This window comes from Bufo gargarizans, chromosome 2 (assembly GCF_014858855.1).
Source record: "Bufo gargarizans isolate SCDJY-AF-19 chromosome 2, ASM1485885v1, whole genome shotgun sequence".
Classification (NCBI taxonomy): domain Eukaryota; kingdom Metazoa; phylum Chordata; class Amphibia; order Anura; family Bufonidae; genus Bufo; species Bufo gargarizans.
The window spans coordinates 71466475-71524774 of record NC_058081.1 but is presented as its reverse complement, the minus strand read 5'-3'; the positions used below and the strand labels follow the sequence as shown (position 1 = coordinate 71524774).

The 58300-nt window shown below is 45.3% G+C and overlaps 1 protein-coding gene across 1 annotated transcript; it reads left to right on the top strand.

The window, feature by feature from the left end:
* Positions 1–1012: 1012 nt before the first annotated feature.
* LOC122927132 (melanin-concentrating hormone receptor 1-like) lies at positions 1013–30893 on the top strand. Its single transcript, XM_044278723.1, has 3 exons — positions 1013–1371; positions 25464–26015; positions 30677–30893. The coding sequence occupies exons 1-3, from the start codon at positions 1013–1015 to the stop codon at positions 30891–30893; spliced, it is 1128 nt and encodes a 375-aa protein (XP_044134658.1).
* The last annotated feature ends 27407 nt before the right edge of the window (positions 30894–58300 follow it).

Here is a 58300-nt window from a genome sequence, read left to right as displayed (position 1 = left end):
GATAATGAGACCTAGACGCTGATGGACAGAATGGAGGGAGGACAGAATATGAGAATGACACTGCTGGAAGGGAATGAATAGGGGAAGAGAGGATGAATACAAAGAAAGACGGTGGTATAGAATAGGAGGGGGCGCATACAGAGGGGGACAGCAGAAGTGATCGGAAGGAGAGAATGGACAAGTACAACTAGACAGCCAGGCAGGAGAGACATAACACAGAGATCAGGAACAGAATTCAAGGGGCCAGCGGTAGAAAAGGCAGGAAGGAAAGAGGGGTTTATTAGAGGAGGGAGGGAAGCAGACTGTCAAGGCTAGATTTCAGTAGATTAGGTGTATGTCCCTTACCTAGTAGCCTTGCCATTTTCAATGCACTTCCGATCAACAAGTCGCAGGCAATCGGAGCAGGGATCTAGTCTGGGTGTCACATACTCACATGCAGGCGCAGACACACACAAGCTCACAGCTGTGGGAGGTAAGCCAGTGGATAAATATTGCGTATGGCGTGGATATGGCAAGTGCTGGGTTTTAGCCAAAATATGATGCAGATGTATAATAGAGGAATCTATCTTGTGCCTTGTGTTCCCAGCGAGCGACGTATAGATGGGCTGTGAGAGGCATGCGATATATCTCAGCAGGTTTTCTAAGCTGCAGTAAATGAGTGGCATTTGTTAATGCATTGCAGATGCAGTGCCGGGAGTTGTACAATGTACGCAGTGCTATAGAGCTGGGTGTATATATATATATATCATTGTATAGGATGTATATATGTTAGGCTGCAGACTTATACAGGTGCTGGATCTCTGCGGGTGCGGGAGGTGATTAACTACCTTTCTGTCCTTTATATTTCAGCTCTAGGTCTGGTATACAGGAAGGAAAGTGAGAAACGGTGAAAAGGAGGAAGATGAAGGTGAATCCCATCAAACTTAGAACATGAGAGAGTGAAGATTAGACGGGTGTGTGTGTGTAAGAATGAGGGGATCTCACTGTACGTTTGTTACACCCCTGTAACAGTATGACACCATCCCTTCCTTGGATGCCAACAACTCTGCCCCCCGCCACAGGTGTGGTGTCCCTCCGTGGTCCTGGGTGGGGAATAGTATATGGAATGATCTGTGGTTGTGGAGTCTTGTGCAATGGACTGGTACTAGCCGTACTTCTCAGCTGCAGGCACACCTTGGTGTCTGACCTGTATGTGGTGAACCTGGCCTTGGCGGACCTCCTCTCTTTACTTGGGATGCCTCTACTTATCCATCAGCTGCTCCATGATAGAGGCTGGGTCTTTGGAGATATTCTGTGTCGTGCTGTAACGGCCTTGGACCTGAACAACCAAATCACCGGTGTGGGCATTATTACGGCTCTCTGCGTTGACAGGTAATAATTCTGGAAGGATTTGATATTTTTTTTGCCAGAGCAGGTCCCTTACAATTAACTTTAAGACCTTGCATATGGTGTCCTGAAAGCCAAATCTGCTTAGATAGGCAACAATATGGTTGCTGGGCATGTAAACCTACATAATTAGGAAAAGATGCCACCCTGTAAATACCTGTAAGAATTACAATGCCGTATTAGTTTTTAACCAAATTTATCCAGACAAAACTACTACTAAGACTGGTTGAATATCATTTTTAAGCCTATGGACACAACATGATTTTCACATATAGTGGTTACCACTATGTTTCAGGCTACAATCTTTATTCCTTTAATCATTTCCAGACCCCTGATACTCAGTTTACAACTTTTTCCTAGTTTTAGGAATTTCTCATTTGGACGTGTTCCTATAAGCAATATATGTTAGATGTGGGAACTGTGTGTCCAGGATACTGCTGCCTTCACTAGCTCTCATGTATCAGCAAAGCTTCATTCCTAGACTGATTTCTCTCTTTATGTACAATGACCAGGGGCGGATTGGCCATAGACCTTAGAGGGAAATTTTCTGATGAGCCGATGCCTAAGGGGCCGTCCAAGCCCTTCTTTTTGCCGCTGGCAGGGTACATAATGAGCTCTCAGGGGTAATTAAAAATGTGAGAATCGGGTACTCATGTACCTGACCAATGACTTCACATGCCCTCCTGAATTCAACTGCTTCATATTTAGAGCAGAGACAACTGGAGGAGGAGGATAGAAAATGGCATCTATTGATGGCCACCACAGAGGGACAGCTTTTTAGGCAATATATTGTGTTGCTCTGTGGTATACAGTTGTGATGGTATTGCTGACCCCGCCAATTTAATTTACCTGTCCACCCCAGACAATGACTGATCTCCTCTCACTTATATTGACAGTCACTGAGAAGTGTGTAATTGCTCCTCCCTCTGCAGGATTGCCCTGGGTGCTCTGCTTTCTCTCTTCACTTGTACACAGTCTGAATGACTGCCTGCAGAGGTCCTTGGGTGTACTTTCCTCTGTATCTACAGCCTTTGTGAGCTGCACTCCTTGGATCCTCTCCCCCTTCTGCACACACTGATCTGCTGTGTACATCCTCCCCCTCCCTGCTGCTATCTTTAACACTGAGCGAAGGGGAGAGCAGAGAGCCATCAGAAATGGGAGCTCTGATAGATTAATGTCCAAATTCAGCACCACCACCAACTAGATGAAGGACTTACACATAGTCGGCAGAAGCAAAATATTAGGACATTTAAAAAAAAATACTATTTAGAAAGTTAGTTTGGAAGCAAGTGAAAAATTTTAAAAATTATAATGTGTCCATAGTCTTTAAACAGTTTGACAGCAGACAACCACTCAATAGGGAGCCATTTGCAAGCCTGCTTACATGGCTTCAGACATATCCAGAGCTTATTGGTAATTTAGGTCTTGGAAGAGAAGTGAAGAACAGTCTGCTAGGGCTAAAGCTTTCTGTCATTATTAATCTCGACATCCCTGTGATGTTCGTCCAACAAACTGAAAGCTGGAAACTGTCGTCTTTTGGATATTGGGGAAATGTCAAGTCCTGACTGATTGTACCAAAGGGACTTATAGTGTTCTATACCAGGGGCTAAGATTATATGGCATTGTATAGATATGGTACAGAATATGTTTCTGGGATATATGTCAAGCCGATCACTAAGAAATTGAAGCTGAAAGTAACTTTAAGTTGACTATTTTATGTTCTTCTTTCAAAGAACGGACCACCCCGAAATAGATCTCATGTGAATAAAAGATAATTTAAAGACTCTGCTTCCTACTGAGTCACGGTGTAATTATTGTCTGGTGATGCATTGGATTCATATACTTTACTTGGAAAAGAAGGAGGAGGCAATGCCCTTTATGTAGAGAGAGTGGCAAAAAACCTGCTTTAATACAAGGTATTAAGAAAAAGACTGCAATACTTTGAGTTGCCCTAGAAACTGGAAAGAAAAAAGGAGGAGAGCCATTAATTACGGGGTGACCCATAAAAGTGCATATGATAATGGAAAACAACCTTCTGCTGAAAGCTATGGATGAGACTTTAAGGGTGACAGCTATTAGTAATCAAGTGGGTTTTACAGGAAGAGTAATTTAGATTTAATATGAGGTTTCATTCTTGTTCCGGCTGTACAGATAAAAACGAGTGTGTATAATATTTGTTTTAATCAAACAATTCTTAAAACTTTCAAAATTGCCCCAAGCATGCAAATTTGGCACAAAGGTCCAGGAAACTTCACAACCCACTCCGCCTCCTTGCATCCCTGTCGTCAGAATACAGTTATCGGTTACGGATGCTACTTTTCTGTTAGACCTCATACACATGGCCAGGTCCACATGCATTCCATATTTTAGTCACACCCATCAATAGAAAGGTCTATTCTCACAACGCGGACCAGAATAGGGCGTGGTCCATGTCCGCAAAAAATATGGATGTGTGCACATCCCCATTCTGGTGGGATCGCCTAGCCATCTAATGTGTATGGGCACCTCCGGACTTTTTTTTGATGTCGGGAGAGAGAAGGGTAGGGCATTTTAAATTCCACCATGCCCATACTTTTCTTCTCGGGGAGATAAGTCACTACAAGAGTGCTCCAAACTCCCAAACTAATTTCACACTTGTTAGCCTCACTCTATCACACTCCTACAATAAACAGGACATACCTCCAAAAATCACATCTGCTATAGAGCTGTAGTAGTGCTGCACACTGCTGCGCTGTGGACGAGCAGCCATAAAGCATGGTAGAGTGTTGCTACAGGTAGCAGAGCTGTAGTAGTGCTGCACACTGCTGAGCTGTGGATGAGCAGCCATAAAGCAGAGTAGAGTGTTCCTACAGGTAGCAGAGCTGTAGTAGTGCTGCACACTGCTGAGCTGTGGATGAGCAGCCATAAAGCAGAGTAGAGTGTTCCTACAGGTAGCAGAGCTGTAGTAGTGCTGCACACTGCTGAGCTGTGGATGAGCAGCCATAAAGCAGAGTAGAGTGTTCCTACAGGTAGCAGAGCTGTAGTAGTGCTGGACACTGGTAAGCTGTTGGACGAGCAGCCATAAAGCAGAGTGCTATTAGATGTAGCTGTATCAGGACCAATAAAGCAAAACATGTATTGTGAAGCAGAGGTAGTGTCAGAACTAACAAACTGACAGGCGGCAGGGATGCTGAAGAATCTGAATAATTAGGCAGCGTACCTCTACCAGAGCCAGGTTCAAATAACCCAGCAGAGTGACATCACTGCTCTGCGCCAGGTTGCCATGGAAACCTGATGTCCAGAGGAAGCAGATAATCCGGAGTGAAGAGTGGAGCAGGACAGCACACAGTGCTGGATCTGAGACAGGTGAAGAATAAAGCCTCATTCACACGTCAGTGTTTCACGGACGTATGCTGTACGTGTTCTCCACGGACAGCACACCTCCCCATTCATTTTAATGTGTGTATTCAGACATCAGTGTTTTAGCACGGTCCGTGGGTCATAGTTTTTAGCACAGATGCATGCCATATTTTGGTCATGTTCACAGATCCATCATGTCCATTAACCCCTTAAGGACCTGACTCATTTTTACCTTAAGGACCAGGCCATTTTTTGCAAATCTGACCAGTGTCACTTTATGTGTGAATAACTTTAAAACGCTTTTACTTATCCAGGCCATTCTGAGATTGTTTTTTCATAACATGTACTTCATGACACTGGTAAAAAGGAGTAAAAAAAAAAAATATAGATTTTTATTTATTAAAAAAATACCAAATTTACCAAAAATTTTGAAAAATTAGCAAATTTCCAAGCTTCAATTTCTCTACTTCTATAATACATAGTAATACTTCCAAAAATAGTTATTAATTTACATCCCCCATATGTCTACTTAATGTTTGGATCATTTTGGGAATTACATTTTATTTTTTGGGGACGTTACAAGGCTTAGAAGTTTAGAAGCAAATCTTGAAATGTTTCAGAAATTTTCAAAAACCCACTTTTTAAGGACCAGTTCAGATCTGAAGTCACTTTGTGAGGCTTACATAATAGAAACCGCCCATAAAGGACCCCATATTGGAAACTACACCCCTCAAGGTATTCAAAACTGATTTTACAAACTTTGTTAACCCTTTAGATGTTCCACAAGAGTTATTGGCAAATGGAGATGAAATTTCAGAATTTAAATTTTTAGGCAAATTTTAAACCATTTTTTCCAGTAACAAAGCAAGGGTAAACAGCCAAACAAAACTCTACCCCATATGTGGTCGTAAACTACTGTCCGGGCACACGGCAGGGCACATAAGGAAAGGAACACCATATGGTTTCTGGAAGGCAAATTTTGCTGGACTGGTTTATTTACACCATGTCCCATTTGAAGCCCCCCTGATGCACCCCTAGAGTAGAAACTCCACAAAAGTGACCCCATTTTGGAAACTACGGAATAAGGTGGCAGCTTAGTTGGGACTATTTTTAGGGTACATATGATTTTTGGTTGCTCTATATTAAATCTATAATAAATTTTTGTGAGGCAAGGTTACAAAAAATTTAAATTCTGAAATTTCATCTCTATTTGCCAATAACTCTTGTGGAACATCTAAAGGGTTAAAAAAGTTTGTAAAATCAGTTTTGAATACCTTGAGGGGTGTAGTTTCTTAGATGGGGTCACTTTTATGTAGTTTCTACTCTAGGGGTGCATCAGGGGGGATTCAAATGGGATATGGTGTAAAAAAAAACAGTCCAGCAAAATCTGCGTTCCAAAAACCATATGGCGTTCCTTCCTTCTGCGCCCTGCCGTTTGGCCATACAGCATTTTACGACCACACATGGGGTGTTTCTGAAAACTACAGAATCAGGGCAATAAATATAGAGTTTTGTTTGACTGTTAACCCTTGCTTTGTTAATGGAAAAAATTGATTAAAATTGAAAATTTTGCAAAAAATAGCAGTTTTGGCACCGTTTATTTTTTTTGACTGTGTTCATTTGAGGGGTTATGTCATGTGTTATTTTGCAGATTTGTACGGATGCGGCAATACCTAATATGTCTACTTTTTTCAAATTCATTTAGGTTTTACACTATAATATCCTTTTTCTTAAAAAACAAAACAAAATTTTAGTATCTCCATAGTCTGAGAGTCAGTTTTTTATAGTTTTTAGCCTATATTCTTAAGTAGGGGCTCATTTTTTGCGGGATAAGAGGACGGTTTTATTGGCACTATTTTGGGGTGCATATGACTTTTTGATTGCTTGCTATTACACTTTTTTGTGATGTAAGGTGACAAAAAAAAAACGGGAACGTGTCATGGCCATACAGTAGAGTGGGGTCTGGTAGAGGATGTCCCCACTCCAGTACAGCCTGACACTTTTTTTTTACTAGGCCTATGTGCAGCACGAGGCCCCAAAACGTCCTCATCTCGGCTGCACTGACCAGAGTCCAGCCACCGGCCCTAGCGAAAAAGGAGCCCGGGTGTTGAGCAATGAACTGTTGGGCGTACAGGTTAGTTTGCTCCACCATCAGATTCACAAAGTGGTCACTGAAAAAAAAACTAACATGGGGCTCTCGGAGGCAAGCAGGGCGTATGCCTCCTCGGCCGAGAACGTCTGGCGGGCCATAGGGGGGTGTGTGTGTGCGTGTATGTGTGCGTGTGTGTAAAACTTTATTTAGTGTGTGTGGGGGCACGGGTTCTCGCGTACTTACCCTAAACCTAACAGAAAAGAAAAAAAAAAAGACCATAAAAATGTGAAAAAAAAAGAAAAAGACTCAAACTCGCTGATCAGCCGCCCGAAGCTGATCAGCGGTGGGGTGGGCGATGCGCTAACAGTGGCTGGACGCTAAGAGTGACGGCCACAGTCAGAGCACGCACACAAAAAGAAAAGTGCTTGCGCCCCAAAATATTTGTGTGGGGGGGGGGGGGAGCTGCAGCACCACTGGGGGGGTCTAGGGTCACACAGCTGAGTGTGCTGTGGACCCCAGACACCCGTGACCTCCCGCTAATCTGCTAGGCTGCTGCACCACGCGGTCATGAATTCAGTCACTTCAGAGCACAACCCCGTCGTGCGGTGCGTAATCCCGCAAGACCCGCCGCAGGAGGTCACGGGTCTTTCGTGATTATGCGCCGCAGGATGGGGTTGCGCTCTCAAGTGACTGAACTCATGCCCACGCAGCAGCCTAGCAGATCAGCGGACACGTACAAGGTGGGGGGAAAATTTCATAATATGAAGCAGTGTGTGGGCAAAATTGTGAGGCAGTGTGAGGGGCAGTGTGGCGGACAAATTACTTAATGGGGGACAGTGTGGAGGGCAAATTACTTAATGGGGACAGTGTGGCAGACAAATTACTTAATGGGGGCAGTGTGGGGGGCAAATTACTTAATGGGGGCAGTGTGGCGGACAATTACTTAATGGAGCAGTGTGGGGGCTAATTACATAATGTGGGGCAGTGTGGGGGCTAATTACAGAATGTGGGGCAGTGTGGGGGCAAATTACATAATGTGGGGCAGTGTAGGGGGGCAAATTACATAATGTGGGGCAGTGTGGGGGCAAATTACATAATGTGAGGCAGTGTGGGGGCAAATTACATAATGTGGGGCAGTGTGGGGGCAAATTACATAATGTGAGGCAGTGTGGGGGCAAATTACATAATGTGGGGCAGTGTGGGGGCAAATTACTTAATGGGGGCAGTGTGGAGAGCAAATTACATAATGGGGCAGTGTGGGGGCAGTATTACTAATTAGAGCATTCTAGAAGGGAATTACTATTGGTGGGACTATGAGGAGCACTATTACTATGGGGGCACTCATATTTCTTCAGGATAGTATTTGGGGGTATTGGGGGGCACAGCGAGCAGCAGGATAACACTGTGGGGACTCCAGGTTGGGGGATGATGATAGAAAAGTGAGGACACTAAGATGTCTGTGTGTCACACTCTGCAGAGACGAGGCGGCCTAGAGAAGTAGTCCGGACCGAATGGAGAAGATGAGGATCTACATCAGGTGAGACGTCACCTGGAGGCCCTGGATGTGACAGGTATGTGTCGATTTAGAGAACTGGGCCAGGGTTAATACAAAGTGTTAATATGCACTGTGGATATACAGTATTAGCCCTGTACTGTGTTGTCACTGTGGGGGGGGAGGGTCTGGACGTTGGGATCCCCCAAGATCTCCTGTATGGTACTCCGGATCTCCTTGTGCCCGGAGCGGTGGTCAACACTCCCCATCCATGTATCTATGAGAGAGCCGCAGATACAGCACTTGTGTATCTCCGAGTCTTCCATAGAGATACATGGAGGGGGAGTGTTGACCACACCACCGCTCCGTGCAGTGGTTGACACAGCTTATTTCTTGAGGACTGAGCCGGGGCGCCGTACGGGAGATCACGAGCATCCCAACGATCTTCGTGGGGGCCTCATGTTCGAGTTTGCCGCCTCTGATGAGGGGTGCTGGGCACCACGAGGCTCCTCTCTCCACGCTCCAGGACGCAGTGTGGAGAAGGAGGCAGAGCTGGGGGAAGTCAACAGCCCCTCCAGCCCGTGCAGCCAATCGTAAGCGATACTGAGAGGTGATGTCACCATCACCTCTCAGGATCTAAGGATGGTGATTGATTGGTGGTGTATTATCACACCACCGATCACCACCTATTCCGGGTTATCGGTTCACCAGAGACCCGAATAACCGGGAAAGTAGCAAACCGCAGGTCTTAATTGACCTGCGGTTTGCCGCGATCGCCGATACGGGGCACGGATTTGAGCACGGACACGGACGTGTGGATGAGGCTTAACTAGTCACTCCTACGCCCCAATGCAAAATTTGTAACAGGACCCAGCAGATAGCATGTGCAATTGTTATAACTGGTATTCTCTTATGTTGCAGAGGGGTCTTGTCACGGACGTTCCCGTGACAGGTGGCAGGAGATCGGTGAGACTGGCAACACGTGGTGTGATCTGACATGTTTTCCATTTGGATCAAATGACATGTTTCTGGTGCTTGCCACACCTTCTTTCCACAGGTGTGGCTATTATGTGGCTATTATGGTCACTACATGCTGTACATGTAGTCATATCTGGCCGGGACTTAAGGACCAGTGACGTACATGTACTGCATTGTGATGGGGTAGGTGCAGGAGCTGCGCCCGCTTGATCCGTGGCAGGGGTCCGGCAGTCACTGATAGCCGGACCCCTGCTGTATGCGCTGGCATTGGTGAAAACACAGATGGCGGCGCATTAACCCTCGCACTGCCGCTGACCGCGGCACATGCGATGTAAAGGGAGGGAGGGAGCCAGCCCGATGCCTTCCTTAGGCATTGTGGCTGCCTTCCGTGACAGCCTGTGAGATCCAGCCCCCTGTATTACACTGGTAATACACTTACAGCCAATGCATTACAATACAGAAGTATTGTAATGCATTGTAAAGGGGATCAGACCCCCAAAAGTTGAAGTCCCAGAGTGGTACAAAAAATAAAGTTAATTTAAAAAAATAATAATAATAAAGTTTTACAAAAAAAATGTAAAGTTTCAAGTAAAAAAAAAGTGTCCTTTTCCCAAAATATATATTTTTTTTTATTGTAAAAAATAGGGAAAAAAAGGAAAGTAGACATATTGCCCGGCTCTATAAAAATATTACATGAACTTACCCCTTAGGTGAATACAGTCAAAAAAATAAAATAAAAACTGCTAAAAAAAACATTTTTTTGTCACCTTACATCACTAAAAGTTCAACACCAAACAATCAAAAAGGCGTATGCCCCCCAAAATAGTACCAATCTAACCATCACCTCATCCCACAAAAAAATGAGCCCCTACTTAAGACAATCGCCCAAAAAATTTAAAAAAATATGGCTCTCAGACTTAGGAGACACTAAAACATTATTTTTTTTGTTTCAAAAATGCTTTTATTGTGTTAAATGTAAATAAAATAAAAAAAGTAGACATATTAGGTATTGCCGCATCCGTAACAACCTGCTTTATAAAAATACCACATGACCTAACCGTTCAGGTGAACACCGTAAAAAATATAAAATAAAAACGGTGTCAAAAAAGCTATTTTTTGTCACCTTACATCACAAAAAGTGTAATAGCAAGCAATCAAAAAGTCATATGCACCCCAAAATAGTACCAATCAAACCGTCATCTCATCCCGCAAAAAATGAGACCCTACCTAAGACCAGTGGCGTGCCTAGGGTGTTTGGCACCCAAGGCGGGTCCTTTCTCTGGCACCCCCCCAATACTTGACCACATACCTCTTACATCCAGGGACATCTCCTGTCATGTAGACCTTCTCTTTCCTCTTCTCCTCTGTTATGACAACATATGTATATACAGTAATTTCCCCCACGCTGCCCCATATAATAATTTCCCCCACACAGTAATTTGCCCCACACTGCCCCATACAGTAATTTCCCCCACACTGCTCCCACACAGTAATTTCCCCCACACTGCTCCCATACAGTAATTTCCCCCACACTACCCCATACAGTAATTTCCCCCACACTGCCCCATATAGTAATTTCCCCCACACTGCCCCATATAGTAATTTCCCCCACACTGCCCCCATATAGTAATTTGCCCCACACTGCCCCATATAGTAATTTCCCACACACTTCCCCATATAGTAATTTCCCCCACACTGCCCCCACACAGTAGTGTCCCCCATACTGCGCCCACACAGTAGTGTCCCCGACACAGTAAATTCCCCCACACTGCTCCCCACTACCCCTATATAATAATTTGCCCCACACAGTAGTTTCCCCCACATTGCCCCATATAGTAATTTGACTCCCACATAGTAATCCCTCCCATAATTATTGCCCCCACATAGTAACCCCTCCCATAATAATTTGCCCCCACACAGTATCCCACCATAATATTTTTCCCCCACATGTCCTCCTGTGTCCCCCAAAGTTGGCACATACTGTAAAATAAAAAATAAAAAAACCTAAAAGCTAAATACTCACCTATGGCGCGCACACTTTACTGTCCTTCTGCGTCCTGGCACAGGCACACGTGATGACGTCATCGCGCACGCCTGCGCCGGGATTTCACTACCGCATAGGCCTCAGGACTACTAGTGCGGTGGGGCAGGCAGGGAACTATGCGCTCCCGTTCCCCACCGCAGTATGTGGGTGTCAGCACTCCAGCAATGTATTGATGGAAGCGCTCATTGCTTCTGGGCTTGGCACCCTCGTGGGAGCCAGCACCCGGGGCAGACATCTTCCCCCCCCCCCCCGCGCACACGCCACTGCCTAAGACAATCGCATAAAAAAAAAAAAAAAACTATGGCTCTCAGAATATGGATGTAACGGTCACGTACACACACACACAGGGGGGAGGATAGTGACCACTGTGCTCCACCCTCACCCCTGGCCTTGCCTACTTGCCTCACGAGTCCTGATGACAGGGGACAACTGGACGGCAGTCCCTAACTTAGGATACGTGCGGGAAGGACAGACAAGACAAATAACGGATAGTGAGCGGACCGGGTCAAAACCAAGAGGACAACGCAGTACAGAGGGATAAGCAAAGAATGGTCAGGAGAAGCCGGGGTCATAAATACCAGGAGAGTCGAGAAGTACCAAAGGAGTCCGCAAAGAATAGTCAGGTGGAAGAGGTCAAAATACCAGGAGGGATGCGCAGTACAGGAGGAGCAGGCAAAGGATCGTCAGGGAACAGGATCAGGTAAGTATACAGGTATCCAACAAACGCCAGGAACCTAAATTAACAGGCAACCTGTGGCCAGCAGGGTTTCTGTATTTATAGTGGGGAGTGAGGGTCATGTGACGTGGCCAGCGTCACATGATCGACCAGTCGAGCACCGAGTGATCAGCTCGGCGCTCAAGGCAGACCTAGGAGCAGGGAGCCTCCCAGCTAGCAAAGCCGCCCTGGGAACGAGGTCAAACACAGATCCTCGCTCCCGAAGCTAAGCAGCAGGTCTGCAGCTGATGGGAGACCGAGTGCGCCTTCGGCACCCCGTTGCAATGGAGACACTAAAACATGATTTTTTTTTTTTGTTTAAAAAATGCTGTTATTGTGTAGAACTTAAATAAAAAAGTATACATATTATGTATCACCGTGTCTGTAAGAACCTGCTGTATAAAAATATCACATGACCTAAAAATAAAGTGTCAAAAAAGCCATTTTTTGTCACCTTACATCACAAAAAGTGTAATACTAAGCGATCAAAAAGTCATATGCACCCTAAAATAGTATTAATCATACCGTCATCTCATACCACAAAAAATGAGCCCCTACATAAGACAGTCACCCAAAAAAAAAAAAAAACTATGGCTTTCAGAATACGGAGTCACAAAAAAAATATTTTTTTTCAAAAATGCTTTATTATGTAAAACTGAAACAAAGAACAAATAAAGTCATATTTGGTATTGTCATGTCCGTAACAGCCTGCTCTATAAAAATACCACATGATCTAACCTATCAGATGAACATTGTAAATAACAAAAAAATTAAAACAGCTTTTTTTTGTTACCTTGCCTCACAAGTAATTTAGAGCAATCAAAAATCATATGTACCCTAAGATAGTACCAACAAAACTGCCACCTTATCCCGTAGTTTCCAAAATGGGGTCATTTTTGGGGAGTTTCTACTCTAGGGGTGCATCAGTTTTTTTAAATGTGACACGGCAACTTAAAATTCTCCCAGTGAAATCTGCCTTCCAAAAACCATATGGCGTTTCTTTCCTTTTGCGGCCTGCTGTGTGCCCGTACAGCAGTTTACGACCACATATGGGGTGTTTCTGTAAACTACAGTATCAGGGTAATAAATATTGAGTTTTTTTGGGCTGTTAACCCTTGCTTTGTTCCTGGAAAAAAATTGATTAAAATGGAAAATCTGCCAAAAAAGTGAAATTCAGAAATTTCCATTTTGCTTTAATTCTTGTGGAACACCTAAAGGGTTAACAAAGTTTGTAATACCTTGAGGGGTGTAGTTTCTAAAATGGGGCCATTTATGGGTGATTTCTATTATGTAAGCCCCATAAAGTGACTTCAGACCTGAGCTGGTCCTTAAAAAGTGGGTTTTGGAAGTTTTCTGAAAAATGTCAACATTTGCTTCTAAACTTCTAAGCCTTCTAATTGTCATGGTCTTACCTCCTTGCTGTTCCCTTCGTTTGACATGTGCTGGCGGCCATCTTGGTTTCTGGGTTTTCTTGTAGCCTCCCACCCTGCGGCTCCTCCTTCCCACTGGGAGGAGCTGGATGCCTAGCTCATATATATAGGAGGTCTGTGGCTTCAGTTCCTTGCTTGGTCCTCCTGTGTTCACATGCTTCCAAGACTGCTGCTGCTTCTGGTTCCTGATCCTGGCCTCGTCTGACTACCCCGTTGGTTCCTGATTCCGGCTTCGTCTGACTACCCCGTTGGTTCCTGATTCCGGCTTCGTCTGACTACCCCGTTGGTTCCTGTTCCTGGCTTCGTCTGACTACCCTTCTGGTTCCTGACCTCTGTCTCCGCAAGACCCTGCTTCGGTTTAGCCATCCGTTCGGACTTTGCTACGGCTTGCTCTTCAATAAAACCTTCTTATTTTCCACTTATCTCTTGTTGTACGTCTGGTTCATGGTTCCATGACATTAGGACCAAGCCATGAATTCTGACGGTACAGGGCCACCCTCGCTACCTACGCTGGTTGCCAGACTTGATCAGCAGGATCACCTGTTGGGTCGGTTCGCTGTGGCGTTGCAAACCCTGCTTGAACGCACGGCTCATTTAGCTTCCGTTGCCGATGGGTCGGTTGTCGCTCCTGGGCCCGCTCCTACTGCCGCTCCGGTTGTTGCGCCAGAGTCTACCCTGACACCTGTTGCTGCGCCTGTGGTGTTTCAGGGTATGACCGGTTCTGCCCCCCTTCCACAGCGCTTTGGGGGAGAGCCAACTCAGTGCCGAGGTTTCCTTAACCAGGTGGGCATTTACTTCGAGTTGCTGCCACATGCCTTTCCTACTGAGAGATCAAGGGTGGGCTTCTTGATCTCGCTGCTCTCGGACAAGGCCTTGGCCTGGGCCAGCCCTTTATGGGAGAACAACAATCCGGTGGTTGCCGAGTTTTCCGGTTTTGTTGCTTCTCTTCGGAAGGTATTCGATGTGCCGGCTCGTGCTGCCTCTGCTGCGAAGCTCCTTATGTCCATCAGACAGGGTTCACGATCCGTAGCTGAATACGCCATTGAGTTTCGTACCCTGGCAGCAGAGGTGGGCTGGAATAATGAGGCTCTGGTCGCTGCTTTCTCTCATGGTCTCTCGGATGCCTTGAAGGATGAGGTTGCAGCTAAGGACCTACCAGTGGAGCTCGAGTCTCTTATTTCTTTCCTGATTTTGATTGACACCAGACTCAGGGAGAGACCTTCCTTTAAGGAGAGCCTGCGGAGGTCTCCTAACAGATTGGCGCCTACGTTTGCTGTCCCACCCGTGCCTCCCTCTCCTCCCACGCCTCCTGGGGATGACTTGTCTGGGGGTGAACCCATGCAGCGGGGGTTTGCTCGCCTGTCTGAGGGGGAGAGGGTACTCCGGAGACGCGAGGGCCGATGCATGTACTGTGGTCTCGGTGGGCATTTTCGGTTGGCATGTCCGAACCGTCCGGGAGAACGCTCGCACCTGAGGTCCTGTCGGGGGCAGATCTTGGGTGGAGTCTCCTCGTCCCCGGTTTCCCGTGTTGACAAACCACTGATCACGGTTGTCCTCTCCTGGGTCGGGGGCTCGGTGACGACCCAGGCGTTGGTGGACTCTGGTGCTGGTGGTTTGTTCATTGATAGAGTGTTCGTTGCCGCCAATTCCATTCCTCTGCAGCCTCGAGGTTCCCCACTGGCTCTTGAGGCGATAGACGGCAGACCCCTTCTGCCGCCACACGTGACTCATGAGACCCTTCCAGTGGGGATGGCCATTGGTGCCGTTCACAGAGAGTCGGTCTGTCTCCAGGTTATTTCGTCTCCACACTACTCGGTGGTCTTGGGGTACCCCTGGCTCCAGAAGCATAATCCGACTTTCGATTGGAGATCGGTCGAGATCCTCTCGTGGTCACCGCAGTGTGGGGCTAGTTGCATCCATGGGCCTGTCAAGTTGCTGTGTACTTCCTCGGACTCTCTGTTGCCTCCTGAATACGAAGAGTACCGGGATGTATTCGATAAGGTGCGCGCGGTTGCCCTACCTCCGCACCGCCCATACGATTGTGCCATAGAGTTACAATCCGGTGCCGTTCCTCCTCGTGGCAAAGTCTATCCACTGTCGGTAGCGGAGAATGAGGCCATGGAGGAGTACGTGAGGGAGGCGCTTTCACGCGGACACATTCGCAAATCCTCGTCCCCGGCAGGGGCTGGATTTTTCTTTGTGAAAAAGAAGGGCGGCGAGTTGAGGCCTTGCATCGATTACAGGGGTCTCAATCGCATCACGATCAAGAACGCTTACCCGATACCCTTGATTTCCGAGCTGTTCGATCGCCTCAAAGGGGCCACGGTCTTTACCAAACTCGACCTGAGGGCGGCATATAACCTGGTAAGGATCAAGGCGGGCGATGAGTGGAAGACCGCGTTTAACACCAGGACCGGTCATTATGAATCCTTGGTTATGCCCTTTGGGTTGTGCAATGCGCCCGCAGTCTTCCAGGAATTCATCAACGATGTTTTCCGTGACCTGTTGCAGCAGTGTGTGGTGGTCTATTTGGATGACATCTTGGTATATTCTGCATCCATGGAGGCCCACATTCTGGATGTCAGACGAGTGTTGCAACGCTTACGAGAGAACAAGCTGTTCGGTAAGCTTGAAAAATGCAAATTTCACCGATCCCAGGTAACCTTCTTAGGTTACATCATTTCCGCTGAGGGGTTCTCCATGGATCCTGAGAAGGTTTCGGCTGTCTTACAGTGGCCCCAGCCCAGTGGGCTTCGTGCCCTGCAGCGCTTTTTGGGCTTCGCCAATTATTATCGGAAGTTCATCAGGGACTTTTCCATGCTAGCCAAGCCTCTCACGGATCTGACCAGGAAGGGCAGTAATCCTCAGGTCTGGCCGCTCGAGGCCATCCGAGCTTTTGAGGCTCTAAAGTCCGCCTTTGTGTCGGCTCCGATTCTGTCGCATCCCAACCCTGGGTTGCCTTTTGTCCTCGAGGTGGACGCGTCTGAGACGGGAGTAGGCGCCCTCCTGTCTCAGCGTAGAACACCAGAGGGTCCTCTGCTTCCTTGTGGGTTTTACTCCCGGAAACTGTCTTCCGCGGAGTGCAACTATCAGATTGGTGACAGGGAGTTATTGGCCATCGTGCAGGCCCTTAAAGAATGGAGGCACTTGCTCGAGGGCTCGGTGGTTCCGGTTCTCATCCTGACGGACCACAAGAATCTGACCTACCTCTCTGAGGCCAAGAGATTGACACCACGTCAGGCCAGATGGGCTCTGTTCTTGTCACGTTTTAATTACGTGGTCTCCTACCTACCCGGCTCCAAGAACATCAGAGCGGATGCCTTATCACGGCAGTACTCCGAGCTGTCCGGGGAGGAGTCGATTCCGACTACGGTCATACCCCCGAATCAGATCCTGGCCGCTATTCGCACCAGCCTGACTTCTCCTCTGGGTGAGCAGATTTTGGCGGCTCAATCTGGTGCTCCCTCTGGGAGACCCAACGGCAGATGTTTTGTGCCTGAGGAGTTGCGCACTCGGTTGTTGCGAACCTACCATAACTCCAAGGCCGCGGGGCACCCTGGAAAGAATCAGCTGTCCTGGGCGGTTTCACGTCTGTTCTGGTGGCCTTCTCTACGTTCCGACATCGCCGCATATGTAGCGGCATGCTCCGTTTGTGCCCAGAGTAAGTCCCCTCGGCACCTTCCGTTGGGCCTTTTGCAACCCATAGCCACCGGGGAGCGTCCATGGTCACACCTGGGGATGGATTTCATTGTGGACCTCCCTGCATCCCGAGGCCATACGGTCATTCTCATGATTGTGGATCGGTTTTCCAAAATGTGCCACTGTGTTCCTCTCAAGAAGTTACCCTCTGCACAAGAGTTGGCCTCGATTTTTGCCAGGGAGGTCTTCCGGTTGCACGGTTTGCCCAAGGAGATTGTGTCGGATCGGGGGAGTCAGTTTGTGTCCAGGTTCTGGCGCGCCTTTTGCTCCCAGTTGGGGATTCATCTCTCTTTCTCCTCGGCCTACCACCCTCAGTCCAATGGGGCCGCAGAACGATCCAATCAGGCCTTGGAGCAATTCCTTCGTTGCTATGTCTCCGATCACCAAGACAATTGGGTTGACCTCCTGCCTTGGGCTGAGTTTGCCAGGAACACGGCGGTGAACTCTTCCTCTGGGACGTCTCCCTTCATGGCCAATTATGGGTTCCAACCTGCCGTGTTACCGGAGGTATTCTCTCCCCAGGATATTCCGGCTGTGGAGGATCACCTTTCCGTCCTACGTGCTTCTTGGGTACAGATCCAGAGGTCCCTTGAGGTCTCTGCGCAGCGCCAGAAACTCCAGGCTGATCGCAGACGAGCGCCCGCTCCTTCCTACCAGGTCGGAGACCGCGTATGGTTGTCCACCCGCAACCTCAACCTTCGAGTGCCCACTCCCAAGCTGGCGCCTCGCTTTGTTGGTCCCTTCCGAGTGCTTCGCAGGGTAAACCCGGTAGCCTATGCCCTTGCGCTTCCTCCTGGCATGCGGATCTCCAACGTGTTTCATGTCTCCCTGTTGAAGCCACTGGTGTGTAATCGTTTCACTTCCTCGATTCCTCGGCCTCGTCCGGTCCAAGTGGGCAATCGTGAGGAGTATGAGGTGAGCAATATCCTGGACTCACGCCTGGTCCGCGGCCGGGTGCAGTTTTTGGTCCATTGGCGTGGTTATGGTCCAGAGGAGCGTTCCTGGGTTCCCTCCGCAGATGTCCATGCTCCTGTCTTGCTCCGAGCCTTCCACGCACGCTTCCCTCAGAAACCGTTCCTTACTCCGCGGAGGAGGGGCCCTTGAGGGGGAGGTACTGTCATGGTCTTACCTCCTTGCTGTTCCCTTCGTTTGACATGTGCTGGCGGCCATCTTGGTTTCTGGGTTTTCTTGTAGCCTCCCACCCTGCGGCTCCTCCTTCCCACTGGGAGGAGCTGGATGCCTAGCTCATATATATAGGAGGTCTGTGGCTTCAGTTCCTTGCTTGGTCCTCCTGTGTTCACATGCTTCCAAGACTGCTGCTGCTTCTGGTTCCTGATCCTGGCCTCGTCTGACTACCCCGTTGGTTCCTGATTCCGGCTTCGTCTGACTACCCCGTTGGTTCCTGATTCCGGCTTCGTCTGACTACCCCGTTGGTTCCTGTTCCTGGCTTCGTCTGACTACCCTTCTGGTTCCTGACCTCTGTCTCCGCAAGACCCTGCTTCGGTTTAGCCATCCGTTCGGACTTTGCTACGGCTTGCTCTTCAATAAAACCTTCTTATTTTCCACTTATCTCTTGTTGTACGTCTGGTTCATGGTTCCATGACACTAATGTCCCAAAAAAAGAAAATGTAATTTACAAAATGATCCAAACACGAAGTAGACATATAGGAAATGTAAAGTAATAACTATTTTAGGAGGTAACACTATCTGTATTAAAAGCAGAGAAATAGAAATTTTGAAAATTGCTAATTTTTTCAAATTATTGGTAAATTTGGTATTTTTTCATAAATAAAAATGAAATATTTTGACTCAGATTTACCACTGTCATGAAGTCCAAATATGATGAGAAAACAATCTCAGAATGGCTTAGATAAGTAAAACCGTTTAAAAGTTATCATCACATAAATTGACACATGCCAGATTAGCAAAAAATGGCCTGGTCCTTAATGTGAAAAATGGCAGGGTCCTGAAGGGGTTAACCTTCTCTATTTGTTATTGTTTCTCCCACTATGCTATGCTGTTTATAGCTTTTGTTGGAGTTGTGGATAGCTGGTGTATGGATCTCATCTGAGTTCCTGGTGCTGCCATAGCCACTTGAAGTTAAGTGTTTTATTTCCCTTTTGTATTTTGTTTGGGTTATTTTGTGTGTGTTATTTTATTTTGTAGTGGCCCCCTTATAATGTGTGCCAGTAAAAAAATGCTCCTTTTTACAGCCGAAATGTCCCCATAGTGCTTTCTCCAATTACAAAATAATGACCCTCACCAAATTGTGGCCCAACACCATGCTGCCAAAGAAAAATAATAAACTCAGATACTTACCTTCTGCTGTCAGCGATGCAGTGCAAGACACGGACCTCTTCTAGTCTGTGCCCTGAGCTCTATGCAGCCTGATAATGATGACACCGGCCTCTGATAGGCTACAGGAACTAGGACTAAAGCCTATTAGAGGAAACCGTGGGCCAGGGAGACATCGCTACCGTGTCCCGATGCGGCGCCGGCAGTCAACTGTATTGCTGTCCTGAGTACAGCGATGCAGTTTAGAGATGAGCGTTTTGACAAGGGAAACGCTTATTGCCCATGGCCCTTCTGCTGTCTTCCTCTACCTGGTGCTGCCTGAGGAAATTGCCTTACTTCTCTTTATTGGTGGTGCACCCCTGACCCTCTCCATTTTGATTGACATGGCCAGGTGTGATGACTTTTTCATTACCTGGCCTTATCAATCAAAGTGGAGAGGACGTGGCAGTTGCAGAGAGAGCAGAGCCTCTAGGTGTAACGGCAAGGCCCACGTTGCTCCTAGAGGCTCATTTGCATATATTAAAACATCATATTTCATGGCAATGTGGGCACATATGAACATTAGACCAACACAAATGCCTTCAGCTGCCAAGCGCACATGCATCAGGTCAGCCAGTTTCATACGTACAAATCTGTTGACAGATGCCCTTTAAATGCAGCTTTCACAGTTGGTATAGGTAATTCCAAAGATCTTACATTGAGGTTATGGGGGAGTATGGGGGAGAGTTTCTCTTTCTCTCATAATCTGCATAAACCTCCCAATCACTCTGGCTATGTGCTATCTCTGTAATATGGGCAATGGAATACAGTTTTTGGACAGTGGATCCTTTCTGTTTTTGGAATATGCTGAGTGGCCTGAGACTAAGGCCTCATGCACACGGACGTTTTTTTTTTGCGGTCCGCAAAAACGGATTCCGTAGTTCTGTAATCCGTGTCCGTTTTTTCTTCCGTGGGTCTTCCTTGATTTTTGGAGGATCCACGGACATGAAGGAAAAAGTCGTTTTGGTGTCCGCCTGGCCGTGCAAGTCAATGGGTACAATTCAAGTCAATGGGGACGGATCCGTTTGACGCTGACACAATATGGTGCAATTGCAAACAGATCCGTCCCCCATTGACTTTCAATGTAAAGACACGAGTCCCTTTTAACTTGAAGCGTCCCCATCACCATGGGAACGCCTCTATGTTAGAATATACCATCGGATTTGAGTTAGATCGTGAAACTCAGATCCGACAGTACATTCTAACACAGAGGCGTTCCCATAGTGATGGGGACGCTTCAAGTTAGAATATACTACAAACTGTGTACATGACTGCCCCCTGCTGCCTAGCAGCACCCGATCTCTTACAGGGGGCTGTGATCCACAGAATTAACCCCTTAATTGTGCGTATCATAGCCCCCTGTAAGAGATCAGGGGTTGCCAGGCAGCAGGGGGCAGACCCCCCTCCCTCTCCAGTTTTAATTTCATTGGTGGCCAGTGCGGCCCCCCCCCCCCTCCCTCCCTCTACTGTATTTATTTCATTGGTGGCCAGTGCGGCCCCCCGCCCCCCTCCCTCTACTGTATTAATTTCATTGGTGGCCAGTGTGCGGCCTCCCCTCTCCCCCCTCATCATTGGTGGCAGCGTAAAGTTCAGATCGGAGTCCCAGTTTAATCGCTGGGGCTCCGATCGGTAACCATGGCAACCAGGACGCTACTGCAGTCCTGGTTGCCATGGTTACTTAGCAATATTAGAAGCATCATACTTACCTGCTTCGCTGTCTGTGACAGGCCGGTCGCTCCTCCTACTGGTAAGTGACAGGTCTGTGCGGCGCATTGCTTAATGATCTGTCACTTACCAGTAGGAGGAGCGCCCGGCCGGTCACAGACAGCACAGCAGGTAAGTATGATGCTTCTAATATTGCTAAGTAACCATAGCAACCAGGACTGCAGTAGGGATTAAACTGGGACTCCGCCCGCACACTGGCCACCAAAGAAATTAATACAATAGAGAGAGGGAGGGGGGGCCGGGGGGGCCGCACTGGCCACCAATGAAATTAAAACTGGGGAGGGAGGGGGGTCTGCCCCCTGCTGCCTGGCAGCCCCTGATCTCTTACAGGGGGCTATGATACGCACAATTAAGGGGTTAATTCTGCGGATCACAGCCCCCTGTAAGAGATCGGGTGGTGCCAGGCAGCAGGGGGTAGTCATGTACACAGTTCGTAGTATATTCTAATTCAAGTCAATGGGTCTGTGAACCGCTTTCCGTCAAAAAAATAGGACAGGTCTTATTTTTTTGACGGACAGGAAACACGGATCGCGGACGCGGATGAACAACGGTGCATATTCTGAGTTTTCAACGGACCCATTGAAAGTCAATGGGTCCGCAGAAAATCATGGAAAACGGCAAAACGGACACGGATGCACACAACGGTCGTGTGCATGAGGCCTAACAGTACTATTTCCCACCAGCAGCAGGGAAGTCTGTAGCCACAAGATAAGCACGTTACCTTTTCCTGTGATAGAAATGTTTTACAATCCACAGTTGGTCACTGAACTTTCTGCTGCTCTCAATGAACTGTTCCCTCCAGGGCTGGCACATAAACAGTCACTTTTGATATATGTAATCCAATCTGCAAAGGTTATAGAGTTCTCTGGAAAGCTCTGCTCCTAAGCTGTTCTGAGCTGCTTGCTTGTCTGCAGCTAAAACTACACATGGACGGAATTTCCTCCTGGAGTGGAAGGCTGGAGACAACCCCTCCTAGCTACAGTTATATATACAGTATATAACCATATGGGCAATATACAATGCATGAAATACAATGTGTTGACCCTTTGCAGTGAGTTCCAGGACAATGCAATGCCCCATGTACCAACTCAACTGAAGGGTGCACCTAAGTCTAACGTCTTTAGTAATGTCTGCAAGCTGTTACAAGAGTAGGAAACGTCAGCCAAAAGCCATAAGCACCCTTTCCAAGGCTGTGAGGTCTATTAGCCGTAGACGTGCATTACTCCCCCAGGCTCTCCCGCTTTCAGCTGCTCTACAGTATTAGAGGTTCCTTACTGCCTACCATCTCAAAGAGTCACTGGAGTGCTCCTTGGGTCCCAAAGAGCTGGCTTTTACTAACAGGACTGGAGGTAGCTAACTTCAGCCTTGCTTCATCACTGCCTCTGAATACACTAACGAGAGGAGAGGCCAAGCTCAACGGCTCAAATCCTACCTCCCTGCTACAAGACAGCATCCCAAAGGGCAGAGTTAAAGGGGTTTTCCAATATATTTTTACTAATGAGTTATCCCCCGGATAGGTCATCAGCATATGATCCTCGGGGGTCCGACACCCGGGACCCCCACCAATAAGCTGTTGATAAGGCACTGGTGCTCGCAGTAGCACTGTGGCCTTCGCTCTGCTCACCAAGTACACCACAGTCCATTTGATAGAGGCTGTGCCAATGGGGCTGAGCTGCGCCTCGACCATGTGACCAATGAACGTGACATCGCACAGCCTAGGGAAAGGGGTGAGAAGGCCGCTGAGTTCCGATGCCTTCTCAAAAAGCTAATCAGTGGGGCTTCCGGAAAACCCTCTTAACCTCCACTTCAGCTTACATCCTGAGTAAATGGCAGAAAACAGTGCAGGTCCAGCTGTTGTGAAAGTATTACTCCCAGAATGCTCCGTTCACTTCTATGGGAGTTCCAAGTGTCAGTGCTGGGGTGTGTAGGTTCCTTGGTCTTCAATACCAGTGGCTTGTTCTAGTTCCAGTTCTAGTTTCATGAGCTCTGTTTCCAGTTTCCCTGTAGGTATCTGCATCTTGTCTAGTTGTTGGTATTAAGGTCTGCTTAGCTTAATCTTCTCTTCTCTAGGTCCTTGTGGTCTTCTGTTCATGTTACGGTCAGTATTGCAGATTAGGATTTCCACTAAATAACTTTAAGGGCAATAAGGGTCAATGGTGTCTGGTGTAAGCTTTTAGGGACGTATCTAAGAAAACATTCAAGGAAAGCTAGTCAGGGTCAGTAATTGTCTGTTGGGTCAATCATCTGTTCACTATATTTGACCACCCAGTTCTTGTATAATTTGGCCCTACTGTGAGTCTTAGGGATAACTGAGTACCAAGAGACACTGTTAGTACCCAGGAAAGGTGAAGTTCAGTTCTGCCATCCAGTGTCTAGCCGTAGACACAATGGTAAGCATGGCCTAATGAATGGGACATCATTGCTAAGTTAGAAGGTATATGCAACTGTATCTCTACTTTCTATAAAATGCCTTATTCACACATCCTTGACCATATCCATTAGCGTTTATTCGGTAACAATTTCTGTGATGGCTTTATGAAGGGTCTGTGTTTGATCCATTCCTGGCCTCCAGTGTGTCATCATCTATTTTCCGAACGCACTCGTAGGCTTAAAATTAGATTTTCCAAGTGTCTTATAGCAACAATGTGCAAAATAAAGACTGATCACAAATGACATTCACGTCTTGTCTGTGGTTTTCATGGACTCATGATTTGCAACACGGACTATAGCAGTACATGTCTCCATTGTTTTTCTCAGTGGAAAAACAAGGCTGTGTGAATAAACACATTAAAATTTATGGCTACGTGTTCTGACCGTGGAGAAAACAGATAGGACACGTAGCTGAGCCACTGCCATGTGACTAAGCCCTGGAGTCACACATGGGTTTTTTGTCATTTTTATGTTTCTATTTGGTTTCCAATTTTGGTCCTTAATTATTATTTTTTTGCTGCCATGTTTTTTAAGCAAAAAAAAAAAATGCAAGTTCCAGATGTTGCACAACATCTGGTGAAGGTCTCTATAGCCTGTCTAAGAGGGTATATCAGTTTGTGACTTTTTACTCTTTTTTTTGGAGCGTCTGTTTGGTGTGACCTGTTTTTTTTGCAACAAATTTACAAAATGTTGTACTTCAAAAATTTGTCGCGCAAAATACCTATGGATTTTTCAGTCTAACGTCTAGTCATATTTATTACAAAGGCTCTGTCAAGTTTGTACTCCACCAGGGGAGGGACACCTGCAACATTTTTTAAATTTTTTTGCAAAAAGTCTCAATGATTATTCTGGCTAAAAGTGTAGCTCTGCCCACAAAACTGCCTCCCTGTATTATCTGAAGTTCTGGAAAAAATAGGCTTAAAGGCCATGTACACCTTTGGGGACATTTTTTTTATTATTGCATTGCACTTATCTTGAGCTAAGAATCATGTTTTCAATTGATCTTTATTAACAATATGGAATCCTTTTTTCTCTACAGAGCTGAGATGCTCTACTAGCTGCCTGTGGATTTTTTTTGTCTTTTCCATCATCTGAGGTACAGACTGACTCTTTATCTCTGCTTTCTCACATTATAAATACTCATTATAGCTCAGTTCTTATCTTACTGATAAGAATGTGGATTAAATAAGTGTTTAGGAACTCTTAGTAGTTTAGAGATAAGGTTTATTAGCTGCTGGCACAAAGTGAAAGTGAAAGTATCAGTCACACAATTAGAAAAACAGTTAACCCTTTGTGACAGAATGGCTCAATATATTTAATTGAAAATTTCTATAGAAAATATGATTTTTAGCCAAAAATAAGTAAAAAGCAATCATAAAAAAAATTGCCTCCAAAGGTGTACATAGCCTTTAACACGACTTAGGTGTACAAAAAGTTTACTAAATTATGAGAAAAAGATATATATATAAAGTAAAGTAACAGTCACTTAAAGCCGTGAAAACAAATGAGCCAGCTCCACTTCGACCAGTGCCCAACATGGCCCTTGGCTGACACCCATATGATACAAAGAGAGGTGATGGTAGCAAGAATTGGCAACTAAGACAGTTGTACACCAGTTTGATAAATGTCCCCCAATATCCCTAAACTGTGGTATCTGCTGTATATGTCTACATATGTGGGCACATTGTATTTGACATTGCTTTGCTAATATTTCAGATTTGGAAATAAATGTGTTGTATATTGCTATACACAGCAGAGCCCTAATACTACTGCATTTGCCTTCCCTTTTCTTCTGACAGGTATGTGGCTGTGGTGCACTCCTCTACCATGGGCCAACGACGGAGTGTGCGTTGTACGTGGATAGTCACGGGCTGCGTCTGGCTGTCCTCACTTCTCCTCAGCACCCCTGCTCTCCTTTATTCTGGAGTTAGATGGGGGGATGGAGTGGCCCTGTGTGTACTGGATCTTCCTGGAGCACCACCATCCCTTTACTGGTACACCCTGATGCACAGCCTCCTGACATTTCTACTGCCGTTGTCAGTCATAGTGGTGTTGTACTCCCTCACCCTTCACCACCTTTCTAGGGTTATGAAAAGAGTCCAAAGGGCTCCATCTCAGCGCAGCCGGAGGGTCACACGCATGGCCCTGGCTATTGTGGCTGCTTTTCTCTTCTGCTGGGCTCCTTTCCATGCAGTGCAGCTTGTTAATCTGTTCTCCACTGGACCTCCTTCAAGCTCTACCTTCTACCTCAATCAGGCAGCTATTTGCCTAGGCTATGCTCACAGCTGTGTCAGCCCTCTGTTGGTCATCTGCTGTACTGAGGGCTTCCGAGAACGCCTACCGCATGCACGGTAAGCACTTTCTTTTCACCTTCTCATTTTTGTTTCCCTATGGAAAATTGTACATAGAACCTCACTGTTGCACTACAGCAGGCATGCTCAACCTGCGGCCCTCCAGCTGTTGTAAAACTACAACTCCCACAACAGCTGGAGGGCCGCAGGTTGAGCATGCCTGCACTACAGTATGATGGGACACCTAAACACTTTAGGGTATGAACGAATAGCACAGTCGTGGGGCGTTAGGGTCATGGCCGTGCTGTGGTATAGTACCACCTGGCCAAATAGGCAACAGCTGCCTCTTATTTAACTAATGAACACTGCACCTTATAGTCGGTCTATACAGTGCGGTCTTCATTACCTAACTGGCCACTTATTACTCGACTGCATCACGGCTGCATCCGAAATGACCAATGACCGCAACGTGTGGTCGTACCCCAAGGAGGAGCCGTCGCCTCTCCTGACATTGAAGGGTAGTAACATGGCACATGGACGCTCCAGTTACATTATGGCCGTGATCAAGGCTCAAAAATGGCTTAAACACTTCATAAATTCGTCACTAATACTCCACTGACAAAACAAACAAAAATACTCCACTTTTCTGGTGCAGCGCATTGGATACATTACGCCCTCATTAGACATAACAGGATTAGTACATCTTGCCCAATGTGTGTACTGTACAGGATCCTGAAGAAGGACCTGTCATCTATATAGAAAGTACAGCCCTGATCAAAAGTTTAAGACCACTTGAAAGATGGCAAAAAATCATATTTTACATTGTTGGATCTTAACAAGGTTCCAAGTAGAGCTTCAACATGCAACAAGAAGAAATGAGAGTGAGAAAAAACATTTTTTGATCATTCAATTAATTGAAAATAACGATAAAAATGAAACAGGCTGTTTTTCAGCTGATCCAAATTTTAGGACCACATGCCTTTAAAAGGCCAAATCTGTGCAAAGATGTGGATTCATTGTCACGTTGTGATGGCAAAGGCAAAAAAACTCTCCCTTTTTGAACGTGGTCGGGTTGTTGAACTGCATAAGCAGGGTCTCTCACAGCGCGCCATCGCTGCTGAGGTGGGACGCAGTAAGACAGTCATTTGGAATTTCATAAATGATCCTGAGGGTTATGGAAAAAAAAAGTCAAGTGGAAGACCCAAAAAAATTTCATCAGCACTGAGCCGGAGGATCCAATTGGCTGTCCGTCAAGACACTGGACGATCCTCGACCCAAATTAAGGCCCTTACTGGTGCTGACTGCAGCCCCATAACCATCAGACGGCATCTGAGACTGAAGGGCTTCAAAAACAAAAAACGTCTTCAAAGACCTCGTCTCCTTGAACGCCAGCGTTACTGGCATGACAAGCATATCCCACCTGAGATGTTTTCTACGCGCCACAGTAGAGGGGGCGCCATAATGGTCTGGGGTGCTTTTTCCTTCAGTGGAACAATGGAGCTTCAGGAAGTGCAGGGGCGTCAAACGGCCGCTGGCTATGTCCAGATGTTGCAGAGAGCATTCCTTGTGACTGAGGGCCCTCGTCTGTGTGGTAACGACTGGGTTTTTCAACAGGACAACGCTACAGTACACAATGCCCGCAGGACAAGAGACTTCTTCCAGGAGAATAACATCACTCTTTTGGCCCATCCTGTGTGTTCCCCTGATCAAAATCCAATTGAGAACCTTGGGGAAGGATGGCAAGTTCCAGACAGTAGATGGCCTTCGTGCGGCCATCTTCACCACTTGGAGAAATGTTCCCACTCACCTCATGGAAACGCTTGCATCAAGCATGCCGAAACGAATTTTTGAAGTGATAAACAATAACGGCAGAGCTACTCATCACTGAGTTCATGTTTGGAAGTTGGATTTCTGTTTTGGTGGGGTTTAGTTTTTTTTTTTAGGCGTGGTCCTAAACGTTTGATCAGTTGAAAAACAGCCTGTTTCAGTTTATTTGTTGTTTTCATTAAATTGAATCCTCAAAAAATGTTTTGTCTCACTCCCATTTCTTCTTGTTGCATGTTGAAGCTCTACTTGGAACCTTGTTAAGATCCAGCCATGCTAAATATGATTTTTTGCCATTTTTTAAGTGGTCTTAAACTTTTGATCAGGACTGTACTTTCCAGTTTCCAGCAGCTCTTTCTCACTTTTAGGCTACATTCACACGACCGTATTTCTGCCTCTGCATCCGTTCCGCGACTTTGCGGAACGGGTGCAGACCCATTCATTTCAATGGGGCCGCAAAAGATGCGGACAGCACACAATGTGCTGTCCGCATCCGTAGATCAGTTTCGCGGCCCCGCAAAAAAGATAGAGCATGTCCTATCCTTGTCCACAATCGCGGACAAGAATAGGCATTTCTATCATAGGGCTAGCTACATTTACACGGCCGGTATCCGTGCTTTGAGGACCGCAAAACACATACGGTCGTGTGAATGTACCCTTATATGTAAGTACTTACATGATTTGTATTACTATCTTTTTATTAGTCTTTACTCTTCACTTTTTCTGAGGCCTCATGCACACGACCGTTGTGTGCATCCGTGGCGGTTGTGCCATTTTCAGTTTTTTTTCACGGACCCATTGACTTTCAATGGGTCCGTGGAAAAATCGGAAAATGCACCGTTTGGCAGCCGCATCCGTGATCCGTGTTTCCTGGCCGTGAAAAAAATAGGACCTGTCCTATTTTTTTCACGGCCAACGGTTCACGGACCCATTCAAGTCAATGGGTCCGTGAAAAATCACGGATGCACACAAGATTGGCATCCGTGTCCATGATCCGTGTCCGTGATCCGTGTCCGTTTTTTCCTATCATTTCAATGGCAAACTTGACTTAGATTTTTTTTTCATTTTTCATGTCCGTGGATCCTCCAAAAAACAAGGAAGACCCACGGAAGAAAAAACGGTCACGGATCACGGACCTACGGACCCTGTTTTTGCGGACCTTAAAAAAAAACGGTCGTGTGCATGAGGCCTTATTTTGGGTGACATTTTGTTCACTTCACAACCAATGACCTTTTTTTTTTTTTTAGAATTGTTTTAACTTACAATAGTCACCCTGGAACATCCTGAAATTTAAAAAAGGGATGTCCGGGCCCTGAAAAAAATCATTGGGGATAACCACGCACAGTACGTGAGTAAAAACCCAGATCCTATAGTATTCTGGGTTCCTTCAGGATCTTCTGGAGAAGATAGGCAGGTGGAGGTATTGTCCTTCCAGATATGCAGATTTATGCCACCTCACCGGGTAGAATCATATAGAGTCAAGAATCTATTAATCTGATCCTTCTCCGATGCTTAGTCTCACCAGACCATTAGTTAGATAGTGAAGCTATAAAGCTAAATTCACATGAGTGTATTCAGTCCAGGAAATACTCTCCATGTGACTGGGGTATCTCCTGGACTGAACACTGCTGATGGGACAAAAATTAACAGCATTATAATGATTTATAATGCTGTGTGTTCCTGTACTGTCCCTGCTTAGTGGATACTGCACAGGACAAAATTATTCTCACACTCCTCCATTCAAGTCAACAAGTAGCAGGCAGGCCACACATCAGATACATGTTGGTAGAACCAGACGACATCTTATGCCGGACTCTCACCCAGATGTCAGGGGAAATAAGCATCACGCTGGTGGAGATCAACGGCCCAGTCCTTATCGGTCAGAGGTGTCTGGCAGTGGCTTTTTCACGTCTTGTTTGCTCAATACACATGCATCATTAGTCAAGCCAAGTATGCAAGTGTATGGAAGCCCGGGAAGACATAGCTGTTAGCTAAACAAGCGTTTGGGTGACCACTGCCTAATGTATATGGGCAGCATTGGTTTTCTTATGCCATGCATATGTTGTCGCAGATGGAAGCTGCCACAGTAAGGCCTCATGCACACGACCGTAATATTCAGTCAGTATCCGATCTGCATTTTTTGCAGATTGAATGCGGACCAGTTCACTTCTATGGGGCTGCAAAAAAATGTTGAGGGATGTCATCTGTGTGCTGTCCGCATCGTTGCGGTATTATCGCAAAAGAAAAAACAGACTCACATTGCGAACTTGCAAACCTCGGAAGAAAAATGATCTGACCGTCTGCATCCGCAAAACAGTCACCGGCGGTGAATAAGGCCTTGTGCACACAGAGGTATCTGATTTTCAGTCTGCAAAAATTGGATCTTTGACAAACAGCTCCGGTGTGCCCATCAATAGGAGGGGGCTGTACTCATCCACAAAATAAAACAGAAATAGGACCAGCTTTGTGGATTGGGCACACGGATCAGTTAAAACAAACAGATGGGTGCATGGCCTCATAGAAATATATGGGTTAGTGTGCTAGTCATAAAAAAAAAATCTGATAGAATATTGAAGAAAAATACTGCTGTGTGCAAGAGGCCTAACCGCTGGGAAACCTAAATCACAGCCTGAAGGCAGGAGCGATCATAAATGTTCACAAAATGCACTCACGTTGCAGACAGGAAAAATAATGTTTTATGCTTTGTGTCAGATATAGTTTACAGTTTGATGTGTTATATAGGCTCTTTTAGATCAGGTGATGTACATTTAGCGTATTTGGCTGGAGCACCACTATATACGCTGATGTTATATAGATTTCATTAGCTAAACTACTACTAAAAGTGTGCCCTCTGCTGGTATGTGCCACCATAGTAATTGCCACATTTCTAATTCCAGATGTTGCCGATTCCTTTTCCGTCGCTGGGCTGGGTTCTGGCCCATTTCAACCTTACCGCACAATGGTCCAAGCTCTGCCATCAACAGTCCGCCTATAGACGGACTCTATGCCCCTCAGCAGCGCCGGAGGACTATACACCTGCAGACCCCCCCATGTTCTATTACTGAAAACACCAGGATCAGTCTGGGAGTCCGGGATGAGAGCAGCATCTTGTAATATCTGCTTGTAGTATCATCAGAAAAATGACCTATTTTTTAAATCAAGTTTTTATGTTCAAATTTTTTTTAGAATTTTTGGTGAGTTTTTTGTGAATTTTTCCATGTCTGTACCTATGTTTAAAAAAATGTATATACCGGTAATCCTGCAATTTTCACACTGGTCACTAGGCCTAGTAATAGGTCATGATTTCCTGTTCTGCACAGGTAACTTTTCAGTAGCCATCTTATTATCACCACAGACAGGATTACAATGAAAATTAAGGCCTCTTTCACACGGGAGAGATTTCCGCTCGGGTGCAATGCATGAGGTGAACGCATTGCATCCGCACTGAATCCGGACCCATTCATTTCTATGGGGCTGTGCACATGAGCGGTGATTTTCACGCATCACTTGTGCGTTGCGTGAAAATCGCAGCATGCTCTATTTTGTGCGTTTTTCATGCAACGCAGGCCCCATAGAAGTGAATGGGACTGCGTCAAAATCGCAAGCATCCGCAAGCAAGTGCGGATGTGGTGCGATTTTCACACATGGTTGCTAGGAGATCATCGGTATAGGGAATCAGATCATTATTATTTTCCCTTATAACATGGTTATAAGGGAAAATAATAGCATTCTTAATACAGAATGCTTAGTAAAATAGGGCTGGAGGGGTTAAAAAAAATAATTCATAATAATTTAACTCCCCTTAATCCACTTGTTCGCGCAGCCTGGCTTCTCTTCTTTCTTCTTCTTTGCTGTGCAGGAGGAAAAGGACCTGTGGTGACGTCACTGCGCTCATCACATGGTCCGTCACATGATCCATCACCATGGCGATGGATCATGTGATGGACCATGTGATGAGCGCAGTGATGTCATCAAAGGTCCTTTACCCAGGTCCTGAAGAAAGAAGAGAAGCCGGGCTACGCGAACAAGTGGATTAAGGTGAGTTCAATTATTTTTTTAATTATTTTTTACCCCTCCAGCCCTAATTTACTAAGCATTCTGTATTAAAAATGCTATTATTTTCCCTTATAACCATGTTATAAGGGAAAATAATACAATCTACACCACACCGATCCCAAACCCAAACTTCTGTGAAGAAGTTCGGGTTTGGGTACCAAACATGCCGATTTTTCTCACGCGCGTGCAAAACGCATTCAAATGTTTTGCACTTGCACGGAAAAATCACGCATTTTCCCGCGATGCACCCGCATCTTATCCGGCCCAAATCCATGACGTGTGAAAGAGGCCTAAGGGCTGTATTACACCAACAGATTATCTGACCAATATCTGTCCAATCAGACCAATAGTTGATGTGTATAACTAAAGATCTGTGTGTGAAAACGGCCATCTGACCAATGATTAATCAGAAAATCTGTCAGATAATCTGTTGGTGTAATACAGGCCCTTAAGATACATTTAGACGCACCAATAATTCCCTGGATTATCGATTACAACCATTCCTGTGAACAGTCTTTCCCGATCATCTGCCCGTCTAAATGTGTCGCCAATCATTGGGTGATCCTGTTACTCGTGCAGACACCACCGATCATAGTTTCTGGGCAGCAGATCGTGCTGTTGAAACAGCGATCTGCTGCTCAGGAGCCATGATTCGTTATAGTGATCCCTCGTCCTCATACAGTGAAGGAGATCGCTGCATGTAAATGTTAGGTCTCCTTCACTGAATGAGCAACCGACTGTCGGAAGGAACGTTTCCTTCCTGATAATCGTCTGCTCAGTTGGCCCGTGTAAATCCAGCTTTACACTTTTGTACTGATAAGACAGGATCCACCATTCACAATAGGTGATATCACAGCTTATCTACTCCCTCCTGACCTATGCACAGGACACAGAGCATGCCTAGAAAGCTCTCCCATAGAAGTCAATGAGGTCCCCTCCTGTCCATTATGTCTATGGCCCATGTGGCTGCTTTCAAAAGACAGGAAGCCGTAACCTATTTTAGGCCTAGTGGCCAGTGTGAAAATTGCAGGATTAAATACAATTATTTTTAATATAGTGACATGAAAAAATGTTGTTTTTTTAAAAAATCACCAAAAATTATAAAAACAAAAAATATGTTCAACATAAAAACTTGATTTCAAGAATAGTTCATATTGTCATGACACATTCCCTTTACGTGTCACTGATTCTAATGGAAGGGGACAGACGCTGGTATGTAGGTATCGGTGATCTGCAACTCGTCACTTTCCAGCTGTTGGACAAACTACAACACCTAGCATTCCCTGACAACCTGCAGGGAAATGCTGGAAGTTGTAGTTTAGAAGCTGGTTGGAGACCACTGTGGTTACCTAAGGTGTTATGTTTTATGTACAAAGATCTATAACTATAGTCATAACTTTTGGCTTAAAGGGAACCTGTCACCATGAGCATGCAGTACACTCTGCAGGCGGCAGGTTATAGAGCAGGAGGAGCTGAGCAGATTGATGTATAATCTTATGGGGATAGATATGGAATTTATTCATTGAAATCTCTGCTCTTTCTATTTTTAGGAGTCCAGTGGGTGGAGCTACTCACTGATTGGCAGCTATAACTGTATGCTCATAAAGGGAAGGCTGGCAGTCTTTGATAGGACCGCATCCAGGACTCCTTAGCATAGAAAGAGCAGAGGTTTAAATGAATAAGTTACAAGTTATATTGCATCTATAACCATAAAAACATATATCAATCTGCTCAGCTCCTTCTGCTGGATCACATTTTCATGCTGACAGATTTGTTTTACCTTCTAGACTTCTCCGAATGAGATCATCTCCTTTTACTGTGGACAGACGGGGAATATAATTTGCACTAAGGCCTTGCTCACACAGGGTTTCATACAGTTTTCCAGGAAAGAAATATGAAAAGAGAGAACAGAAAAAAATGCCTCAAATCTGCACAGTGTGAACAACGTCACAGTACCTGATCTAGAGATTTCTATCGGTGATATCTTCCCCTGTACTGAACATATTGCTGTCATTCTGGTATTGACTGAAAGCTTGGAATATCAGCTTTCAAACAAGAGATACCAAACTTGTACCAAACTAGAGATATGAGCAGCTAAAGCAGCGCCCAAGTCAGTGTGGAGGAGAATGAGGACGCAGCTGCAGAGCTGACAGGAGGAAAGAAATATAGGAAAAAAATATATAGAAATGTGACAAAATGGTTCCTAAAAAAAACTTTTAATGTGACTATTAAGAGGCTAAAACAAATGCTTACTGATTTCATGTAAGTACTGAGTTATCTGCATTCTGATTGGTCTTGTCTGCCTCTGGTTAGCTGTATGTGAGAGGATACACCCTGCTCTGGGGTAGTGGGGGAAGTTATCTGCATTCTGATTGGTCTTGTCTGCCTCTGGTTAGCTGTATGTGAGAGGATACACACTGCTCTGGGGTAGTGGGGGAGGTTATCTGCATTCTGATTGGTCCTACTAGTTCATGTAAGGAGAGCAGGGGGTTATGGGAAGTGAGGGGAATACAGGATAGCCTCAAGAACATGGAAAACATCACTACAGGAAGTGCAGCAGAGGCCATTTTAGGAAGAAGCTGAAATAGAGGCACAGAATGTGAGAGAATACACACTGTTATGGGTAGTGGGGGAGGTTATCTGCATTCTGATTGGTCTTGTCTGCCTCTGGTTAGCTGTATGTGAGAGGATACACACTGTTCTGGGTAGTGGGGGAGGTTATCTGCATTCTGATTGGTCTTGTCTGCCTCTGGTTAGCTGTATGTGAGAGGATACACACTGTTCTGGGTAGTGGGGGAGGTTATCTGCATTCTCATTGTTCTTGTCGGCCTCTGGTTAGCTGTATGTGAGAGGATACACACTGTTCTGGGTAGTGGGGGAGGTTATCTGCATTCTCATTGTTCTTGTCGGCCTCTGGTTAGCTGTATGTGAGAGGATACACACTGTTCTGGGTAGTGGGGGAGATTATCTGCATTCTGATTGGTCTTGTCTGCCTCTGGTTAGCTGTATGTGAGAGGATACACTGTTCTGGGGTAGTGGGGGAGGTTATCTGCATTCTGACTGTTCTTGTCAGCCTCTGGTTAGCTGTATGTGAGAGGATACACACTGTTCTGGGTAGTGGGGGAGGTTATCTGCATTCTGATTGGTCCTGCTAGTTCATGTAAGGAGAGCAGGGGGTTATGGGAAGTGAGGGAAATACAGAATAGCCTCAAGAACATGGCAAACATCACTACAGAAAGTGCAGCAGAGGCCATTTTAGGAAGAAGCTGAAATAGAGGCACAGAGAAATAGGCTTGCTAAAGGCGGAATACAGACATCAGAAAGGTAAAATAAAGCTTCATGAATAGCGTCCCTTCAGCATCACGTATGTTAGGAATTTCATTTTTGGTAGTGAAATGGCAGTTACACTTTAAAGGGGTTGTGTCACTTCAGCAAATACCATTTATCGTGTAGTGAAAGTTAATACAAGCCACTTCCTAATGTATTGTCATTGTCCATATTGCTTCCTTTGCTGGCAGGATTCATTTTTCCATCACATGATATACTGCTAATTTCCATGGTTGCGACCACCTTGCAATCCATCAGTGGTGGTCGTGCTTGAACACTATAGAAAAAAGCACCAGCCTATGTGAGCTCCCACTGTCCCAGCCACCCTAGAGGCCGGTGCTTTTTCCTATATTGTGCAAGCACGACCACCGCTGATAAATTGCTGGGTGGTCGTAACCATGTAAACTAGCTGTGTATAATGTGATGGAAAAATGAATCCAGCCAACAAAGATAGCAATATGGACAATAACAATAAATTAGTAAGGGTCTTGGAGTAACTTTCTCTACATGATAAATGCCACTTGCTGAAGTGACACAACCCCTTTAAATGGGTGCTCTCACTTCAGCAAATGGCATTTATCATGTAGAGAAATGTAATACAAGGCACTTACTAATGTATTCTCCATATTGCCTCCTTTGCTGGCTGGATTCATTTTTCCATCCATTATACTTTGCTCATTTCCAGGGGTTATGTCTACTGTTGCAGCGCAGATACGAGGTGGCCGGGATGAGAGTTGCTGTGCATGTGTGCCTATGTGTGCTCCCATGGTAGCGGCCACTAGAGAGGCCAGCACTTTTTCCTATAGTGTGAAAGCACGACCACCAATGCTGAATTGCAGGGTGGTCGTAACCTCTGGAAATGAGCAGTGGATGGAAAAAAAAATAACTAAAGAGAGGCAACCTCTTTAACCACATCCCCATTTCAACTGGCAGACACAAGAACCCCGTTCTAGTGATGGTGGTGGTCCCAGCAGACACACCCCCACCAATTTAACAGTTATTCAGTGGATAAGGGATTGCTGTTGTTACTGGAATACACCTTTAAAGGAGTTATCCAAGGTCTATAATGCGTCACCTGCGATGCTGGGGGGGTGTGACGGGGGAGATGCAGCGGCGGCCATGCTGGCATTAGAAGCAATGTAGGTGCCGGGGAGCGAGGTAAGTACTGTCTGTGTAAGGGGCCTGGGCATATGGGGGGCATTATAGGTCTTGAATATCCCCTTTAAGCCCTCTTAAAGCATCATTTACAGTAGCCATTTTTGAATAAAATTAAGGATAAGCGAATCGACTTCGGATGAAACTCTCAAAGTCGATTTGCATAAAACTTTGTTCTAATACTGTACGGAGCAGGAGCTCCGTACAGTATTAGAATGTATTGGCTCTGATGAGCAGAAGTCTCGCGAGACTTCGCGTAACAACTTAATTTGTAGTGTAAAATAACATTTCCCGAACTCGGGTTGGAACCGAACCCGAGTTTGGGAAATGTTTTTTTACAGTACAAATTAATTTATAAAGTTATGCTCCTGCTCCGTACAGTATTAGAACAAAGTTTTATGCGAATCGACTTTGAAAGTTTCGTCCGAAGTCGATTCGCTCATCCCTAAATAAAATCTTAAAGCGTAGTTGTCCGTGTGGGTACGTCCACTGCTGCCTGAACAGGATAAAAGGAATCACACATTTTCAGGTATCACCAAATCAGTGTCATGGACTGAAACTAACTGCTACCATGAGGAAACCATACTGTAACAGCAAACACAGAGAGCACAAAGCTGTTAGAACCTGCAGGGAATATGCACATAGGGGCGGATTTATCAAAACTGGTGTAAAGTAGAAACTGACTTAGTTGCCCATAGCAACCAATCAGATTCCAGCTTTCATTTTCCAAAGGAGCTGTGAAAAATTAAAGGTGGAATCTGATTGGTTGCTACGGGCAACTAAGCCAATTCTACTTTACATCAGTTTCATAAATCTGCTCCATAGACTACAGTGAAATAGCCAATAATCTTACAGTTTACCGGACATTTCCCTTTAGTAGCCATATGCAAAGCAACACAAAACACTTTAAGGCCTATACGCTATTATCTGCTCTAGGTATTTATGTTTATAGGAAAGTATTGTTTTCTTTTTTTTTTTCAAAAAAAAAAAAGTGCACGTTGGCAGAGGGCTAAAACTACAGAAAAACTATAAATGTTAAAAAGTATAACTATAAGGGCTCATGCCCACGAACGTAAGAGCTCCGTGACTGTGCTGAGGACCACATACGGCGGTACCGCAATACGGGTCACCAGCCGTGTGCATTCCGCATCGGTGGCCAGATCATTTTTTTAAATTGAATTTTAATATGACTGCAACAGGACTAAGGAGACGGGTGCTCTGCGGCAATACGCTGCTATAGCAGCATCGCCTGTACGGTGGCGGTAATAGACTGGTGTCATGTAATAAGTGCTTTCATTTATCTCAAAGGACAAGTAACGTAATTTCGGATCCCAGGCCGTATGGTCATATTGAGGCTTTGTAATAAGAGACGTGATCTGTCATCCATGAATCATAATCCCCAATGTCTAATTTTAATCCGGAATTGCATTGGGGACCAGAGGTTTAGATGCAGGCAGTGTAAGCAGCAGTGGGGGTGCGGATTATTAGCTGCAGTTCTGTTAGTACCTAGATCATCAGGCCTCGAAGGACGCAGGTTAAAGCGGATCTTTCAGCAGACTATGCAGTCCTATGTAAGAGCGCTGCAGAATGGGGACAGGGCCGCTCCCCTAGCAGCCAAAATGGCACAGAAAATATTATTCTGTTTGACGCAGAATTTTCGAAGTCAGTTTTTCTTGAGTCTGCACTAACGCAATTTTCGTTAAATTTACTATCCGTTGCACGAGGTTTGATAAAGCTGCCGCGTCTTTGGAAATAACACTTTGTCTAGAGGTGCACCGAGGCCCTCAATTGCATAAAGAATAAAAGTCTTTTTTCTAAGGAACGCCGCAATCAATTTTCACAAGACAGGTATCTTTATAATTAGCAGGATCAACCCCACCAGGCGTTATGTCTGGTTTAATAGGGTTGATTCTGCTGACAGGTGCACTTTAAGGCAAATGCTAATGACTCCATAAGTTTTCCTTTATATTTTTTACTGGAAAGAATAGTATATTTTGGTTATAAAAGAACAGTGAAAACCTAACTAAGGCCTGGTGCACACAACCGTATCCGTTTTGCGGTACGATAATACCACAGATACTGGCTGTTTGCATCCCGAATTTTACCCTTTCTCAAGTCCCGTAATGTGTTACAAATACCTGTTCTTGTCTGCAAAATGGACAAGAATAGGACATGGATGAATGAGAGCAAAAATACGGTTGAGTGCATGAGGCCTAATAGAAACTAGTATGAACGCAGCCTTATGATATGTCATTTTGTTGTATACAGGCTGACGGATGCCGTATGATCTCTAGTGATGTACTGTGCTGTGCGTTCATTGCCAAAAGGACAATCAAATCTTTTGTTTACAGGACAATGGAGTGACTGATCATAAGTCAGATATTCGTAAGATGGACGTCCATCTAAATATACCGGTATGCAGTAATGAGCGACCTCTGTATTGTGTTTGTGGGGGATCTTTCATCTACACCCACATATATGGAGAGGACGCTTCATGTTAAACAGGTTCTCTGGGAGTTTACCTATGTGAAACATATTGTAATGTGCTGGTACTGTACAGCTACCATTGTTTTCAATGCTGAGCATCTGACGATGGGTGGGACTGACGTGTGATTGACATTAGACTTAAAGCTACAGGTTCTATGATGCCACAGTCCTGTGTCAGGAAATTGCAGCACACAGCCATCAATTTTTACACACACACATATTACTCTATACTGCTGATGGCCAAAATGTACATTAGACAGTTTTTTTTTTTTACGGGTAGCCTTTCATAGGGGACCTTCATCAATACTCCAAAGCACATAGGCTTATCTAAGTTTAGTAAATAAGCCCCTAAGTTAGATGTATTTCAGGCGCAGATGTCGGCACAACGGGCAGTTGCACCGCTATTTGCAACTTTTCCCCGCTCACGCCAGGTCTAAAATTGTGGGCGTGGAAGGGCCGGAAGGCCCATCTCATTCATCATTTTCTACGCCTGTTATAGAAAATGGTCTAAATGTAAGACAGCTTGGAAGCTGTCTTACATTTAGAGCTTGTGCTGGATGCACGGAAGTTATGGAGAGGCCGGCACCTTTTAATAACTACGGCGATCCACAGCCAGCTTTGGGCCTTTATTAAGACCGGCGTCTAAAACACCTGACTTAATAAATGTGCCCCATAGTACCTACAAAAAAAGCTTCTCTCTCTGGAGCCCGTCCACACAAAAAGATTTCAACGTGATGCTCAAAGGCTATGGATATCTTTGGGACAATTTCTTTTTTATGATTGCCTTTTACTCATTTTGGGCTAAGAACCATTTTTTTTAATTGGTCTTTATTAAAAACGTTCGACCATTTTTGAGATACAGGGGTTAAAAAATGTGTCTGTTTGCAGAGTATCACTTCGCAGTCCAGTCAACTGATGGCTCATGTGTAGATCTTATCTCTGATCTCCTGACCTCATTTAAAGCCTGTATTACACCTGCTTCTTTTTCGGCAGATGATCACTAATGATCATCGAAAGAACGTTCGTTATCGATCATCTTGCAGTGTAATACTGCTGCCAATTGCCCCATGAATGAGCAAACCAAACCTTTCAAAATGTGAAAAAAATTATCGTTTGCAGGCGGCAGATCGTGGTATCTAATCATGATCTGCCGCCGGCAAACCACTATACAGCATGGGGACAAGCGATGGCATAGCCATCGCTCCTCCTCATGCTGCGGATGTAATAGCAGCCGTCTCCTCCGACAATCGTCTGCCACATCGTGCTGTGTAATACAGCCTTAAGCCATACACTTATCACTTTGATAAGCGTTTAGCTATAATGAATGCTTTATGAGGTCAGGAGATCAGAGATAAGGCTTCACATGAGCTGGCAGCTGACGGGACTGAGAAATGATACTCTGCAACCGGACTGGTTTTTTAACCCCTTGTATCTCAAAAACGGCTGAACATTTTTAATAAAGACCAACTGAAAAAAAAATTTTTTAGCCTGAAATGAGTAAAATGCAATAATAAACAATTGCCCTGAAGGTGTTGATAGCTTTTAAATAAGTTCTGATCAGTGCAGGTCTGACCACTGGGACCACCACAAATCATGAGAACAGGGGTCCTTTATGAATTGAGCGATGTTCAAGCATGTAGGCTGCCACCAAATTCATCTCTGTGGGACTACCTGAGAGAAGTCAAGTACAGCACTTGACTATCTCCATCAGCCTCATACATTTGAATGGAGCAGCAGCATGCTCCATTCATACAGTAATACACAGGACACCGAACTCATGATCGCTGGGGGTCCCAGTGGTTAGACCCCTACCTGCCACATTTACCACCTACCCTGTGAATCTTGGGACAAGACTTGCTCGGATACTTGTTGGATTTCCTTGCAGATGGCACCGGATCACTGGGGAGTGACATCTACTATCAGTTTATTTTCTAAAAAATAAAATTACCTATAGAGCTCACAGTCTATTAAAGGGATAGGATTACAAATGCGAAGGCATGAGATTAGTATGTACACAGTGGGAGAAGCGATCTTGCCTTACCTGCCCCCAACCCATGTTCCTGTGCATCCGTTTGGAGACTTTTTCTTATTGTGCTCTGTGGAAATGACTTTGTTGCTGTGTGTTTGGAAATAAAGATGAGATTTTTCTATTGTATTGCATTGATGTTCAGAAATTCAATCGTCGTCTTGTATTACAAGGCCACTGCTGTTCAGAAAAGAAAAAGACTTACCTATTCAGCTCCAGTGACACCGATTCCAGGCACTGGTTGTGATTTAAAAAGGGGCCAGTGTGTCGCCTTCACCCCCTGGAGAGTTTTCACTATGCAATAAGGTTGGGTCCCCCGGCCTTTTGTACCTTGTACTTGGGGACCTAATTCCACAAAAATAAAAATAAAAATCAGGAGGAACATATTAAAATGTGAAATCATAACATTGCAAATAGTGGTTATTTGGGGATTAGAATATGTGTGAAATAGCGTCAATGGATATTGTGTTGTAGTCATATCTCCTATGGTTGGGGACCACAGATGAGAAGCCAACAGTGAGAAGTTATTCACAATTAAAGGGGGTATTACTAAGATGGACCGACCATAGATCCGGAGAAGGATTGGGCATACAGAGAAGCACTGAGGACCGCTCACTGGACTCCTAAACATAGAAAGAGAAGTCATTTCAATCAATAAATGACAAGCTACATTGAACTTTTTCCCACAAAACTATAGATCAATCTGCTCAGCTCCTCCTGCTCTATAACATGCTCCCTGCAGCCCAGACTCCATGTTCAGTGTTACGGGTACCTTTCAATGAGACCTAAAGGAGCCAATGGTGGCAATTCAGAGAAAGTGTTAAAATCACCCCGTATGGGAACCTTTAATTCCATAAGCTGGAGATAAATCTAAGTTACACATAAAAGGCTTGGGGGGTCATTTATTATGGGTAGTACGCCACTTCTTGGCGCACTTTTGTCGCAAATTTGGTCGCAAAGGGGATTTATGGCTGAATCTGTGACTTTTCCCCGCTTACGCCACTTTTCCAAGGTGGTGGGAAAAGGGAGTGTGGCGAGGGCGCTGAAGGGGGCGGGCCTGTCTGATTCATCATTTTCTACGCCTGTTTTTGGCGTAGAAAATGAATTAAATTTACACCAGAAACATAACTTAGGCGCGTCAAGCGGCAGCGGACAAGGATTAAGACCCCCTTTATGTATATCAGACCGGGGAAAATATAATATCTGGGCCTGACACCGTCAACGGGAAAGGGGTTGTCTCATTATGGACAATAGGGGCATATAGGATACGCCCCCATTGGAAAGTAGAATATTTAAAGGCGTTGTCTCATCATGGACAATGGGGGCATATGGCTAGGATATGCCCCCATTGTCTTAAAGGTGCGGGTCCCACTGCTGGGACCTGCACCTATATCGAGAACGGAGCCCTGCAAGTTAAGGAGGGTGCACTGTTCATGCGCAGCCGTCCTCAATTCATTTTCTTTAGGGCCGGCGAAAAAAACGAGCGCTCGGCTATTTCCGTTGGCCCCATAGAAATGAATGGGAGCGGGGGCCGCGCATGCGCGGTACGCTCCCATTCACTTCTATGGGGAGCCAGCTTGGTGGTGGCCGGACCGGAGTCCTCCAACCACCACCTTGCGGGGCTCTGTTCTCTATATAGATGAGGATCCCAGCGGTGGGACCCACACCTATAAGACAATGGGGGCATATCCTAGCCATATGCCCCCATTGTCCATGATGAGACAACCCTTTTAAATATTCTACTTTGCATAGGATAACAGTATATTGCCCAAACCAGTTTATACCGTACGTTAGGCAGAGTTCACATCAGCGTTCAGCCTTTCCGTTCTCTTGCTGCGTTAGGCCTCATGCACACGACAGTATTTTTTTGCAGTCCGCAAAAGGGGTTCTGTTGTTCCGTGATCCGTGTCCATTTTTGTTTCCGTGTGTCTTCCTTTATTTTTGGAGGATCACCAGACATGAAGGAAAGTAAAAAAAAATCTAAGTCAAGATATGATAGTAAAAAAACGGACGCAGCCGCGCGGACGCGGATGACAATCTTGTGTGCCTCCATGTTTTTTCACGGACCCATTGACTTGAATGGGTCCACGAACCATGAAACAAATGGGACAGGTACTATTTTTTTCACTGGAAACACAGATCACGGACGCGGATGACAAACGGTGCATTAGCCAAGTTTTCCACGGACCCATTAAAAGTCAATAGGTCTGCAGAAAATCACGGAAAACGGAACAACGGACACGGGACACAAGAACGGTCGTGTGCATGAGGCCTTATAGGAACAGAAGAACGGAAAGGACGGATTCAGCACATAGCTGAGCCTACGGACCCCATAGACTATAATGGGGTCCGTTAGGTTTCCACTCAGAGAAAGTCCTGCATGCAGGACTTTCGTCTCTGCTTCAAAAATCTTCCTCTGAGCAGAAACCTATCGGACCCCATTATCGTCTATGGGGTCCGTAGGTTCCGTTCGGCTCAGTTATGTACCGAATGCGTTCTTTCCGTTCTTCTGATCCTATAACGGAGCAGGAGAACGGAAAGGCTGAACGCTGGTGTGAACTCTTAAGGGCTATGGTCATGGATGATGTAGCAGACATATGATGATGTAACAATATTTCATGTCTTGGTCATAAAAAAAAAAAAAAATAATCTAGTTTCTCTAATGACATGTACAACACCAGATTCAGGCATAGTCAATCTCTATAGCCGGATCTCAATAAGCGCTTATGTTGTTATAAAAATATATATATATATATAAAAATCCATAAGACAAAAACAGCAGCGCCATCTACAGGCTACAAGCAATATTACAATTCTTCTGTAATTTCTCGTAAAACGCTGTACATACATTTTTTCAAATATTCCCATCTTAGACATGTCTAAATATCTGATAGATATCTACCAGCTGGTGATACATATAGAGCAGAAAAATTCCAACATCCAATTCCAGTAAAAACTGTAGCTTTATGATGTCCAGTACAGGTACACATACAGGCACATCGGAGACTGAGTCCGCAGTGATTCCGGCTGATAAGCTGTCAGGGACCCTTGTTGTGGAGATGTGTTTGGGTCCCAGATCCACATCTATCAGACATTACGGCATACTCTGGCATATTTTGCCATGACCCCATCAGAAAGCTGCACGTCACATTCAGATAAGGTTAGCACAAGGGATGCACATACACACAACTCCTATGCCTAGTAATCAGGCCAGATGTAGAAAATAAACATCCCTCTTTACTACAGTGCAGAATGGGAGTTGTAGTACATCCAACGGTATCAAAACACAATTCCAACAATTCACCAACACATAGCAATGTATGGATTAGAGCAAGGATGGGGGTTAGAGTACTCTTTCCTCTCTCTCTCTGCAGAATCCATGGCTGGCAATATTACTCTTGCAATGGTTGTATCTCCAACTGAGGCGTACAGGGTTAAAGATATGGCGGGCCAAACCCTGTCCAAGTGTGAAGGGTGTATAAGCAATGTTCCTCTCACAGTGGGGCACATTTATCAAGCTGGTTTTTAGGCGTAAAATTAGTCAGACGTATTTCATTTGGCTGTCGCAAAGCACTTCATGAATAAAGGTCCCTTTACAAGGGACGACACAGCGCGCGATTGTCAGGAAGGAACCGTTCCTTCCTGGCAAGCGCCTGTTTATTAGTGAAGGAGACGGCTGCATTTACATGCTGAGATCTCCTCCACAGTATGGGGAGCAGTGATCTCTATCTCTCTATTTGCCAGCGGCAGATTGTGTTTACACAGCACGATCTGCTGCTGGCAAAGGATGATTTTTGTGTCCACATGAATGATCTATTACCTAATGAACGAGCAATCGGGTAATCAGCAGCAGATTAAGGCCTAGTTCACACAAACGTTTTTTTTGCGAGTGTACGGGACGTTTTTATGTGTTCCGTATACGGTCCGTATACAGAACCATTCATTTCAATGGTTCCGCAAAAAAAACGGAATGTACTCCGTATGCATTCAGTTTCCGTATTTCCGTTCCGTTGAAAGATAGAACATGTCCTATATTTGGCCGCAAATCACGTTCCGTGGCTCCATTCAAGTCAATGGGTCCGCAAAAAAAACAGAACACATACGGAAATGCATCCGTTTGTCTTCCGTATCCGCTCTGTTTTTTCTGAACCATCTATTGAAAATGTTTTGCCCAGCCCAATTTTTTCTATGTAATTACTGTATACTGTACATGGCATATGGAAAAACGGAAAGGAAACGGAAACACAACGGAACTCAAAAACGGAACAACGGATCCGTAAAAAATGGACCGCAAAAAACGATAAAAGCCATATGTTCGTGTGAACTAGGCCTTACATCACCACATAATCTCTGACGAGTGTTCCTATGAGCGTTCCTTGCTTGTTAGCGATTATCTATTCTACGGGATTCTCGGCCTGTGTAAAGGGCCCTTTAGACTAGGTGTATTGCTATTTGGCTACATGCACACGAACGTTAGGGCTCTGTGCCCGTGCTGCGGAGCGCAATGCACGGGCACAGACCGTGGGGCAGCCACATGCGGATTGCGGACCAATTCACTTGAATTGCGGACTCGCTGTATGCGGGCCGCAATACGGCCATGGGCGTGTGCATGTAGCCTTAAGCCTAGTTCACATGAACGTATGGCTTTTATCGGGTTTTTTTTGGTCCGTTTTTCACGGATCCGTTGTTCCGTTTTTGAGTTCCGTTGTGTTTCCGTTTCCTTTCCGTTTTTCCATATGCCATGTACAGTATACAGTAATTACATAGAAAAAATTGGGCTGGGCATAACATTTTCAATAGATGGTTCAGAAAAAACGGAACGGATACGGAAGACATACGGATGCATTTCCGTATGTGTTCCTTTTTTTGCAGACCCATTGACTTGAATGGAGCCACGGAACGTGATTTGCGGCCAAATATAGGACATGTTCTATCTTTCAACGGAACGGAGAAACGGAATGCATACGGAGTACATTCAGTTTTTTTTGCGGAACCATTGAAATGAATGGTTCCGTATATGGACCGTATACGGAACACATAAAAACGGCCCGTACACTTGCAAAAAAAAAACGTTTGTGTGAACTAGGCCTTAGTCTGACCTCTGGTGGTTCTTGTTCATTTAGACGGTTCATATTCACTTTAGACTGGTCTAATTAGTATTCACATGAAAAAAAAAGGTGCAAATAAGCTGTGAAATGTGGCACGTCTCCCTGAAAGTGCGACTTTAAGGCAAAAAAATTTTGCACTTCACCACTCAAAACTGACGAAAAAGAGTATGCCAGCCCTAGAGTGAGGTAGAAATTAGACAGTCTTTGCGACAAATTCAGGTGTAACAAAAGGCGCACCTTGAAAAAAAAATATCTAAAGTTAGAAGACTGAATAATGCCTCATGCACACGACCATATTTTGTTTCCGTGTCCGATCCATTTTTTTTTGCGGATAGGATGCGGAACCATTCATTTCAATGGGTCTGCAAAAAACGCGGACAGCACACCGTGTGCTGTCCGCATCAGTATGTCCGTTCCGTTGCTCCGCAAAAAAAATAGTGCATATCCTATTTTTTTCTAGTTTCCGGACAAGGATACGCATTATTACAATGGATCCGCAAAAAAATGGATGCCATACGGAACGTGAATTTGCGGACCGTGAAACACATATGGTCGTGTGCATGTAGCCTTAGTCTAAAAAGTCTAAATAGTCAAACGAGGCGCAAAAGCCTCCAAAACAGCCACAATTTCAGTAGTAAATGCGACTAAAACAGCATTTTTATGCCTAAAAACAGGCACAGACACTATAGTAAATGTGCCCCAGTAGCTTTGATCAGCAGATGTCCAGTGCTCGGCCATGCAGATTCTGGAGTACTGTAGAAATGGTGAGGTCCTTCTCTCGGTAGATAATCCCCTGAGAAGGATATTCTCTGGAATTTAGGTTCATTCCTGTGAGGAGTGGAGCACATGGAGCCATGGGCAAACTGGGACTTAAAGTGGCCCTGGAAAAAGAGTTAAAAGTGGCCCCATGGTGGGTCTAAATTGGCAGGGGCAACACAAGTAAGTTGAGCAAACAATACTATATTACTGCACAAAGTACGATTCCAGCAGAGCAGATACCATAGTGCATCACAAAATAATGCCCGAGCAGCACGAAATACCTCCCCAGAAGCCGCCCCTCTGTGGGGCCAGCGCCAGCTTCCATGTTCCGCCCTCCTATTCCAGATGTCTGGATGGCAATTCATGAGTCTGGAAGGCACCTGAGGCCACCAGCCAACATTAACTCTGGGAGTGTCAGATCATTACTGAGGCTACTTTCACACCACGTGTTTTGGGCGGATCCGTCATGGATCTGCAAATACGGAACTGTTACAATAATACAACCGCATGCATCTGTCATGAACGGATCCATTTGTTTTATCTGTGCCAGATTGTGTCAGCAAAAACGGATCCGTCCCCATTGACTTAGGCTACTTTTAGACTCGCGTTTTGGCTTTCCATTTGTGAGATCCGTTCAGGGCTCTCACACGCGGTCCAAAACGTTTCAGTTTTGCCCTAATGCATTCTGAATGGAAAAGGATCCGCTCAGAATGCATCAGTTTGCCTCCGTTCCGTCTCTATTCCGCTCTGGAGGCTGCCTGCAGCGTTTTGCTGTGCGCCTGACGAAGCAGAGCCAAACTGATCCGTCCTGACACACAATGTAAGTCAATGGGGATGGATCCGTTTTCTCTGACACAATCTGGCACAATAGAAAACGGATCCGTCCCCCACTGACTTTCAATGGTGTTCAAGACGGATCCGTCATGGCTATAGAAGACATAATACAACCGGATCCGTTCATGACGGATGCATGCGGGTGTATAATTGTAACGGAAGCATTTTTATAGATCCATGACGGATCCGCAAAAAACGCTAGTGTAAAAGTAGCCTTACATTGTGTGCCAGGACGGATCCATTTGGCTCAGTTTCGTCAAGCGGACAGCAAAACGCTGCAGGCAGCCTCCAGAGCGGAATGGTGAATGATTGGAGGCAAACTGATGCCTTCTGAGCGGATCCTTTTCTATTCAGAATGCATTAGGGCAAAACTGATCCGTTTTGGACCGCTTGTGAGAACCCTGAACGGATCTCAGAAACGGAAAACCAAAACGCCAGAGTGAAAGTAGCCTTAGCTGGCTGGCGGCCTTGAAGAGCTTTCTCCAACTTCCTCCTCTTCAAACTTACCACTAAGGTTAGATTCACATCTCCGGCAGCAATTCTGGCAGAGAACAGCCTGCCAGAATTCTCCAGATCCGGCACTGCCGGATGCAAACGGAGGGGGTCATTTATTTAGACCGATGTTTTAGACACCTGTCTTAACCCCTATATCTGGCAGTAGATCCGCCGAAGTTATGAAGAGGCTTCCTTGCTGTCTTACATTTAGACCATTTTCCACGTCTAAAACAGGCGTAGAAAATGATGAATGAGACGAGCCTTTCCAGCCCGTCCCCTTCCACTTTTCTTAGATCCGGATCGTATATGATGATCCGGATCGTATTGCTCTGGCTGAGTCTAAACTACGTCTATTATGCCAGGGTAAACAATCCGCAGAAATATACTGCTCAGAATTTCGGAGATGGGCAGTTGATACTGGTTGGAATGATGCTGCACTCCGAAGTCAATTTTGCCATGGTCTTTCAGAGGGATTGAAAGATGCATTTGCCTTTCATGAGAGGCCTATTTCTTTGGACTCTGCTATGTCTCAGGCCGTTCGTATTGACAGGCGTCTTAGAGAGAGAGGAGAGATGTCCCCTTCCTGTCATACTCAGTCCCAGGACAGTGCAGCGGTCCCGTTCTGTGCGCAGGGGTCTCAGTCGCCGTCAGCCCCTTCTGAGCAGGAGCCCATGCAGCTGGGGTTGATTGCTTCTGACAATAGAAGATTCAGCTCGCATGGGAGGGTTTGTTTTTGTTGTGGAGGTATAAATCATTTGGCAAATATTTGTGCCTCTAGGAGATTCAGGCAGTTTTCTGGGAGTAATAAAGAAACAAACAGGAAAAAATCTTTTAAAAATGTTCCGTCTGTTACTATTGGCAGGGTTGAGGCAGAAATTGAAGGTTTTCCATTTGCTTGTAGTTCCCGTTTTGTCCTGCCGGCTAGGGTGGCGCTAGAGAGCAAGAACATTTTTTGTGAGATTTTTGTGGATAGTGGAGCAGCGGTCAATCTCATTGATAATCAATTTGCGATAACTCATGGTTTCCAGGTGCGCACTTTGGGAAAGGATATTCCTGTTTTTGCTATCGATTCCGCTCCACTTTCTCAAAAATCATTAAAGGGCATAGTTCACAATATCCGTTTAATTGTGAGTGATGCTCATGTTGAGGATGTGTCATGTTTCGTCCTTAGCGGTTTACCTACCCCTCTGGTGTTGGGGCTGCCCTGGCTCACTAAGCATAACCCCACCATTGATTGGCCAGCGAGGCAAATAAATGGTTGGAGTGACTTTTGCAGAGAGAATTGCCTCATGACATCTGTTTCTGAGGTTGCTACTAAGACTGTACCATCTTTTCTCTCTGAATTTTCGGATGTCTTCTCTGAGAGTGGAGTTCAGGATTTGCCCCCGCACAGGGAGTACGATTGCCCTATTAATCTCATCCCAGACCCCAAGCTGCCTAAATCTCGTTTATACAATCTTTCCCAACCTGAGAGGATCGCTATGCGTGCTTATATCTCTGAGAGTCTGAGAAAGGGACACATACGACCCTCGAAGTCACCTGTTGCCGCTGGTTTTTTCTTTGTTAAGAAAAAAGATGGTTCTTTAAGACCTTGTCTGGATTTCAGGGAGCTGAACAATATCACAATTCGTGACCCTTATCCGCTTCCTCTGATCCCGGACCTATTTAACCAGGTTGTTGGGGCTAAAGTCTTTTCCAAATTAGATTTAAGAGGGGCATACAACCTGGTCAGGGTCAGAGAAGGGGACGAATGGAAGACGGCCTTCAATACCCCTGAGGGCCATTTTGAAAATTTGGTTATGCCTTTTGGTTTGATGAATGCCCCAGCCGTTTTTCAGCATTTCGTGAACAGCATTTTTTATCATTTGATGGGAAAATTTGTATTGGTGTATTTGGATGACATTTTGATTTTTTCTCCCGATTTCAAAACTCATAAGGAACATTTACGTCAGGTCTTGCTCATCCTGCGGGAGAATAAATTATATGCGAAACTGGAAAAATGTGTGTTTGCGGTTCCAGAAATTCAATTTCTGGGGTTTCTTCTCTCCACTTCTGGTTTTCGCATGGACCCCGAGAAGGTCCGCGCTGTGCTTGAGTGGGAGCTTCCTGAGAATCAGAAGGCGCTGATGCGTTTTTTGGGCTTTGCCAATTATTACAGGAAGTTCATTTTGAATTATTCTTCTATTGTTAAACCACTCACTGATATGACCAGAAAGGGGGTAGATTTTTCTTCTTGGTCAGTAGAGGCGCGTAAGGCTTTTTCTGATATCAAGGAGAGTTTTGCTTCCGCTCCCATCTTAGTGCAACCTGATGTTTCTTTACCCTTCATAGTTGAGGTTGATGCTTCTGAGGTGGGTGTGGGGGCGGTCTTGTCTCAGGGTTCCTCTCCTGCCAATTGGCGACCGTGTGCCTTTTTCTCAAGAAAACTCTCCTCCGCAGAGAGAAATTACGATGTGGGAGATAGGGAATTGTTGGCCATCAAGTTGGCTTTTGAGGAATGGCGCCATTGGCTAGAGGGAGCCAGACACCCTATTACCGTATTTACTGACCATAAAAATCTGGCCTACTTGGAGTCAGCCAAGCGTCTGAACCCGAGACAGGCCAGATGGTCTTTGTTCTTTTCTAGGTTTAATTTTGTTGTCACGTTCCGCCCTGGAGTTAAGAATGTGAAGGCAGATGCCCTGTCACGTTGTTTTCCGGGAGGCGGGAATTTTGAAGACCCGGGTCCCATTTTGGCTGAAGGTGTGGTGGTCTCTGCTCTTTTTCCTGAATTGGAAGCAGAGGTGCAGGCAGCCCAGTCAGAGGCTCCTGATCTTTGTCCTCCTGGGAGGTTGTTTGTGCCTCTCGCTTTAAGACACAAGATTTTTAAAGAACACCACGATACGGTCCTTGCTGGGCACCCGGGGGTAAGAGCCACACTGGATCTCATCGCTCGGAGATTCTGGTGGCCTGCGCTTTGTAAGTCGGTTGAGGGTTTTGTGGCAGCCTGCGAGACTTGCGCTCGTGCCAAAGTCCCTCATTCACGGCCATCAGGTCCTCTCCTTCCCTTACCCATTCCTTCCCGTCATTGGACACATCTGTCCATGGACTTCATAACGGACCTGCCTCGTTCCTCGGGGAAGACTGTGATTCTGGTGGTGGTGGACTGTTTTAGCAAAATGGTGCATTTCATCCCTTTTCCTGGTTTGCCCAATGCTAAGACGCTGGCGCAGGCATTTGTTGATCACATTGTCAAATTGCACGGTATTCCTTCAGACATAGTCTCTGATAGGGGCACGCAGTTTGTTTCCAGATTCTGGAAGGCTTTCTGTTCTCGCTTGGGGGTCCGGTTGTCATTCTCTTCTGCTTTCCACCCGCAGTCGAATGGCCAGACAGAGCGCGTCAATCAGAATCTGGAGACATATCTGCGCTGTTTTGTGGCGGAGAATCAAGAGGATTGGTGTTCTTTTTTGTCCCTTGCTGAGTTTGCTTTAAATAACCGTCGTCAGGAGTCCTCTGATAAGTCACCATTTTTTGGTGCATATGGGTTTCATCCACAGTTTGGGACTTTCACGGGAGAGGGGTCTTCTGGTTTACCTGATGAGGACAGATTCTCCTCGTCTTTGTCATCTATTTGGCAAAAGATTCAGGATAATCTAAAGAGCATGAGTGAGAGATATAAGCGTGTGGCAGATAAGAGACGTGTGCTTGGTCCGGACCTGAATGTTGGTGATCTGGTGTGGTTGTCTACCAAGAATATCAAATTGAAGGTTCCCTCCTGGAAGTTGGGTCCTAGGTTTATTGGGCCTTACAAAATCCTGTCTGTCATCAATCCTGTTGCATACCGTCTTGATCTTCCTCAGACTTGGAAGATCCATAATGTTTTTCATAAGTCCTTATTGAAACCTTATGTTCAACCTATTGTACCCTCGCCTTTGCCTCCTCCTCCGATTATGGTTGATGGGAATCTTGAATTTCAGGTCTCTAGGATTGTGGATTCTCGTCTTGTCCGCGGTTCTCTTCAGTACCTTGTTCATTGGGAGGGTATGGTCCTGAGGAGAGGATGTGGGTCCCAGTGACGGACATTAAGGCCTCTCGTCTCATCAGGGCTTTCCATAGGTCCCATCCTGAGAAGGTGGGTTCTGAGTGTCCGGAGTCCACTCGTAGAGGGAGGGGTACTGTCACAACCAGACAGCTGAGAAGCTCTGACAGAGGCCTTTCAGAACCTCCTCCTTGAGTTTCTGTGTTGTGGTATTCAGTTCCTCCTCTCGTTAGCCTCTCTCAGCTGTCATGTGTTGGACTAATTGCTTCCCTTTAAATTCCTCCCCAGAAGGCTTTTCTGGGCGGCTTATACTTCTTCCTGGAGTGTGTGTGCATGCTGACCTTGTTCTCCTGTCTGCTACAAAGCTAAGTGTTGTACCTTTATCGTTTATTTTCTGTTTGCTGGATTCCAGGTGACCCTGACTCCCTCCGTATCTTGTGTAGGGAGCCGGTGGTCGTGTCCCCTCACTATTGTAGGGTGCTCAGGGCTTTATAGTCAAGGTTCGTGGATATGCAAACCTCCACCATTAGGATCTTTGCATAGGCTGAGCAGCCAGGGAAAGTGCCAGGTCTCCTGCAGGGGTCTCCCTTGGTTCCTTAGCTTTTGGATCCAGCGAGTCATTTATACATGTTGCTCTGCCTTGTTTCCTGTACACCGTCCATGACATCATCACGGGCATCTATGCAGGGCGCAGAAGGAAAGGAACGCCATATAGTTTTTGGAAAGCTGGGAACTGGGATAATTTTAAGTTGCCATGTCACATTTGAAAACCTCCTGATGCACCCCTAGAGTAGAGACTCAAAAAAAGACCCCATTTTGGAAACTACGGGATAAGGTGGCAGTTTTGTTGGTACTATTTTAGGGTACATATGATTTTTGGTTGCTCTTGTGAGGCAAGGTAACAAAAAATAGCTGTTTTGGCACTGTTTTAATTTTTTTTGTTATTTACAATGTTCACCTGACAGGTTAGATCATATTGTATTTTTATAGAGCAGGTTGTTACGGACGCGACAATACCAAATATGACTTTTTTTGGGTTGTTTCAGTTTTACATAATAAAGCATTTTTGAAAAAAAAAGATTTTTTTAGTGTCTCCATATTCTGAAAGCCATAGTTTTTTTTTCGGTATGAGATGATGATATGATTGGCACTATTTTGGGGTGCATATGACTTTTTGATCGCTTGCTATTACACTTTTTGTAATGTAAGGTGACAAAAAAATTGCTTTTTTTGACACCGTTTTTATTTTATCTTTTTTACAGTGTTTCACCTGAGGGGTTAGGTCATGTGGTATTTTTATAGAGCAGGTTGTTATGGACGCGGCAATACCTAATATGTCTACTTTTTTTTTTTTTTTTTTTTACATTTAACACAATAAAAGCATTTCTGAAACAAACAAAAAAATCATGTGTCAGTGTCTCCATAGCCTGAGAGCCATAGTTTTATTTTTTGGGCGATTGTCTTAGGTAGAGTGTCATTTTTTGTGGGATGAGGTGACGGTTAGATTGGTACTATTTTGGGGTGCATACGCCTTTTTGATCGCTTGGTGTTGCACTTTTAGTGATGTAAGGTGACCAAAAAATGTTTTTTTAGCACAGTTTTTATTTAATTTTTTTGACGGTGTTCACCTGAGGGGTTAGGTCATGTGATATTTTTATAAAGCCGGTCGATACGGAGGCGGCGATACCTAATATGTCTACTGTTATTTTTTTCCCTATTTAAAAAAATAATAATTTACTTTATTTTGGGAAAAGGACACTTTTTTTTCTTGAAACTTTTTTTTTAAAACTATTTTCTTTTGTAAAAATTTATTTTTTTCACTTTATTTTTTGTCCCACTCTGGGACTTCAACTTTTTGGGGTCTGATCCCCTTTACAATGAATTACAATACTTCTGTATTGTGATGCATTGGCTGTAAGTGTATTACCAGTGTACTACAGGGGGCTGGATCTCACAGGCTAAAAGGAAAGGCAGCCATGATGCCTAAGTAAGGCATTAGGCTGCCTTCCCTGCCATCAAGTCCCCATCACAGCAGCACGGGGACCCGATGGCTGCTCCCTCCCTCCCATACATCGCACGTGCCGCGGTCAGCGCAGACCGTGGCACATCAAAGGTTAATGCGCCGGCATCGGTGTTTTCAACGATTCCGGCGCATACAGCAGGGGTCCGGCTATAAGTCACTGCCAGTCCCCTGCTGCTGATCGACCGGGTGCAGCAAGTCAAGTCCCGCTGCGCCGTAATATTACGCCGCCGGTCAGGAAGTGGTTAATAAGATTCCGTCCATAGCAACCGCTCCTCACAAGACTTCTTTCTGACTATCTTCTCAAGATGGCCGCCGATGCCCTTACCTTGAGGCTAAGACCTCCCTCCCTAACTACCCAGAATTAATTTGGCTCATCTCGGGAACGTGCAGCCTCACCCCAACCAATCGGCTTTCTCCAGACTTAAACACGCCCTCTTCCTCCTGAGTAGTTGATCGTGAATATCGGCACTATCGCGGTCCGACGGGAGTGCGAACACAGCGTTCGGGACTGCCCACTACTACGTCCTCCGTCTTATGTATATAGAAGATAGGAGACGGAGGACACCACCGCTGAAATGCCTGGGGGAGGAAAGAACATGCTGCAATTACTAGGTAATTCAATACCTATACAAACGTATTAACTAGGGAACTAAGGTAAACTTAGTCAGACCAATCCAATAAAATAAATATATGACAGTTACCCTTTAAGGCATCAGTGAAAAAGATGGCTGTTAAAAACTATTTTGCCTTTTTTTTAACATTTGTAGGCGGATCTGGAAATCAGTGTCATATAAGGTTTCTTCCACATTTCCAGCGTTTTTTGTTCAGCAGAATGCCAGCACTAATGCCCGAAACAGGCCGGATCCCCGCCAGGTCCCATTATAGTCAATGGGCTACAGTGAGGAATTAGATTATCAGTCTGCCGGAACATTTTAGCACTAGCGTGAAAATAGCCTTAGTTACGCCAAATGCAGAAACTATTTTGCACTGTCCTTCTGGATCTTTAGTGCAATACATGTGATACCCGTTACACTGCGGTAATAGTGATAATGACTGTCACTAGTAGGGTTGTCACAATACCAAAATTTTGATTCAATTTCGATACCATAAAAAAGTATTGCGATACTCCATACCATGCAATAAAATAAAACACCAAAAAAGCCGCCTGCATTTCACCTTTTATGGAACGGCCGGCACCTGTCACCCACATTTGTATTAATAGGTTAATTATATTTACTGACAAACCACTATAAGAATTGCAGTGCAAAAACACCTGAATCATTAAAAATATTATTTTATTTAGTACAATGTTAAAAAATAATCATCGTGACATTACAATAATATAACATAATAACAAGAGACATCAGCCGCATTCCTCCTGAGGAAGCGATCACGGGCGCTGAGGAGCGCCACCACCTCTGTAGCCGCCATTTTCTAATTAGGTGTGTGTACCTTATATTAGAACTTGATTTTTTATATGGGATATTGGGCATGTGTTTGGCCGCATATTTGTAAGGCACCAGGCGAGCACCCAGTAAACTAGTAAGTGCTAGTAGCACTATTCAGGTAGATGGGGGTATGCTCTGATTTCATTCAGCTTATGGATCGGCCTATATATCCCTTTGTACATTCAATTTGAGTGAGCCACAGAGGTGCCGTGCGGCTGTTGTCCCTTGCTATCATGTTATATTATTGTAATGTCATGATGATTATTTTTTAACATTGTACTAAATAAAATTATATTTTTAATGATTGAGGTGTTTTTGCACTGTAATTCTTATAGTGGTTTGTTAGTAGCGTACATTTGTACTTCCCTCTGTGAAGTGGTTTGGACCATTTTGTAATTAATAATTATATTTATTGGTGGCGCAGTGTTAACAGCCCCTCCCCTTCTCATCAGTACTATCTTCTCATTGGTGGCGCAGTGTTAACAGCCCCTCCCCTTCTCCTCAGTACTATCTTCTCATTGGTGGTAAAGTGTTAACAGCCCCTCCCCTTCTCCTTAGTACTATCTTCTCATTGGTGGCGCAGTGTTAACAGCCCCTCCCCTTCTCCTCAGTACTATCTTCTCATTGGTGGCGCAGTGTTAACAGCCAATCCCATTCTCCTTAGTACTATCTTCTCATTGGTGGTGCAGTGTTAACAGCCCCTCCCATTCTCCCCAGTATTATCATCTCATTGGTGGCAGCGGCAGCCGCATCACCGTGGGGAGAGAGCGACTCCCTCCTTCTCCACTGTGCCGGTTCAAAAGAACATGGTGTGCGCTGAGGGCGGCGCGTGCCATGTTCTCTAACTGATACTAGGCTGCGCAGTAGTGCAACCTAGTATTGGAAAATAGAAAATCGATCCGGGTTCGATACCTGGTGCAACCCTAGTCACCAGAGAGGAATCTAACAGATTTCTGACAGATGGAGAAGGTTTCTGTCAGAAAATACATTTTCTTTCACTGTTACCATAAACGATTGCTTTCAGTTACAGTAATTTTATAAAACAAACCAGGACAAACTACGATGGTCAGATGTCCGGAGGTCCTGTAACCGGTACTGTATGAGGGTCACGTACCCTGTTTTCAGTAATGTATGGGGGTCCTGTACCCAGAATGAACGAGGCTCCTATAACCAGTAATGTATGGGGGTCCTGTAACTGGTAATGTATGAGGCTCCTGTATCCAGTAATGTATGGGGGTCCTGTAACTGGTAATGTATGAGGCTCCTGTATCCAGTAATGTATGGGGGTCCAGTATTCAGTAATGTATAGGGGTCCAGTATCCAGTAATGAATGGGGGTCCTGTATCCAGTAATGTATGGGGGTCCTGTATCCAGTAATGTATGGGGGTCCTGTAACCAGTAATGTATGGGAGTCCTATAACCAGTAATTTATGAGGCTACTGTATCCAGTAATGTATGGGGGTCCTGTATCCAGTAATGTATGGGGGTCCTGTATCCAGTAATGTATGGGGGTCCTGTAACCAGTAATGTATGGGGGTCCTGTAACCAGTAATTTATGAGGCTACTGTATCCAGTAATGTATGGGGGTCCTGTATCCAGTAATGTATGGGGGTCCTGTAACCAGTAATGTATGGGGGTCCTGTATCCAGTAATGTATGGGGGTCCTGTAACCAGTAATTTATGAGGCTACTGTATCCAGTGATGTATGGGAGTCCTGTATCCAGTAATGCATGGGGGTCCTGTATCCAGTAATGTATGGGGGTCCTGTATCCAGTAATGTATGGGGGTCCTGTAACCAGTAATGTATGAGGCTACTGTATCCAGTAATGTATGGGGGTCCTGTATCCAGTAATGTATGAGGGTCCTGTAACCAGTAATGCATGGGGGTCCTGTATCCAGTAATGTATGGGGGTCCTGTATCCAGTAATGTATGAGGGTCCTGTAACCAGTAATGCATGGGGGTCCTGTATCCAGTAATGTATGGGGGTCCTGTATCCAGTAATGTATGAGGGTCCTGTAACCAGTAACACGGGAGTTAAAGGCTGTACTAATGAGTGCTCCACAATGGAAGTGCTCATTAGTAACAAGTAATAGTCCTTATAGGAAAATACCGGCAATTAATATTAGAAAACAAAACACTCGCCTCCTCCATTTATTGGCGCCGCTGTGAACACTCGCTGCTGACTGGATGTGCAGGACAGGACCTGTGAGACGTCATTTCACTGGAGCGCAGGTCCTGTCCTGTCCTCCAGTCAGCAGCGAGTGTTCACAGCGGCGCCAAAAAATGGAGGAGGCGAGTGTTTTGTGTTGGTGTTTTTTTTGCACAGAGAAATGGGCATTATTAATTCTGGGGGGCACTAATGGGGACATTACTATTACTGTGGGGCACTAATAGGGGCATTACGATTACTGGGGGGCACTAATAGGGGCATTATTAATTCTGGGGGGCACTAATGGGGGCATTAATATTACTGTGGGGCACTAATGGGGGCATTACTATTACTGGGAGGCACTAATGGGGGTATTATTAATTCTGGGGGGCACTAATGGGGGCATTATTAATTCTGGGGGGCACTAATGGGGGCATTATTAATTCTTGGGGGCACTACCATTACTGGGGGGCACTATTAACTCTGGTGGGGGAATTATTAATTCTTGGGGGCACTGATGGAGGCATTACTATTTACTGGGGGCACTATTAATTCTGGGGGCACTAAGGGAGGCATTGCTATCACCGGGGCACTAATGGAAACATTAATATTACTGGGGGGCAGTATTTTTT

Bases quoted from the DNA above. Each gene is read 5' to 3' on its own strand.
- LOC122927132 (XM_044278723.1), top strand. From the start codon at position 1,013: ATGACACCATCCCTTCCTTGGATGCCAACAACTCTGCCCCCCGCCACA. The intron at 1,372-25,463 runs GTAATAATTCTG...TTCTTCTGACAG, and splicing joins ACGGCTCTCTGCGTTGACAG to GTATGTGGCTGTGGTGCACT. The intron at 26,016-30,676 runs GTAAGCACTTTC...TTCTAATTCCAG, and splicing joins GAACGCCTACCGCATGCACG to ATGTTGCCGATTCCTTTTCC.